At 48.4% G+C, this 72,089-nt stretch overlaps 1 protein-coding gene across 1 annotated transcript; it reads left to right on the top strand.

Annotated features, from left to right (window-relative positions):
• Positions 1-55,362: 55,362 nt before the first annotated feature.
• CLDN7 (claudin 7) lies at positions 55,363-65,558 on the top strand. The gene is made up of 4 exons (XM_040415423.1): positions 55,363-55,585; positions 64,562-64,726; positions 64,840-64,924; positions 65,134-65,558. The coding sequence occupies exons 1-4, from the start codon at positions 55,363-55,365 to the stop codon at positions 65,312-65,314; spliced, it is 654 nt and encodes a 217-aa protein (XP_040271357.1). The 3' UTR covers positions 65,315-65,558.
• Positions 65,559-72,089: the final 6,531 nt, after the last annotated feature.

Here is a 72,089-nt window from a genome sequence, read left to right as displayed (position 1 = left end):
CAAGTGGTGTAGATACAGGAGATGATGGTATAGATACAAACAGTGTAGATACAGGAGATGATGCTATAGATACAAGCGGTGTAGATACAGGAGATTATGCTATAGATACAAGCAGTGTAGATACAGGAGATGATGCTATAGATACAAACAGTGTAGATACAGGAGATGATGGTATAGATACAAGCAGTGTAGATACAGGAGATGATGCTATAGATACAAGCGGTGTAGATACAGGAGATGATGCTATAGATACAAACAGTGTATATACAGGAGATGATGCTATAGATACAAGCGGTGTAGATACAGGAGATGATGCTATAGATACAAGCGGTGTAGATACAGGAGATGATGCTATAGATACAAGTGGTGTAGATACAGGAGATGATGCTATAGATACAAACAGTGTATATACAGGAGATGATGCTATAGATACAAGCGGTGTAGATACAGGAGATGATGTTATAGATACAAACAGTGTAGATACAGGAGATTATGCTATAGATACAAGCAGTGTAGATACAGGAGATGATATTATAGATACAAGTGGTGTAGATACAGGAGATGATGTTATAGATACAAACAGTGTATATACAGGAGATGATGCTATAGATACAAGTGGTGTAGATACAGGAGATGATGCTATAGATACAAACAGTGTAGATACAGGAGATTATGCTATAGATACAAGCGGTGTAGATACAGGAGATGATATTATAGATACAAGTGGTGTAGATACAGGAGATGATGTTATAGATACAAACAGTGTAGATTACTCTGTCCCCCTCCTCCTGGACCTGTCCTCTGCCTTTGACCCCGTTGACCACTCTCTTCTGTTACAAACTCTCTCATCTCTTGGCATCACAGACGAGTCTCCTGGATCACACCATACCTCACAGAGCGGACATTTAGCGTCTCCCACTCTCCCACCACCTCCTCGTCTCATCCCCTCTCTCTTGGTGTCCCACAAGGCTCTGTTCTAAGACCTCTGCTCTTCCCTATTTACACTTTCGGCCTGGGACATCTCACAGAGTCCCATGGATTTAGTATCACTTTTATGCTGACGACACACAAATCTACCTCTCTGGTCCAGACATCACCGACTTAGGCTACTTTCACACTCGCGTTTTGGCTCTCCGTTTGTGAGATCCGTCATGGGCTCAGCGGTCCAAAACAGATCAGTTTTGCCCTAATGCATTCTGAATGGAAAATGATCCGCTCAGAAGGCATCAGTTTGCCTCCGTTCCGTCTCTATTCCGCTTTCGAGGCAGACACCAAAACGCTGCCTGCAGCCAAACAGGTCCGTTCTGGCACACAATCTAAGTCAATGGGGACGGATCCGTTTTCACTGACACAATCTGGCACAATAGAAAACGGATCCGTCTCCCATTGACTCTCAATGCAGTTCATGACGGATCCGTCTTGGCTATGTTACAGATAATACATTATTGTAACGGATCTGTTTTTGAAGATCCATGACGGATCCTCCGAAAACGCTAATGTGAAAGCAACCTTACTATCCCGAATCCTACAATGCCTATCTTCCATATCCTCCTTCTTCTCCTCTCGCTTTCTAAAACTTAACATGGATAAAACAGAATTCATCATCTTTCCTCCGTCTCACTCCACCCCCCCAACAGACCAATCTATCACAGTCAATGGCTGCACACTCTCCCTGGTCACCCAAGTCCGCTGCTCTGGAGTAACCTTTGATTCTGCTCCGTCCTTCAAACTGCACATTCAAGCCCTTTCCACCACCTGCTATCTCCAACTCAAAAAGATCTGTCAGATGTGCGTATTCCTCAACCAAGTCTGCAAAAATGCTTGTACCTGCCCTCATTATCTCCCGCCTAGACTACTGCAACATCCTCCTCTGTGGCCTCCCATCTAGCACTCTCGCACCCCTCCAATCTATCCTCAACTCTGCTGCCCGACTAATCCACCTCCCACCCTATTACTCCTCTGCCTCTCCCCCTCTGCCAATCCCTTCACCGGCTCCCCATTGCCCAGCCAATTCAGAACAAATACGCATAAAGCTGTCCACAACCTGCTGACCTCCCGATACATCCCCACACGTAACCTCTGATCCTCACAGGACCTCCTTTTCTCCTCTTCCCACAATAGCTTCCAAGATTTCTCCCGTGCAGCCCCCATACTCTGGAACTCACTACCACAACATATCAGACTAGGGTTGTCACCATATGAAAATCTTGATTCAATTTCGATACCATAAAAAAGTATTCAGCTACTCGATACCATTCCATACCATACAGAACCCCCCCTCCCCACACACACAAAAAGCCACGTGCATTCCGCATTTCATGGAACATCTGGCCCATAATAGAACAGGCCTATTGTATTTTGGGGGGGGCAAGGTGACAAAATAAAAGCAAATCGCGTGTTTTTTCTTTCTTTCTGTTATGGTGTTTACCGCATAGGAGATATTTTTTAATATTTTAACAGTTCTGACTTTTTCGGGCATAGTGATACCTAATATGTTTATTTTTTTAATTGTTTATATATGCAGTGGCCTGGTTCGGGGTGGCCCCAATGCTATGCTTGGTCCCCCGGACACCGATGAGGTGTCACCATGTGTTGATGCTCTCCGTAAAAGATGGTAAAGCATGGTGCACCCCAACGGAAATAAGTCCAGAGAGTAAGGGTCTGCAGTAAACCAGTTTGCCTCTTTACTGGAGGAATTCAGTTCCAAAACAATACAGGCGAGGCATAGGGCCGGATTCTCTAGTCTCCTCCCTAGGATGAGGTATAGGGCCGGATTCTCTAGTCTCCTCCCTGAGACGAGGCATAGGGGTGGCTTCTCCAGTCTCCTCCCTAGGATGAGGTATAGGGCCGGATTCTCTAGTCTCCTCCCTGAGACGAGGCATAGGGGTGGTTTCTCCAGTCTCCTCCCTAGGATGAGGAATAGGGCCGGATTCTCTAGTCTCCTCCCTGAGACGAGGCATAGGGGTGGCTTCTCCAGTCTCCTCCCTAGGATGAGGTATAGGGCCGGATTCTCTAGTCTCCTCCCTGAGACGAGGCGTAGGGGTGGCTTCTCCAGTCTCCTCCCTAGGATGAGGTATAGGGCCGGATTCTCTAGTCTCCTCCCTGAGACGAGGCATTGGGCTGGCTTCTCCAGTCTTCTCCCTCGCAGAAGAAGGGTTTGATGCTCAGGAAAGGCCCGAGCTAGCTGTCCCTCTCTCTTCAAAAGGCTGGTACCCTGGTCAAAGGCAGGAGGCCCACAGTCTGTAGCTCAGTAGTCCGGGTGGCTCCTTGGTCACAGGGCTGGTGACCCATGGTCTGCGGCTCAGCATCCCCATCTCAGCGTTTTCTTCTGGTCACTCATACACACTGGCATGAGTCTCCCCTCCAAGCACTGACTGGTCTCCTTTTGTACAGTCTCTAGCTGAATTAAACCCTTCTATTGGGAGCGGTGGAGCGGAGAAGCTCAGCACAAACTGATACAAGGTTACAACTCCTGTCTGTCATAGACTTACATTAGAGCTTCAATGATACTCAATGGCAATTTCACTGCTGGGGCTCCGATGGGAAGCTGCCATTGCCACCAATAAAGATACTGAGGGGGGAGGAGGACACCCTGTGGCCACTGCCACCAATGAAAATACTTCGGGTGGTGAGGCGGCGGTTGCAGGCAGTATCACACAGCCAGCACCCAGCCTCAATGACAGGGAGTGGCGATCCCCGTTAATTAACCCCTCAGGTGTGGCACCTGAGGGGTTAATTGACAGGGTTTGTCAGATCGCCGCTCTCTGTCATTGAGGCTGGGTGCTGGCTGTGTGATACTGCCTACATTTGCGCATACCATGTTCTCTAAAAGATACTAGGCTGTACAGTAGCGAAGCCTAGTATTGGAAAATAGTAAATCCCGGTATCAGATCAATCTGGGTACAAAAGTATTGATCGGGTATCGAAAGTTTTAAACCGGGTGCAAACTTATATCAGATTCTCACCTACAGTGGAATCCTTCCAAAGAAACCTGAAAACCCACCTCTTCAGACAAGCCGACAACCAGTGACCCTGCTGCCTCTATACCGCCACGACCAGCTTCACCCGCACCTACTGTGTCCTTCTCCCATACCATGTAGAATGTAAGCCTCGCGGGCAGGGCCCTCTCTCCTTCTGTACCAGTCTGTAGCTCGTCTCGTTTATGCTTAGTGCAATTGTCTGTATTATGTATGTGCACCGCTTATCATATGTACAGCGCTAGGGAAGGAATAGCGCTTCAATAATAAATAATATTAATAATTTGTGTTGTTTTTGTCTCTTAGTGTTTGTCTGTCTCTGCACTTTAGTAGCATAGGGACCGTTGACCCGTTGCAATCTTGTTACCTAGGGCTTGAACTGCAAGTGGGTAAGGAAAGCAGGCTGGGTTCCACTTCGGGGCTCACTATCCACGTCTGTCCCTATCTACAAGAGTTACATTATCACTGGCCGTAAGATATTTTTCTAGGTGACCTGTTTAGTTATGGACATCATGGCAGCAGTGGCTTAGCAGATAGACGGTATTGCCCAACTGGTTCAGGATCTAGCAGAGAGGGTCCAGCAGCAAGAGTACCACTAGACCAGTCCCCCTATTGTAACAGCTCCGTTACCGGCAGAACGTAAGGTAGAGCTCCCTGATCGCTTCTCTGGTGACCGTAAAAATTTTGAAACCTTCCGTGAGAGCTGTAAACTTTATTTTCTCCTTAGGCCACACTCATTGGGTATGGAAGCTCAGAGGGTGGGCATCATTATGTCCCTGCTTCAGGGGGACCCTCAGGACTGGGCATTTTCGCTATCACCCAGCTCTCCTGAATTATTTTCTGTTGACCGTTTCCCGCTAATTCTCCCGTATGATGAGGCAGACAGGGCGGCTTACACGAAAAGCCAACTTCTTTCTTGCTCTGAATCCCATAAGTGTTGTTCTGCCTCTGGCTGGAATGACCCGGCTCTTAGGTCACAGTTTAGACCAGGCTTTTCTGATACTCTGAAAGACCTTCTAGTTAGTCATCCCACCCCAGTTTCCCAAGATGAGGCTATGTCCCTAGCTATTCGAATTGATAGATGTCTTAGGGAACGTAAGCAAGAAAGATCTGTCCTTGTCCGTCCTTCTCTTTACTCGGTCCCTCAAGCCACGAAGCCAGTAGAGTCCAAGATGCCCATGCAAGTGGGTACTATGTCCTCTCAGCAGAGGAAGGAGGATTACCTGAAGAATTGTTTGTACTGCGGGTGGCCTGCTCATCAACTGTGAACCTGTCCTTCTAGACCGAAGGCGGAAAACTTCAGCGATGATCGGGGAGGTCACTCAGACGCACAAGTATTTCCCAAAACGTCTGATAGGCTTTGTGATGGTGGGATATGGTGTGTTGCTTATCATTTTGTCACTGTTGATATTTTTACTGATTTTAGCATTGTTGCCTTGTTGCTCTACCATTCTGTGTATTCCCAGAATTGTCCAGTCTTAATTACATTACAGGAAGGTCTGAGCTCAGTGACCATGGGCAGCCTGGCTGTCCTCATGCTTCTTGATGAACCCCTGCTGACATTTCCTGACTGTCCATTCATGACCCTCTGCTCTCCAAATGCTGGAGATCACCCCCTGTGGTTCCTTGATCACTGAGGCACCATTTCCAGGTCTGGGGGGCCTGAAAACCATCCACCCTGTCTGCCTACCCCGGGGATATAAGGACAGCACCTGAGGAGGACAAGAGGCCAGCAAGATAGATCCTTTGTGGGACGCTGATGCTAAGGACAGCACCCCAAAGAGACTTGGAGGAACCTTGATTACCCTGGAATATACTGCCTCTACCGAGAAGAAGCATCTGGAGCCATATCGATCTCCAAGCTGGAGGAGTGTGACCCTCATCTCCTGGGGTATTTATCCTGCCATTGGACTGTAGCCGCGTTCCTGGACTATTTTACGCTTTGTGTGGTGGAGTGTTTTATAGACCTTTCAGTTTGCATATAATAAAGGTCCTTGGGCTGTTCACTCATTCCTCGCTCTGTTGATTTTGGAATACCGGAATAGGACCCCGTGACAGGCTTATTTTGCCTGTTAAACACATCTTCACTGGACATTCTGAATACTTTGTGATGCCCTTTGAACTGTGCAACTCCCCAGCTGTGTTCCAAAACCTTGAAATGATATTTTACAAGATATTTTGTTCCCCCCCCCCCCGGATTGTGCATCTTATGTTATAAATGTGATAAAAGTCCACCAGAAATTGAGGGACCATAAAATGTTTGTGAAAATTAAATAAATTTGAGGTTGCCGTTTGCACTGTGGCATTAGAAGAATTTTGATATCTGTAATTCCTCTAGCGCCGTTCTATGGAAACAGTAGGTTTAAAGAGCAACCAAATGCTTGAAATAACTTCAACTTTTCTTCATATATAACACTGCCGCCTCCGCAGCAGATAGTCCATGTACATAACATGTGTTGAAAAGATATCACAAAATGGCGGTATGCATAAGATGGAGGTTCAACTGTTCAATCTTGTCATTCATCATAAAATGGTGGATATATTTCTCTCTTCAGTATCTGTACTCTCACTATAAGTTATTTAAAGGGAACCTGTCATCAACTTTATGCTGCCCATACTAACAGTAGAATAAAGTAGAGACAGGTGAGTTGATTTCCAGGTCTGTCATTTAAAAGTTAAAAGTAAGTGGTTGCCAGGAACCAACATCACAATCATTGCAGACTGGGCCTGGAAAAGAGTCATGGCCACCTGAGAAGAGTCCTGGTTATTCATGAAGTCCTGCTCTCCTGCTGATGACTGACCGTCTCCTACCTAGTCTTCTCCCTCTCTGTCTAGGAGAGAACTGCCAGTCATCAGCAGATGGCGGAGAGCAGGAGATTATAATAACCAGGACTCTTCTCAGGTAGATTTGACTCTTTTCCAGGCCTGGGCTGCAATGATTATGATGCTGGTTCTCGGCAACCACTTACTTTTAGCTCATGAGGGACACACCGCTGAGATCAGCATGTCTGTCCCTAATTTATGCTGCCCTCAGTGAGGTCAGCATAAAGTTGATGAAAGGTGCCCTTTAACCCCTTAAGGAAATCGCGATTGCGGCGCCGCGGGGGTTAATCCGAACAGGATGCCGGCTGAAATCATTCAGCCGGCATCCTGTCACAACGCCAGGGGGGTCATGTAACCCCCCGTGTCGGTGATCGCCGCAAACCGCAGGTCAATTCAGACCTGCGGTTTGCGGCTTTTACCTGCAGTTGCGGTGGGTGTCTGCGGTGCCATCGGGTCCCCATGCAACTGTAGGGGGGACCCGATGGCATGGAAGGCAGCGTGATGTCTAAGGAAGGCATCGCGCTGCCTTCCGGTGACGAGCCTGTGAGATGCAGCCCCCTGGAAGCTGTATGAGTAATACACACAGTATTACTCATACAGCCAATGCATTCCAATACGGAAGTATTGGAATACATTGTAAAGGATTATACCCCCCAAAGTTCAAGTCCCAAAGTGGGACAAAAAATAAAGTGAAAAATAAAGTTGAAAAAATTAAGTTTTCCCCCCCAAAAAATTAAAGTTTCAAGTAAAAATAAACAAAAACGTCATTTTCCCCAAATAAAGTAAAAAAAAAATAGGGGGGAAAAAAAGTTGACATTAGGTATCACCGCGTCCGTATCGACCAGCTCTATAAACATATCACATGACCTAACCCCTCAGATGAACACCGTAAAAAATAAAAACTGTGCTAAATAAACCATTTTTTTGTAACCTTACATCACAAAAAGTACAACAGCAAGCGATCAAAAAGGCGTTTGCCCACCAAAATAGTAACAATCTAACCGTCACCTCATCCCGCAAAAAATGAGCCCCTACCTAAGACAATCGCCCAAAAAATAAAAAAACTATGGCTCAGAATATGGAGACACTAAAACATCATTTTTTTAGTTTGAAAAAAGCTGTTATAGTGTAAAACTTACATAAATAAAAAAAAGTATACATATTTGGTATCGCCGCGTTCGTATCGACCAACTCTATAAAAATATCAGATGACCTAACCCCTCAGATGAACACCGTAAAAAAAAACAAAAAAAAACTGCTAAATAAACCATTTTTTGTCACCTTACATCACAAAAAGTGTAATAGTAAGCGATCAAAAAGTCATACGCACCCCAATATAGTGCCAATCAAACCGTCATCTCATCCCGCAAAAAATGAGACCCTACCTAAGATAATCGCCCAAAAACTGAAAAAACTATGGCTCTCAGACTATGGAAACACTGAAACATGATTTATTTTTTGTTTCAAAAATGAAATCATTGTGTAAAAATTACATAAATAAAAAAAAGTATACATATTAGGTATCGCCGCGTCCGTATCGACCGACTCTATAAAAATACCACATGACCTAACCTCTCAGATGAATGTTGTAAATAACAAAAAATAAAAACTGTGCCAAAAGAGCTATTTCTTGTTATCTTGCCTCACAAAAAGTGTAATATAGAGCAACCAAAAATCAAATGTACCCTAAACTAGTACCAACAATACTGCCACCCTATCCCGTAGTTTCTAAAATGGGGTCACTTTTTTGGAGTTTCTACTCTAGGGGTGCATCAGGGGGGCTTCAAATGGGACAGGGTGTCAAAAAAACCAGTCCAGCAAAATCTGCCTTCCAAACACCGTATGGCGTTCCTTTCCTTCTGCGCCCTGCCGTGTGCCCGTACAGCTGTTTACAACCACATATGGGGTGTTTCTGTAAACTACAGAATCAGGGCCATAAATATTGAGTTTTGTTTGGCTGTTAACCCTTTCTTTGTTACTGGGAAAAGTGGATTAAAATGGAAAATTTGCCCAAAAATTTAAATTCTGAAATTTAATCTCCATTTGCCAATAACTCTTGTGGAACACCTAAAGGGTTAACGACCTTTGTAAAATCTGTTTTGAATACCATGAGGGGTGAAGTTTCTTAGATGGTGTCACTTTTATGGAGTTTCTACTCTAGGGTTGCTTCAGGGGGGCTTCAAATGGGACATGGTGTCAAAAAACCACTCCAGCAAAATCTGCCTTCCAAAAACCATACGGCATTCCTTTCCTTCTGCGCCCTGCCGTGTGCCCGTACAGCGGTTTACGACCACATATGGGGTGTTTCTGTAAACTACAGAATCAGGGCCATAAATATTGAGTTTTGTGTGATGTTGTGATAGATCACTGTGACCTTTAGCCTCTTTCTCCTGATGCATGATGGGGGAGGAGGAGCTGTACCAGGAAGTCAGACGGTGTGTGAGGGGAACTGGAAGCAGACACATGAGGCTGAGAAGGGATTACATCTGATAAGGACAGAAGCTGTTTGGAATAAGACTCCTCCATGTAAGAATGCCATAATGTTCTGAGTAATAAACCTTGCTCTGGTTAAGTAGTACATCGGCCTGTGTGTGTAACTTGCTGAGCAGATACTGGCAGCATTGCCAGCAGTACCTGAGAGACACAGAGTGTCCAGGGGACATAACAGTGGCGACGAGGATTGTGGATTTTAGCACACATGGCCTTCATAGGGTTTATTCAACCATTTGATCCTGCAGCTGAGTCATGGATCTCCTGGGCGGAGAGGCTGGAACAGTATATGGAAGCAAATAATGTGACTGTTGAAAAGAAAGTTGCAGTTTTTCTCACTGCATTGGGTCAAGCTGCATATGGAACCCTCAGAGACCTTGTTTCTCCAGACAAGCCAGCCTCTAAGTCCCTGCCTGAGTTAATTCAGACGCTACATACACACTACAACCCGAAGCCGTTAGAAATCGCAGAGCGGTTTAAATTCTACAGTAGAAGGCAGCAGGCCGGGGAGGATATAAAGACATATATCATTGCTTTACGTAAACTAGCTGCCACTTGTCAGTTTGGAGACGACCTACAGACGGCTCTCCGTGACATGTTCGTCATGGGACTCTGCGACCCAGCCATACAGAAACGTTTACTCACAGAACCCGACTTGACTCTGACGAAAGCCACTGACCTTGCTACGGTCATGGAGTTGGCAACACGGGACGCCACCCTACTGAAGGCACCACCTACAACTCCTGCAAGCCAGTGTGAGGAAATATTCCACACCGCTATCACTCAACGCTCGAGACGCCCGTCCCCTGCCACTCAGCTTAAACCTCGCCACCCTAATTCTTCTGTCTCTGGGACCCCGACTTGCTACCGTTGTGGTAACACTACTCACAGTGCGCCGGCTTGCAAGTTCAAGGATGTCGTTTGTTTTCGCTGTGGAAAGACTGGTCATATTGGGCGCGTTTGCCGCAGCTCTCGCTCCCCGAACGCTACCACAAAAGATAGACGTAAACAGACATTCCGTGTGGATATGGACAATAACGGTTTTAGCTCTGATGAGGAGACATGTGTCCAGCATGTTGGACTGTTTCGAGTAACTGGGAGTACTCCTGCGATTAAAGTGGATGTCACACTCAATGGCTGTCCTGTCTCCATGGATGTTGATACAGGGGCAGCTGTGTCTGTCATTTCATGGACTGATTTAAAAGCATCGGGTCTGTCCCTGCCGCTAAAACCTACAAAGCTCACACTACAAACCTACAGCAAGGAACTACTACAGCCCTTGGGTTATGTAAAACCCCTGGTTACATTAGGCAACCGCAGTCAAAGTCTACGCCTTTATGTTGTAAGGAATGGAGGTCCTCCGCTGTATGGAAGGGACTGGATCAAAGCCCTGGGCATGCCTCCTTTTACCATTGCCCAATGTACATTGCTTTCTAAGGTAGACCATTGGGTGGAATCCCTGAAGTCACGTTTTAAAGAGGTTTTTGAGGACTCTTTGGGCACCGTAAAAGGAAAGATGGCCCACCTCCTCTTGAAGCCTGGTGCTACACCTCGTTTTTGTAAGGCAAGATCAGTACCTTTTGCCTTGCGAAAAAAAGTGGAAGCAGAGCTGGACCACCTATTGGCTGAAAAGATCATAACGAAAGTGGATAGAAGTGAATGGGCATCACCAATTGTGCCTGTCAAGAAAAAGAATGGAGACATTAGGATTTGTGGTGATTTCAGGGTAGCTCTGAACAACCAACTTCTTGTGGATCAATACCCATTGCCTCGACTTGAAGATTTATTTGGCTCACTGGCTGGGGGGCAAAAGTTTACAAAAATAGACTTAAAGCAAGCTTACCTGCAACTGCAAGTACACCCAGATTCACGCCATCTGTTGACCATTAACACTCATAAAGGATTATTCCAGTATAACCGCATGGTTTTTGGCATAGCCCCAGCTCCAGCCATCTGGCAGCGGATCATGGATGAGGTACTGGCAGGAATACCTTTCACCCAATGTCTACTGGATGACATGCTCATCACTGGTCCCACTGATGAAGAACACAGAAAGAATGTTGAAGCTGTGCTAGAGAGACTCCAAAAGTATGGTTTACGTGTCAATCTTTCAAAATGCGAATTTCTCAAGTCTCAGCTGGAGTTTTGTGCCCACACGGTGGACCGACATGGGTTACACACTACTGAAGAAAAGGTTAAAGCCCTTACCCATGCCCCTACCCCCCGGAATGTCACCCAGCTCAGGTCTTACCTTGGCCTCCTAAATTACTACCACCGTTTCTTGCCGAACCTAGCACACCAGCTCTACCCATTACATCGCTTACTGGATGCAAGAGCTAAATGGATATGGACAGACAAATGTGAAGAAGCTTTTCGGCTTTCTAAAGAACTCATTCTGTCTTCTCGAGTTCTGGTCCACTATGATTTAAAGAAACCCGTCATCCTGGCTTGTGATGCCTCGCCTTATGGACTGGGTGCCGTGCTTTCCCATGTCATGCCGGATGGCACGGAGCGCCCCATTTCTTTTGCCTCCAGGTCTTTAACCTCAGCGGAACAAAACTACTCCCAGATTGACAAGGAAGCTTTGGCCATTGTATGGGCCACAAAAAAATTTCACGCGTACATCTATGGTCGGGAGTTCACACTTATCACTGACCACAAACCTCTGTTGTCAATATTGAACCCTCAGAAAGGAATTTCTACAACGACTGCATCTCGCTTACAAAGGTACGCTTTATTTTTAGGAGCTTATGCTTATTCTATCAGATACCGCTCCCATGATACCCATGGCAATGCAGATGCTTTTTCCAGATTGCCACTAAGAGATGACCACCCACTAAGAGAGGTACGTGTAGTGGAAGTACACAGGCCACAATCTTGCATGTCCACCTCCCTGATTGCCAGACATACAGCCACAGATCCTTTCCTGTCTCAGATATTCTCTTATGTTCAGACTGGATGGCCAGAGAGAGTTTCAGGTGAATTTCGTCCGTACTTTGCCAGAAAATGTGAGCTTGTGACTAATGCTGGTTGCCTACAATGGGGCAATAGAGTGATTGTACCCCAGTACTTGCAATCAACCATGCTAAGGATACTGCATGAAGGCCATCCTGGTGTGGTGCGCATGAAGCAGCGAGCCCGGAGCTATGTTTGGTGGCCACAAATGGATACAGCAATTGAAGATTATGTTGCTCAATGTCCTGGGTGCTGTCAAGCCCAGTGACCCCAAAAGAGAGGAACCCTGCAACCTTGGCCATGGCCAACAGAACCGTGGTCCAGACTCCATCTTGATTTTGCTGGCCCCATCCAGGGTAAAATGTATTTGATCGTGGTAGATGCGCATTCAAAATGGCCGGAGGTTTTTCAAATGCCTTCTATTACCTCAGCTGCTACCATTCTAGTCTTAAGGAAGCTCTTTGCTCAATATGGCTTGCCAACAGCCATAGTCTCCGACAATGGAACTCAATTTACATCGCATGAGTTTCAATCCTTCCTTAGTGGCTTGGGCGTCCAACACTACAAAACAGCTCCTTATCATCCAGCTTCAAATGGGCTGGCAGAACGATTTGTGCAGACATTTAAGAAGCACTTACTGTCCACTCTGGACCAGGTTGGACTGTCAGAAGAGAAGCTGCTGGAATTCTTGATCATGTACCGTAACACGAAACACGCTACTACTGGGCTGTCACCGGCTTTTCTTATGTTTGGCAGGCATCTCCGCACCAAACTTGATTTAGTTCGTCCGCAGGAACAGTCACCAACACCTCCTCCGCCGGGCCGTCTGGGATTCCGTGCCGGTGATCTTGTATGGTCTCGGAATTACAGAGCTTTGCCTCCTTGGCTTCCGGGCGTTGTTGATGGAACTCTTGGCAGAAGAATGTACCTTGTCCGCCTGGAGGAAGGCATTTGTGTTCGGCGACACCTTTCACAATTGAGGAAATGCATTTGCCGGCCACTAGTGACAAAACCGACCCCTCTTTCTAACCACCCACCAGAGTCTACTCTGAACTCTGCTGGTGACATATGGCATGGTGTCTGGCATGATCCCACAAGTTTACAACCAAACCCTGAACTGGTTGGTGACCATATTCCTGAGGAGCCCGGACATGTGCCTGGAGTTACAGAGACTGATTTGTCTGTGGGACGCCCACTGACATCTCCAGAACCCTTGACTGACTCTATCCCTCCCGGTGCTGTGCCTCTGCGTAAGTCTACCCGTCAAAGACGTCAAACGCCTCGCTGGCAAAGTGCTGAAATCTTACGGGACACATTGGAGGTCAGGGAACAGAGACAAAGGGCTCATGAAGTGCTGCGGAAATCACAGAACTGAGTTGGAGATACTACTTGCTGAACTGATCTCGCTTGCCTTGTTATGTTATGTGTTCAACATTTTGTTCTCTTGTTATGTTTTTTTTTTTTTTTTTTTTTGGAAGGAAAGGAGGTGTGATGTTGTGATAGATCACTGTGACCTTTAGCCTCTTTCTCCTGATGCATGATGGGGGAGGAGGAGCTGTACCAGGAAGTCAGACGGTGTGTGAGGGGAACTGGAAGCAGACACATGAGGCTGAGAAGGGATTACATCTGATAAGGACAGAAGCTGTTTGGAATAAGACTCCTCCATGTAAGAATGCCATAATGTTCTGAGTAATAAACCTTGCTCTGGTTAAGTAGTACATCGGCCTGTGTGTGTAACTTGCTGAGCAGATACTGGCAGCATTGCCAGCAGTACCTGAGAGACACAGAGTGTCCAGGGGACATAACATTTTGTTTGGCTGTTAACCCTTTCTTTGTTACTGGGAAAAGTGGATTAAAATGGAAAATTTGCCAAAAAATTTAAATTCTGAAATTTAATCTCCATTTGCCAATAACTCTTGTGGAACACCTAAAGGGTTAACGACCTTTGTAAAAATCTGTTTTGAATACCTTGAGGGGTGTAGTTTCTTAGATGGGGTCACTTTTATGGAGTTTCTACTCTAGGGGTGCATCAGGGGGCTTCAAATGATGGTGTCAAAAAAAACAGTCCAGCAAAACCTGCCTTTCAAAAACCGTATGGCGTTCCTTTCCTTATGTGCCCTGCCTGCCGTGTGCCCGTACAGCTGTTTACGACCACATATGGGGTGTTTCTGTAAACTACAGAATCAGAGCCATAAATATTGAGTTTGGTTTGGCTGTTAACCCTTGCTTTGTAACCGGAAAAAAATTATTAAAATGGAAAATCTGCCAAAAAAGTGAAATTTTTAAATTGTATCTCTATTTTCCATTAATTCTTGTGGAACACCTAAAGGGTTAAAGACGTTTGTAAAATCAGTTTTGAATACCTTGAGGGGTGTAGTTTCTTAGATGGGGTCACTTTTATGGAGTTTCTACTCTAGGGGTGCATCAGGGGGGCTTCAAATGATGGTGTCAAAAAAAACAGTCCAGCAAAACCTGCCTTCCAAAAACGTATGGCATTCCTTTCCTTATGCGCCCTGCCGTATGCCCGTACAGCGGTTTACGACCACATATGGGGTGTTTCTGTAAACTACAGAATCAGGGCCATAAATATTGAGTTTGGTTTGGCTGTTAACCCTTGCTTTGTAACCGGAAAAAAATTATTAAAATGGAAAATCTGCCAAAAAAGTGAAATTTTTAAATTGTATCTCTATTTTCCATTAATTCTTGTGGAACACCTAAAGGGTTAAAGACGTTTGTAAAATCAGTTTAGAATACCTTGAGGGGTGTAGTTTCTTAGATGGGGTCCCTTTTATGGAGTTTCTACTCTAGGGGTGCATCAGGGGGGCTTCAAATGGGACATGGGTGTCAAAAAAACCAGTCCAGCAAAACCTGCCTTCCAAAAACCGTATGGCATTCCTTTCCTTATGCGCCCTGCCGTGTGCCCGTACAGCGGTTTACGACCACATATGGGGTGTTTCTGTAAACTACAGAATCAGGGCCATAAATATTGAGTTTGGTTTGGCTGTTAACCCTTGCTTTGTAGCCGGAAAAAAATTATTAAAATGGAAAATCAGCCAAAAAAGTGAAATTTTTAAATTGTATCTCTATTTTCCATTAATTCTTGTGGAACACCTAAAGGGTTAAAGACGTTTGTAAAATCAGTTTTGAATACCTTGAGGGGTGTAGTTTCTTAGATGGGGTCACCTTTATGGAGTTTCTACTCTAGGGGTGCATCAGGGGGCTTCAAATGGGACATGGTGTCAAAAAAAACAGTCCAGCAAAACCTGCCTTCCAAAAACCGTATGGCATTCCTTTCCTTCTGCGCCCTGCCGTGTGCCCGTACAGCGGTTTACGACCACATATGGGGTGTTTCTGTAAACTACAGAATCAGGGCCATAAATATTGAGTTTGGTTTGGCTGTTAACCCTTGCTTTGTAACCGTAAAAAAATTATTAAAATGGAAAATCTGCCAAAAAAGGGAAATTTTGAAATTGTATCTCTATTTTCCATTAATTCTTGTGGAACACCTAAAGGGTTAACGACGTTTGTAAAATCAGTTTTGAATACCTTGAGGGGTGTAGTTTCTTAGATGGGGTCACTTTTATGGAGTTTCTACTCTAGGGGTGCATCAGGGGGCTTCAAATGGGACATGGGTGTCAAAAAAAACAGTCCAGCAAAACCTGCCTTCCAAAAAACGTATGGCATTCCTTTCCTTCTGCGCCCTGCCGTGTGCCCGTACAGCGGTTTACGACCACATGTGGGGTGTTTCTGTAAACTACAGAATCAGGGCCATAAATATTGAGTTTGGTTTGGCTGTTAACCCTTGCTTTGTAACTGGAAAAAAAATTATTAAAATGGAAAATCTGCCAAAAAAGTGAAATTTTGAAATTGTATCTCTATTTTCCATTAATTCTTGCGGAACACCTAAAGGGTTAACGACGTTTGTAAAATCAGTTTTGAATACCTTGAGGGGTGTAGTTTCTTAGATGGGGTCACTTTTATGGAGTTTCTACTCTAGGCGTGCAGAGCTGTGTGTGTATAGGGTGCTATGGGGGGGTATAATATTGCATGTAGCAGAGCTGTGTGTGTATAGGGTGCTATAGTGGGGTATAGTATTGCATGTAGCAGAGCTGTGTGTGTATAGGGTGCTATAGGGGGGTATAGTATTGCATGTAGCAGAGCTGTGTGTGTATAGGGTGCTATAGGGGGGTATAGTATTGCATGTAGCAGAGCTGTGTGTGTATAGGGTGCTTGCAGCAATGTAGCAGAGTAGGAAGCCTGGCAGGGACTCGGTGACAGGATTCTTTTAACTAATAAACTCTTAGACAATTATCTAAATACCTGCAATAACTATACAGTGTAATTACATCCCAGTCTGCTCCACTGCATTCACTGCAGCAGAGCTGTGTTTGCCAGGAGCGAGTCCCTCCTGACCTTCAGTTCACTTGAGAGCCGACTCAGCAAGTGAACCGAAGATTCGACGAGCTGAGCATGCGCACTGATCTTTGGTTCACTTGCTTCTGCCGGCTCAGGAAGTGAACCGAAGATCCGATTCATGAATCGGTTCTTTTGAATGAACTGATTCAAATGAATCGATTCATGAAAAAGATCCGAACTTCCCATCTCTACTCCCAGTGCCTCCCGAGGGCTCCAAGCACTCCGCTCGACACCGATACCACCACAGGAACCAGGAACAGCTCTTACAAGAGCTAGGGGTTATAGCCAGGGGAGTATACAGCGTATAGCAATCCCCCACACATGAGACGAGGCTCTATGGGGAATGTAAAACAGGAACTCTTTAATGGGTTATTTTTCAGCCTTTTATGCAGGTCTTCCAGCAAGGGACACTCCCTGGGGACCTTGTAGAAGACTGTGACAGTTTATAGATTAGCCAATCACATGCATTTACAGTATTGAAACCTTCCCAGCAATTGTACACAAAATCCCCTTCCCTCTGTCTGTAACGCAATCAACAAAATACAATGAGCATTGTCTGTGACGCAATCAACAAAATACAATTACCAAAACACATTGGGCTCTGCCTGTGATACAATTACCAAACATAATGGGCTAACTTAATAACTCACAGACAGAAAACACACATTTTTCCCAAAACACAGAAAACACCCCAAAACCCCACATATCCCCATATCCCCAAAAATCACCGAGATCCGAGCAGGGGTTCCCGAATTCCATGGAAGTCACATTTGGCCGACCGCAAGCATGGCTTTCCTGCCCAAAACAGTTCCACAGATTTAAGCTGTGCGGCCGGTCTGTCTTCTTCTTCAAAGTTAGTATATGGGCCATAATCCTGAGGCAAGAGGCTGGCAAACAGGCCCCTCCAAAACACCGTGGCGAGGTTATTTTCGCCACACATTCTATTATGTAAGCCTCGCAAAGTGACTTCAGACCTGAACTGGTCCCTAAAAATGGGGTTTTTGAAAATTTCAGAAAAATTTCAAGATTTGCTTCGAAACTTCTAAGCCTTGTAACATCCCCAAAAAATAAAATATCAGTCCCAAAATGATCCAAACATGAAGTAGACATATGGGGAATGTAAAGTAATAACAATTTTTGGAGGTATTACTATGTATTATAGAAGTAGAGAAATTGAAACTTGGAAATTTGCAATTTTTTACAAATTTATGGAAAAATTTGGTATTTTTTTATAAATAAAAATAAATTTTTTTGACTTCATTTTACCAGTGTCATGAAGTACAATATGTGACGAAAAAACAATCTCAGAATGTTATCAGCACTTAAAGTGACACTGGTCAGATTAAGCACTTTATGATCTCTCTGAGAGGTATATCTGAGGTTTAACCAATAGTTCTACTTGCTCAACTTGGTTTGCAGTTTGCATTAACTATTTGCAGATTGGTTGCTTAGTTTGCATTCTATAGCTCAGTATGATCTGGTATTAGCAGTTCATAATAAGCAATTTGGTCGCAATTTGGTGGAACTGTAAGTAAACATATAACTGGTTCAGTATACAGTTCTAATCACTACATTAACAATAGGAACATATCATAACTGTTCTAAATACCTATTGTGGCCTCCTGCTTCCATAAACACAGCTCTTAGTAGAGTGAATGTCTGTTCAGCTCTTCTCCTCTGGTGTATATGATTCTAGCAGGGGATTTCCCACACAGGCTGTGTGTGAAACTGGCTGTGATTGGTCAAGACTCCTGCTCAGTAACAACAGTTTTTTTTTTTTTTATCCAATAAAGTACAAAAAGAGCAATAATAATACATTTAACAATTACATAATAAAAACTTCAAGCATCAGCCAAAAAGAGGTAAGAAAACTTAATACAATTGCACAGATAGAAGTAGTAGGGTATTCGTTCCCCTGCCACTAAAATACCCTCTACATGGAGATACTTGACCTATCCAGTACATTACAGTAAATAACACATTGCTTATATTACCTTGAAACCTTTATTCCTTCTTTCCCCCCTCCCCTCCCTTCCCAAACCCATATCCCCCCACCCTATATCCACCGAATATTCTAAATAACAAATATATTCGATATAGTGCTATATATTAGTTTTTTCGAATATTCGTAATATTCTAAAACAAGAATATATAGCAATATAGCGAATATTCGAAAAAACAACTGTATAGCAATTTAGCTAATATAGTGCTATAATCTTCTTTGATTAATAGTTGTAATTTTTTTCTCATCTGGAGTTCAGATTGGAAAAAATTACGACTATTAAAAAAAAAGATTATATTAGCTAAATTGCTCTATATTAGTTTTTTTTTCTCGAATATTCGCTATATTGTTATATATTCTTGTTATTCTGAAAAACGAATATAGCACTATATTAGCTATATTGCTCTATATATTAGTTTTCTAGAATATTAGTCCTTTTTTTTCCATCTGAAGTCATGATTCCTCCCTGCTTAAGTAACTCAAGCAGGGAGGAATCATGACCTCAGATGGAAAAAAATGCTGAATATAAAAAAAAACTAATATATAGCACTATATTCTATAGTGCTATATATTCGTTTATGACCCACGCCTGTATTGATCGCGTAATATTCTCATATTAAGCGATCATTACCTTGCCGATTTTGCTGAATATAACGAATATTTGATTTCGCAAATATTCAATGAATATTCTACAAAATATTCGCGAAATATCGCAAATTCGAATATGACCCCTGCTGCTCATCACTAGTTATCAACTGTAAGTGGACGACTGTTAACAATAGACATTACTTCACAGAATAGGGTCCTAAGTGAAGCATCTTCTATTCTTCCGGCGTTCTTTTTCAACACTGAACCTAACACATTTCTCACAGTTCTGATTTGTCTTTCCCAATCTCCTCCTGTACGGCTCGCATGTGGAGCATTCATGTGAAAATCACACTGTTTCTCTAACAAATAGTTACTTTTTCTTTATCGATCTCTTTTAGAGATTTCTTCAATTCATTCTTTGCTCCGACAAAATTAGATCCTTGGTCAGAACTAAGCTCTCTGACTGTATCTCTAATGGCTATGAAACATCTGAAGGCGTTGATGAATGCGTCAGTTGACATATCCTCTAACATTTCCAGTTGAATTGCTCTGGAGCTTAGACATTTAACCTGTTACGGACACAGGGCGTACCTGTACGCCCTGATGTCCTGGTACTTAAGGACACAGGGCATACAGGTAAGTCCTGTGTAGTTCCGATCACCGCTGCGTGGCGGGTGGTGATCGGAACTGGGTGCCTGCTGAAATCAATCAGCAGGCACCCTGTGACCCCGCCGTATCGGCAATTGCTGCAAAACCAAAGGTTTGCGGCGCTTTTGGAAGTTTCTGAGGGGTGGGGGGTGCGGGCGGTGCGGCATTTTCAGGATGGCCGAGCGGTTAGCAAGCAGAATGTCAGCACATTGTCAGCCGTTTAACCCCTTCCATGCCGCGGTCTGTAGGGACCGCTGTATGGAAGGGGGTTAACAGGGAGGGAGCTCCCTCCCTCTCCCATCAGGGGCTGCTGTGCCTTTTCAGCCCCCGATTCTTGACGGGATCACATAGAGAGAGGGCCCCCCTCCTTCCCCATCATCCGGCGCTCTGTTGTGGCAGCAAGTGATGGTTACAATGGCAACTGGATGCCTTCACAGGCTTCCGGCTGTCCATGGTGCTGATCAGACTTCTGCTAAAGGCAGAAGTCTGATCAGACTTTGTAAAGTTAAAATACAGTACAATACACTATATAGTGTACTGTACTGTATTATACAGACATCAGACCCACTGGATCTTCAAGAACCAAGTGGGTCTGGGTCCAAAAAATGTTAAAAAAAAACACATTCATCACTAATTAAAAAAATAAACAAAATAATTCCCTACACATGTTTGATATCAACGCGTCCGTAACAACCTGATCTATAAAACGGTCATGTTACTTTCCCCGCAAGGTGAACGCCATAAAAATATAAAAATAAAAACTATGATGAAATTGAAATTTTGCCCACCTTGCTTCCCAAAAAAGGTAATAAAAGTGATCAAAAAAGTTGTATGTACGGCAAAATAGTACAAATCAAACTGTCACCTTATCCTGCAAAAAATGAGCCCCTACATGAGAAAATGGCCCAAAACATAAAAAAAACTATGGCTCTCAGACTAAAACATCATTTTTTTGTTTCAAAAATGCTTTTTTATGTTAAACGTATTATTTTTTTTAAGTAGACATATTAGGTATCGCCGCGTCCGTAAGAACCTGCTCTATAAAAATACCACATGACCTAAACCCTGAGGTGAACACCGTAAAAAAAGTTAAAATAAAAACGGTGTCAAAAAAAGCTATTTTTTGTCACCTTACATCACAAAAAGTGTAATAGCAAGCGATCAAAAAGTCGTATGCCCCCCAAAATAGTGCCAATCTAACCGTCATCTCATCCCACAAAAATGATACCCTACCCAAGATAATCGCCCAAAAACTGAAAAAAATATGACTCTCAGACTATGGAGACACTAAAAATGATTTTTTTTTGTTTCAAAAATATTATTGTGTAAACTTAAAAAAATAAAATAAAGTACACATATTAGGTATCGCCACGTCCGTAATGACCGGCTCTATAAAAATATCATATGACATAACCCCTCAGGTGAACACTGTCAAAAAAAAAAAAAAAAACTATGCTAAAAAAACATTTGTTTTGTCACCTAGCGTCGCTAAAAGTGCAACACCAAGCGATCAAAAAGGCGTATGCCCCCCACAATGGTGACAATCTAACCGTCACCTCATTCCGCCAAAAATTATACCCTACGTAAGACAATCGCACAAAAAAAAAAAAAATTATCGCTCTCAGACTATGGAGACACTAAAACCAGTTTTTTTTTTGTTTCAAAAATGATATTATTGTGTAAAACCTAAATAAAAAATAAAAAAGGTGGATATATTAGGTATTTCCACGTCCGTAAGAACCTGCTCTACAAAAATACCACATGACTTAACCCCTAAAACGGTGTAAAAAAAAGCTATTTTTTTGTTACCTTACATCACAAAAAGTGTAATAGCAAGCAATCAAAAAGTCATATGCACCCCAAAATAGTGCCAATCTAACCGTCATCTCATCCCGCAAAAATGATACTCAACCTGAGACAATCGCCTAAAAACAGAAAAAACTATGGCTCTCAGACTATGGAGACACAAAAACATGATTTTTCTTTTTGTTTCAAAAATGATAGTATTGTGTAAAACCTAAATAAATAAATAAAAGGTATACATATTAGGTATCGCCGCATCCGTAAGAACCTGCTCTATAAAAATAGCACATGGTCTAACCTGTCAGATGAATGTTGTAAATAATAAAAACGGTGCCAAAGCAGCTATTTTTTGGCAAATTTTCCATTTTAATCAATTTTTTCCCGTAACAAAGCAAGGGTTAAAAGCCAAACAAAATTTAATATTTATTGCCCTGATTCTGTAGTTTACAGAAATGCCCCATATGTGGTCGTAAACCGCTGTACGGGTACACGGCAGGGCGCAGAAGGAAAGGAATGCCACATGGTTTTTGGAAGGCAGTTTTTGCTGGACTGGTTTTTTGACACCATGTCCCATTTGAAGCCCCCCTGATGCACCCCTAGAGTAGAAACTCCAAAAAGTGACCCCATTTAAGAAACTACACCCCTCAAGGTATTCAAAACTGATTTTAAAAACTTTGTTAACCCTTTAAATGTTCCACAAGAGTTAATGGCAAATAGAGATGAAATTTCAGAATTTCTATTTTTTGTTACTTTCCTCACAAAAAGTGTAATATAGAGAAACCAAAAATCATATGTACCCTAAACTAGTACCAACAAAACTGCCACCCTATCCCGTAGTTTCTAAAATGGGGTCACTTTTTTGGAGTTTCTACTCTAGGGGTGCATCAGGGGGGCTTCAAATGGGACACGGTGTCAAAAAACTAATCCAGCAAAATCTGCCTTACAGAAACCATATGGCGTTCCTTTCCTTCTGCGCCCTGCCGCGTGCCCGTACAGCAGTTTACGACCACATATGGGATGTTTCTGTAAACTACAGAATCAGGGCCATAAATATTGAGTTTTGTTTGGCTGTTAACCCTTGCTTTGTAACTGGAAAAAAAATATTAAAATAGAAAATCTGCCAAAAAAGTGAAATTCTGAAATGTCATCTCTATTTTCCATTAATTCTTGTGGAACACCTAAAGGGTTAACAAAGTTTGTAAAATCAGTTCTGAATACCTTGAGGGGTGTAGTTTCTTAGATGGGGTCACTTTTATGGAGTTTCTACTCTAGGGGTGCATCGGGGGGGCTTCAAATGGGACATGGTGTCAAAATAACAGTCCAGCAAAATCTACCTTCCAAACATCGTATGGCATTCCTTTCCCTCTATGCCCTGCCGTTGTCACGACCATGGTCATGGTCGTGACTCCTGGCACCGCGTGCAGTCGCCTGTGGTTTGGTTTTGTTCTCAATCACAGGTGAGGGCTGCAGTTTGTTGCCTCACGTGTGGTTGCCGCTGGCAACATTATAGTATTGGCAGTATAGCAGCCTGAGCTGTTGCTAGGCAGCTTGCTGTCAAGGGCAGGCGGTTCCACCTGACTATCTGTCTTTGTATGTGTGCACTTTCCCTGTTTGTGGTGCACGAGGTTTATGTATGTGTGCACTGTGACACCTCCCTTCACTTGCGGTTGTCCGCGGCAACGTGTGGTGTTGTGTGCATGTGGTGGCAGTGTCTCGGCCTGCTGGCTGTTCCCCAGGACATGGTTGCCACCCATGCCGTTGCCGCTGGTAACAGGTGCAGTGGAATGCTTGTTTGTCCTTTTCCCTTTAAGTGGCTTCACTACCCTGTCTGGCCTTGGAAGGGTTAATTCCCTTTCCAGTCTGTGTTTGTGTGGGTGTGGCCACTTGGGCTATTTAGCCTCTGCTGAGACCTGTAGCTGAGGGGTCCTCCAGCCTTGTAGTAAGCTGGAGTCATCCTCCTGGTCTCTTATACCATCTGCCAGTGAGGGCCACCCTTGTGGTCATAAATATTATGTCACGATGTTACTTTATGTGTGTGTGGTGTCTATTCTTACTGCAGCTATGGATCTGGGTTCCTGTGTGTTATTGTGTGTGTGCTGTGTCCTTTCTATGTTTGGTGTGGACGTCAGCATTTGAGCACGGGATCCAGTCAGTGTGTCTGTGGCAGGTAGGGGTGGAAGTGGTTTTACTCACCTGCCATATCCATAGGCTGTTTATGTATCCCCTTCCTTGCAGTTTGGCCAGTTTAGACTCTTGTTCATCCGTGTCAAGGAGGAACAGGTTGTCTTACCCAGCTCCTAGTTCAGGGATCCCTTGAGGGCTAGTAGGGACCCGAGGTTCCTGAGTATGAGTCCTCCTACCTTCAGGGTTGGCTCATACAGCTAGGAGTCAGGGTCAGTATTAGGGACGCGATAGGAGGTGACCTGCTCCCCGATCCTGTGGTCCTGGCCAAGCAGCCTACTTATTCCATATTCCTTGGCATCACACGGATGAGGGTTTCCCCTACTCTCATCCATGACAGCCGTGTGCCCGTACAGCAGTTTACGACCACATATGGGGGGTTTCTGTAAACTACAGAATCAGGGCCATAGATATTGAGTTTTGTTTGGCTGTTAACCCTCACTTTGTAACTGGAAATTATTTGGCTGTTAACCCTTGCTTTGTAACTGGAAAAAATTGATTCAAATGGAAAATCTGCCAAAAAAGTGAAATTTTATCTCTATGTTCCATTAATTCTTGTGGAACACCTAAAGGATTAACAAAGTTTGTAAAATCAGTTTTGAATACATTGAGGAGTGTAGTTTTTAAAATGGGGTCATTTTTGGGTGGTTTCTATTATGTAAGCCTCAAAAAAAGTGACTTCAGACCTGAACTGGTCCTGAAAATATGGGTTTTAGAAATTTTCTGAAAAATTTAAAGATTTGCTTCTAAACTTCTAAGCCTTGTAACGTCCCCAAAAAATTAAATGCCATTCCTAAAATGATCCAAACATGAAGTAGACATATGGGGAATGTAAAATAACTATTTTTGGAGGTATTACTATGTATTATATAAGTAGAGAAATTGAAACTTGGAAATTTGCTAATTTTTCTAAATTTTTGGTAAGTTTGGTATTTTTTTATAAATAAAAATGAATTTTTTTTACTCCATTTTACCAGTGTCATGAAGTACAATATGTGACGAAAAAACTATCTCAGAACGGCCTGGATAAGTCAAAGCGTTTTAAAGTTATTCACACATAAAGTGACACTGGTCAGATTTGCAAAAAATGGCCTGGTCCTTAACCTGTTACGGACACAGGGCTTACAGGTACGCCCTGATGTCCTGGTACTTAACCAGTATGCGCTGTGTATTTCCGATCACCGCCGCGCGGCGATCGGAACCAGGTGCCTGCTCAAATCACCTGGGGACAATGCGCCAGGGGGTCTTGTGAGCCCCCCGTGTAGGCGATCCCAGCAAACCGTAGGTCAATTCAGACCCGCAGTTTGCTGCGTTTCCAGGTTATTCGGGTCTCTGGGGACCCGATAACCCAGAACAGGATGGTGATCTGTGGTGTGATAATACACCACCAATCACCATCCTGCGATCCTGAGAGGTGATGTGACATCACCTCTCAGGATCGGCTCTGATTGGTCGGCTGCAGGGGCGGGAGGTTCAAATTAGAGCAGCGCTCCTCTCCTCCTCCTTTTCAGTCCGGGGAGCCGAGGAGAGAGGAGCGCTGCATGTCGTCGGATCTCAGCCAGCACCCCCATCTGTCCAGGCGTCACTCCATCTGAGCCCAGCACCCCATCTGTGCCATCAGGTATTTAGGGAAAGGTTAGGGACCATTTTTGGGTGGTTTCTATTATGTAAGCCTCACAAAGTGACTTCAGACCTGAACTGGTCCCTAAAAATTGGGTTTTTGAAAATTTCAAAAAAAATTCAAGATTTGCTTCTAAACTTCTAAGCCTTGTAACATCCCCACAAACTAAAATGTCATTCCTAAAATGATCCAAACATGAAGTAGACATATGGGGAATGTAAAATAATAACTATTTTTGGACTATTTTTGAATAACTATGTATTATAGAAGTAGAGAAATTGAAATTTGGAAATTTGCAATGTTTTCCAAATTTTTTATAAATTTGGTATTTTTTTATAAATAAAAATGAATTTTTTTGACTTTATTTTACCACTGTCATGAAGTACAATATGTGACGAAAAAACTATCTCAGAACGGGCTGGATAAGTCAAAGCGTTTTAAAGTTATCACCACTTAAAGTGACACTGGTCAGATTTGCAAAAAATGGCCAAGTCCTTAAGGTGAAATAATATTTAAAAAAAAGATTGCGCTGCAAGAGAGAAATCTTCTTTGTGTATAAAAGTTCACTTGTAAAAATCTTCAACTAGTGGGATCACATGCCAACCTCACAATCCAGCATTGGTATGGAAACCTGTGGGTAATGAGAAAAACGCACTATGGTGTAGCAGGTTCCAAGCATCTAACGCACCATGTGAATAGGTTATACTCACAAGATTCCTGATTAGTGAAGGCGTGTAGAAATATTGATGGTATCAAAGTAGAACTCTGCTGGAAAAAGAGCACTATAGTGTAGTATGTCACAACACTTAATCTGCCTGCAAACAGATTATACTCACAGAGCTTCACTTGTCAGGTGCGTGTGTAAGATCTTTCATAGACAGCTCAGAACCTGGATAACAGCCAACATCGATGTCCAAAAACTCTCAAGGGGAAAGTCGCAAGAGGAGTAGGTGCGCACCAAAGGTCAGATAAAAACTATTTAATACTGGCAAAAGATACAACTATAAAACATATAAAATAACTGGAATAATGCCCGACCCGGGTTTCGCGGTGATGCTTCGTCTGGGGCGTTGATTGGTAATTGAATACCACTACCATACAGTCTACTTGCTTTCTGCAGACTACACATTTACTTATATACTTTGCTATAACTTTGCTTCCTTTCACAATCCAGTAACCACCTTCTCTCAAACAGCTTTGGGTAAAGCTTCTTCCTTGATGCAAGGATTTGTTGTGGTAGTGATCAATAATCAATCTTGTGAAGGTAGAGTTTTTGGGTAGAATTGCTGGAGGCTTCACTCTGCTAGGTAACGATGCATTTTCCAGTCTCCCTCCCACCTTCAGTATACCATCCTGCAGAACAAGATTAAGCTTGTACAATGGGTGGTTGTTTGGAAGCCTTTTAGGTTCTTGACTAAGTCTCCTCAACTCTTCACTGTAGGAGCTCTGTTGAATGAGTCTCATGACTTTCTTCAGCTTTCATTTATTCTTCTACATTCAATAATTCCTTCTTTCTGATTCCCTTTGCCAAATGTTGAATTTGAGCTACTACGTTTATGACTGTATTCCATTTTGAACATCTGGCTAGTCTTTCAAGTATGTCATCTTGACACTTGGCAGCAGTGCTCAATGTTTGTACAACTTTTACTTCTGGATCACCCATAGACAATTCTGTGTAACCTTTACTGGGCGTGATTTCCTTTTCCCAAAGGAACTCTGGACCGGTGAACCAATTAGAATTTTTAAATTCTGTTACATTCAGGCCTCTTGAAGCATGATCTGCTGAGTTATGCTTTGTGTCAATGTGATGCCAATGTTCCGGATTTGTTATTTCCCGAATTTTCTGAACTCTGTTGGCGACAAAGATATGGAATCTTCGGGCTTCGTTGTTTATGTATCTTAGGACAACTTGTGAGTCTGTCCAAAAATATTTTTCATATCATCTTACTGATGCTGAAACTACGGCTGCTGTCAGTTCAAGTCTTGGTATTGTCTGAATACTGGTAGGTGCAACTCTGGCCTTCCCCATAACCAGGGCACAGTGTATCTTTTCTTCTCCTATTACTCTGATGTAGGAGCACTGACCATAACCATAACTACTGGCATCTGAAAAGTAATGAAGTTCTATTTTCTTGTACTTTCCGAAATCATGAGGTACAAAACATCTGGGTATCCGAACTTCTCTCAAGTTTTCCAAGTCTCTTATCCAACTCTCCAACTTTGGCTTCAAATTTTCAGATATGGGCTCGTCTGATCCCAACTTCTGTCTGCACCATTCTTGTAGTATTTCCCAATGGACTGCGGAAAGAATGGTTAGTCTAGTTGCAACTTTCTCTTTAATTGATACTTCAAAGAAGAACTTGTCATTCTCTACATTCCATCCCAATCCAAGTACGTTCTGAACTGGAAGATGATCATAAATGAGATCTACATTCTTCATTGTTGCTGCACGTTCAGAGTCACTGATGGGTTCCAGTACCTCTCTGTTTGAGATAAATGTATGAAGGCGCAGGTTTCCTCTTGAGCATAACTCTTGGCTTTCTTTCACTAGTTTGATGGCAGATTCATCTACATACAAGTTTTTCTTCAGAAAATTTGCTGCAGATGGGCAATCCTTTTCATTCTGATTGGCCAGGTACTTCATACCATAATTGGTATGGAGATGACGCTGCCCCAAACAAATGTACTTTCATGTATCTTCAAGTGTATCTCCATCCTCCCACCATAGAAACCTCAGGAAGTCTCTATCTTCATTCTTCACATGAAACTGGGGGAACATCTTTTCAACGTCACACATGACCGCTACGGGATACTTTCTGAATCTACAGTGTACTCCAGGTAGAGTGTTTGTAAGATCTGGTCCTTTAATAGATGATCATTCAATGCAACACTATCGTACTTTGCTGAGCAATCAAATACTACTCTAATCTTATCTGGTTTCTTTGAGTGGTAAACACCTTGATGTGGGATGTACCACACTTCTCCTTCCTTAGGTTGGTTATTAAATTTCTCTGCATGTCCTTCTTTGATGATGCCTTCCATGAATTTAAAATAATCATTCTTGAGTTCGGGGTCTCTTCCCATCCTTTTCTTCAAACATTTCAATCTTGCTAGGGCAAGATTTCTGTTATTTGGCAGACGAGGTTGTTCTCTAAAAGGTAAGGGCATTTCAAGGTGACCTTGTTGATTCTGCTGAATACTTTCTTCAAGAAACTCTTGGACAGATATTCGATGACACAATCCTGTCACCTGTCTTGAGTTTGCGATCTGCTGTTTTCCTCCAACAACACCCCATCCTAGATCAGTTTGAACAGCGTAGGGTTCACCTTTTCCTCCTGTGATTACCTTTCGTGGTACCAAGGCTTCGGGACAATCATAACCTATCAACAGTCCAACACCAAACTCCTTCAGCAGGGACATTTCATGATAGGTGCTCCCATTTATTGGCTGTTTCACAGGTAGGTATGCGATCTCGATCTAGAGGTATATCGTCTTTTGTGTAAGCTGGAGGTAGATCTAATGTGCAGTTTAAATGAAGTCCTCTAACTCTCAGTTCTTTGACTGTTCACTAAAGTGTCTCTCCCCGTCATTGTGGTGAGTTTGAGCTTCACTGGTTCTGTAGCCACTTGTAATTTCTTGATCAATGAAGGTGATGTCACTCTGGGCATCCAGAAGCGCATAGATGTATACCTTCTTGTTCCTCCTTTTAAGATTTGAAATGCACACTGGTACAACCATTGATGTGCCATTGCTTCCTCCTTCCCTCACTCTGCAAGAGAATACCGATACTTTCTTTTCTTCCTGAATATCTTTAGATATTGAGGATTTATCTTTCTTTGGATGTTCTTCATGTAGTGGTGTAAGATGGCATCCTTTGCAAACGCTGCATGTGGCCTTTTTCTTATGCTCCTTAGTAACACGGCCTTTTCTTAGGCATCCGAAACACAGTTGGTTCTCAAGTACAAATTTTTTCTTTTCATCTGGGGGCTTCTCCTTCAATTGTTGGCACTTGTGTATGGAGTGGTTCTCTCCACAGAACATACATTTGAAGGTAGTCTGAAGATTTGTCGGTTCTGTCTCTCTACTGATCCCACTAGTGACTTTGAACTTGCTCTTGTAGGTATCTGGACCTTTAGCTGCTGTGTTGGTTGCAGAACTAGTTGTTCTTGCACGTCTTATCTCTATTGCAGGCCTTTCTTCTAAGGATTTTAAGACGTAAGATGATGTTACTGGATTACATGCTATCCGTGCTTAGTTAGCATCCTGTGGTTTTCTAGATAGTCGTTCAGTACTTCCAGTCCTTGAACATGTGGGATGGCATTGCTGCATGCTTGCAGGAAGTTACCATACTTTTGGAGTCTGAAGTGTTCTTTAGGACCTATTTTAGGGCAGTTATTCAGTTTCTCTCTAAAGGCTCTTTGTACTAAGAAAGGATGACTGTGAGGAATATGGATTAATATTTACTGTCAGCCATGTTCTCCCACCAACCATCTGCTGAAAGGTAGCAGAGATAGTGAGCTCCACAGGGGGGCCCTGCTTCAAAGCCAACCAGATGGCAGAGAGCCTCTAGCAGTCCACCTTTGTTTACATTTCTCACCTCCATTCAGCCAGCCAGGAACCCAGCTAATGGAACAGGAAAAACTTCCCTGCAGGGGTCTAGGCCATTCCCCAGTTCAATGAACATTATCAGACATCATGGAATCGGCGGTTCATAAGGAATTATGAATCACCTGTCCATCACAGACATAAACCAGGCATTTGTGTCCCTGTGGCCACGATGAACAGGCCCGTGGTCATAGCTTGGAGAGGAGATATACATATCTCCCCAAATAACGGTACTATGCTTGGACTCTACTGGTAGCCGGAATCCAGGCGGATTCATAGGTCCCAGAACCACCTCCCTGCAACATTCTGGTCTGGAGCCAGGAGCCTTAATCGGTTTTGTGGCTCATGTGCAGCCAGCCCAGCAGAAGGGGAGTGGACCCCTCCCAGAGGCTGGGAGGGGCCAGCTACACGTTAAAAGGCTTGTGCCAGCAAGCGGACGTGTCGTTCTCTGAAGGGAGGTCACATCGTGCCATGTGTTTAGAGGGACCTGCAACCTGCTGACATCACTGCTTCCCATGTGACCATAGCTAAGAACTCATCACAACCCAAAGGAATCCTATACCTGGTAAACTGACTTTTGTTCTGCTTAACCCTGTTTGTACCACGCCATCTGTATTTGTAACCTCAGACCGCTGTATATATTCTTTGTGTGTATATTGTGTTACGTCTAGTGCGCCCTTAAGGCAATTAAATGTATAATTTAATCTTGTGCTGTCCTTTTATCTCGATCAGGAATCCCCACATCCGTGTTTCTGCCTAGTAATACGCTACCGCGGGTTGGTTTCTTACCCTATATAATCCCGTTGGCGGACCGGGCTTGTGAAAAGGCTCTCTCAGCTTGTAGCCTCTCTGTGCCCGTGTGAACAGGAGGAGTCTGTGAAAACTGTACCAAGACTGACCTTACCCGCTCCTACTGGAGGGCGTAACGTCACGTCTTGGTAACCATTGACCATACCGTATCTTGCTGGCTCTACGTAGTTTACGTCCGACGTCAGCCGGGGTGCGGTATTCGTCACAATGACCATATCTTGCATTTAATTTTTCCCAAGCTTGCTTGTAGGCTTCTTTGTCTTTTCTATAGAAGTTACCTTCAAGAACTTCCTTGGCTTCTCCACCAATATATCTCTGAAGGTAGAATAACTTATCAACTGGACTGAAGCAATGATGCTCAATGATCATATCAAAACTTGCCATCCACTCTATGAACTTCAGTACGTCTCCTGAAAATACAGTGAGTTCCGAAACGGGAAGTCTAGCTAGGACTGTTCTCTGTGGTCTTGCTGGGACAATGGTTGTAACACTCTCCTGAGCATTGCCGTGACATCTAGGAATAGAATCATCGGATTCTATTTTCTCACTTAGTTCTGAATTAGGTGACTCCCTTTCTTCATCTTTTCCGGTAGAGATAGAGGGTAAATTCACACACCTTTTTCCTAACACTCTCTTTGTCTTTCTGAGCAGGGAAGGAAGGATAATGACTTATTTGTTCACTAAGTGCTGGAGATTTCCTTCCATTCTCCTGGGAGTATGTAGGAAAGTAGGAGTCTGCTTCTTCACTTAGAACAGATTTGAGCCTATGACGACTCTGATTCATATCCTCTTCGTGTACTCTGAGTCTGGCTTCTATGATCTTAACTTTTTGCCTTTCCATACTTTTCATCTGTTGGCGCTGTGCTTCCATTTGATGGAGTTGTGCATCCATTTCAGCTTCCATCTGATGGCGCTGTGCATCCTTTTCAGCTTCCATCTGATGGGGATGTGCTTCCATTTCAGCTTTCATCTGATGGTGTTGTGCATCCTTTTCAGCTTCCCTTTCAGCCATCGGTTGGCGCTGCGCCTCGATGGCAGCTTCCATTTCAATTTGAGATTGTGGTTCCCCCTAAGGACCTAGCATAGTCTCTCATAAAAAGCTCATTCATTCTACTTCTTGATTTAACTTCATCATAGTTTTCTGCATATGATAGTTCTCTCATGAGCTTTACTAAATCTTTAGTGACTGCAGTACATGTGTCTATGTTCCTTACAATTTCCTGGGAAGGTGTTGTAGACGACCGCAGGTTGACATATGCTGCCATAAGCTCTGATTCAGATTCTTCTACCGTCTCTAACATATCACTCAAGTTCCTTTTTATACTTTCTTGTTTTAGCTTTCCACGAATGCCTCTAATGTATAATTTCTACTTATCATACATTCGGGCAAACTTTTTCTCTTTTAATGCTGCTTCTTGCTCTAAATTTTACAGCATCTATGGGGTTGTTTATCTGGCACGTGATGAACGTCTTAGTTCATTTGTCTGGACTAGATTTTTTTGAGGCAAGACTAATGCTGCATCAGACTCTTCCACCTCAGACAGGTTCTCTTGCTATAACAATCAATATGAATATTAACGCTGGCTTAGATACACTGCTTGCAGGCTTTGGGTGGGAAACTAGCTGGCTGCTGTACGTGGCCTCTTCGTGACTAGCGGTGCGGGCACTCTAGCTCTGGACTTTGGCCTCCCACCATGCGTCTCTTTCTCTGGCTATTTTGACTTTGCCGTTCTGTCACTTTAGGAGTCGGCTGCAGTTTCACTAATGCACACAATCTATGGCCTCTATGGTAGCTCCGCTGAGGTGTCTTTGCTTGCTCACTCAGGGTACAGTTGCTGCGCGGTGGTATATGCTGGCGCTCTGCTGCTCTAATGCGCTCTTTACTGTGCAAGTTGAGGAGGGCTATCGCTTCGCTTTCTGGGGTAATAGTTATACTGTGGCAGGCGCAGCGCTATGAAGTGCCTTTTGCGCTGTGGCATTAGAAGAATATTGATATCTCTGACTTTTAGTCTAACCAGACTGTCTATTACTCTGTAATTCTTCTAGCGCCGTTCTATGGAAACAGTAGGTTTAAAGAGCACACCAAATGCTTGAAATAACTTCTTTATTAACTTAAACTTTTATTCATATATAACACTGCCGCCTCCGCAGCAGATAGTCCATGTACATAACACGTGTTGAAAATATATCACAAAATGGCGGTATGCATAAGGTAGTGGCTCAATCTTGTCATTCAACATAAAATGGTGGATATATTTCTCTCTTCAGTATCTGTACTCTCAATTTAAGTTATTTAAGCACTTCATGATCTCTCTGAGAGGTATATCTGAAGTTTTAACCAATAGTTCTACTTGCTCATCTTGGTTTGCAGTATGCACTTAGCAGTAACTATTTGCAGATTGGTTGCTTAGTTTGCTTTCTATGGCCCAGTATGAACTGGTATGAGCAGTTCATAATTTGCAATTTGGTCGCAATTTGGTGGAACTGTAAGTAAACATATAACTAAATATCTATTTTGGCCTCTTGCTTCCATAAAACACAGCTCATAGTGGAGTTAATGTCTGTTCAGCTCCTCTCCTCTGGTGTATATGATTATAGCAGGGGATTTCCCACACAGGCTGTGTGTGAGGCTGGCTGTTATTTGTCAAGACTCCTGCTCAGTGTGAGGCTGGCTGTGCAGGGGTGTGGAAGAAATAAACAACAACTACTTGTCAAAGGACTAAAGCGGGGGCTCGATCTACTTGTCCCTCATGACAATCTATTTGTCCTGATACAAAAAATAATTTTAAATCAAAACCATATTTTAATGCACTGCCACGCTTCTTTATGCAGGGAGGTGGCTGGCTTCCATTCCAGTCTTTGTGGTGTGAAATGACTCTTAAGTTTAGTCCTCATTCACACCAGATGATTCTGTCCAGAATGCACTACATCACGGCCGGCTCACTATGTTGTGGGGCAGGAGGGGGCGTGACGATCCATTGAAGTGAATGGCACCATAACCACAGCCGCAGGCAATCGGATGCACGGGATCGCAAGGCACAATTATGCCTGAGGTCCGGTAAAAATGCTGCTTGAGATAAGAAGCCGAGATAAGAACCAGAAGGAATATGCAGGACCAAACAAGAGACAGAGAATGGTCAGAAGACATGCCGAGATAAGAACTAGACAGAGAACGCAGTACCAAATGAGAGTTAGAGAGTGGTCAGAAAACAAAACTGAGATAAGAAACAGACAAGCTACGCAGTGCCAAATGAAAGACAGAGAGTGGTCAGAAGATAAGCCGAAATAAGAACCATACGGACTACGCAGTACCAATCGAGAGACAAAGTAGTCAGAAGACAAGCTGAGATAAGAACCAGACAGACTACGCAATGCCAAATGAGGAAAAGACGGTAGTCATAATACAAGCCGAGATAAGTACCAGGTGGACTACGCAGTTAAAAAACGAGATGCAGAAAGTGGTCAGAACACAAGCTAGGATCAGAACCAGATGGACTACGCAATACTAAACGAGAGATAGAGAGTGGTCAGAAAAAAAGCAGAGATAAGAACCAGATGGACTACACAGTACCAATCGAGGGACAGAGAGTGGTCAGAAGACAAGCCGAGATAAGAACCAGACAGACTGCACAGTAACAAACGAGAGACAGCGGGTAGTCAGAAGACAAGACAAGAACCAGAAAGGTTACACAGCGCCAATTAAGAGACAGAGAATGCTCAGAAGAAATGCTGAGATAAGAACCAGATGGAATATGCAAAACCAAACGAGAGACAGAGAGTGGTCAGAAGACAAGTCAAGATAAGAACCAAAAGGAATATGCAGTACCAAATGAGAGACAGTAAGTTGTCAGAAGACAAGCCGCAATAAGAACCAGACAGACTATGCAGTACCAAACAAAAGACAAAGAATGGTCAGAAGAACCAGAAAGGCTATGCAGTGCTAAACAAGAGACAAAGAGTGGTCAGAAGACAAATCAAGATAAGAACCAGACAGAATACGCAGTACCAAACGAGAGACAGAGAGTGGTCAGAACACAAGCCAAGATAAGTACCAGACAGATTAAGTAGTGCCAAACGAAAGACAGAGAGTTTTCATAAGACAAGCCGAGATAAGAACCAGACGGAATACACAGTACCAAACCAGAGACAGAGAGTGGTCAGAAGACAAGCTGAGATAAGAACCAAGTGGACTGCGCATTGCGAAACGAGAGACAGAGAGTGGTCACAACACACGAGAGACAGAGAGTGGTCAAAAGCTAAGCTGAAATAAGAACCATACAGACTACACAGTACTGTAACAGCATACAAGGGAATGCTCCAAACTCTGAACGGAACCTCGCGAATAGCTGCTAGCAGACGAATAGGAAACCCACCCAAGTGGCTTACACTCCTAGCAATCAGTCTCTAACAGCATACAGTGAATCCCCCAAGAACGAGACGAGGCTCCGTGTTGAGGGTCAAGCAGTGGTCAGCCAGAGCTGTGTGTTTATTGATCTTATATAACATTGTTACACATCAGTACCACCCACAGGGTTTTGTAAAAACAACCAATAAACACGTACAATGCAGTAAAACACTCCCACACAAAATCCTCCCCTCTGCCTATGATACAATTACCTTACACAATGGGTTGATGTAATTATCACAGGCAGGAGAATACACAATGTCTTCTGTCCTTGAGACAACTGAGGAGTAATTCAATTATCTCTCAGGACAAAGGAAAATCGCAAATACACATGTAAAGACAATAGGACAGACATCACTACTCAAACATACAATGTCCCACCCATTACAATAACATAGACATTTAACATATCCCAAAATGGCACGAATTAGACCAGGGGTTCAAAAGTTAGTAAAAGTCCTTTGTGAACAAAGGAAGCATGGCTGATGAGAGGGCCCATAATCCTGGGGCAAGAGGCTGGCAACCAGGCCCCTCCAAAACCCAGTGGCGAGGTTAGTTTCGCCACACATATCCCCTTTTCCAAACAGACTAACAGGGTATCTGACCTTCTGCCGGTCAGTGCCCTTGTTAGTCCAGCAGCCCACCCACAAAATAGAAACAGCAGTACAGCCCACCCACAATAAATGGTTACTACACCTGAGCAAGGGATAAACTTGTCCATGTCCAGGTGCCTCACCACGGCTGTGTGGGGGACTGGTAGACTGCCTTGGTGGGTTGCTGAGTGGGCAGAGACCAGCGGTACTCTGCCCTGGTGCCAGCGCTACCACGGAAGTAGCCAGGTTGTTGGAGGGGAAGAACGACTGTCTCCCCTTTAGATACACTGCTCTGCTGTTGTAGGGAGAGACCGACTGTCACCCCTTTAGATAGACCACCATGCTGCTGTGGGGGGAGACCGACTGTCTCCCCTTTGGCTAAATAGCCCTGTTGCTGGGGGACAGGACCGACTGTCCCTACCCCCTGTGCTGTGAGTGCAGAGACCACGGTCCCATCTGCACGGTTGTGGGGCTTACTGTCTGCCCCTGGTGCGTTAAACTGCCGCTGGGGGATGGAGACTGCGCTCCCAATTCCCTGTACATCACACGGCCGCTGGGGAATGGAGACTGGGCTCCCAATTCCCTGTAGATTACACTGCCGCTGGGGAATGGAGACTGGGCTCCCAATTCCCTGCATATCACACTGCCGCTGGGGGATGGAGACTGGGCTCCCAATTCCCTGTACATCACACGGCCGCTGGGGAATGGAGACTGGGCTCCCAATTCCCTGTAGATCACACGGCCGCTGGGGGATGGAGACTGGGCTCCCAATTCCCTGTACATCACACGGCTGCTGGGGGATGGAGACTGGGCTCCCAATTCCCTGTACATTACACTGCCGCTGGGGAATGGAGACTGGGCTCCCAATTCCCTGCATATCACACTGCCGCTGGGGGATGGAGACTGGGCTCCCAATTCCCTGCATATCACACGGCCGCTGGGGAATGGAGACTGGGCTCCCAATTCCCTGCATATCACACTGCCGCTGGGGAATGGAGACTGGGCTCCCAATTCCCTGCATATCATACGGCCGCTGGGGAATGGAGACTGGGCTCCCAATTCCCTGCATATCACACGGCCGCTGGGGAATGGAGACTGGGCTCCCAATTCCTTGTAGATCACACTGCCGCTGGGGAATGGAGACTGCGCTCCCAATTCCCTGTAGATCACACTGCCGCTGGGGAATGGAGACTGGGCTCCCAATTCCCTGTACATCACACTGCCACTGGGGAATGGAGACTGGGCTCCCAATTCCCTGTAGATCACACGGCCGCTGGGGAATGGAGACTGGGCTCCCAATTCCCTGTATATCACAAGGCCGCTGGGGGATGGAGACTGGGCTCCCAATTCCCTGCATATCACACTGCCGCTGGGGGATGGAGACTGGGCTCCCAATTCCCTGCATATCACACGGCCGCTGGGGAATGGAGACTGGGCTCCCAATTCCGTGCATATCACACTGCCACTGGGGAATGGAGACTGGGCTCCCAATTCCCTGCATATCACACGGCCGCTGGGGAATGGAGACTGGGCTCCTAATTCCCTGCATGCATATCACACGGCCGCTAGGGAATGGAGACTGGGCTCCCAATTCCCTGTAGATTACACTGCCGCTGGGGGATGGAGACTGGGCTCCCAATTCCCTGCATATTACACTGCCGCTAGGGGATGGAGACTGGGCTCCCAATTCCCTGTACATCACACTGCCGCTGGGGGATGGAGACTGGGCTCCCAATTCCCTGTACATCACACGGCCGCTGGGGAATGGAGACTGGGCTCCCAATTCCCTGTAGATTACACTGCCGCTGGGGAATGGAGACTGGGCTCCCAATTCCCTGTACATCACACGGCCGCTGGGGGATGGAGACTGGGCTCCCAATTCCCTGTAGATCACACTGCCGCTGGGGAATGGAGACTGGGCTCCCAATTCCCTGTAGATTACACTGCCGCTGGGGAATGGAGACTGGGCTCCCAATTCCCTGTACATCACACGGCCGCTGGGGGATGGAGACTGCGCTCCCAATTCCCTGTAGATCACACGGCCACTGGGGAATGGAGACTGGGCTCCCAATTCCCTGTACATCACACTGCCGCTGGGGGATGGAGACTGGGCTCCCAATTCCCTGTACATCACACTGCCGCTGGGGGATGGAGACTGGGCTCCCAATTCCCTGTAGATTACACTGCCGCTGGGGGATAGAGACTGGGCTCCCAATTCCCTGCAGGAGCAGTGGAGAGACCTCGGTCCCATCTCCATTGGCCACCTGGGGGTTCTTCCCAGTAAACCTCCACAATATCCTCCCAGCTGAATGGGTCTGGGTCTGTCACCTTACCGTCCTGCTGAGCCTTCCCAATGGAGTGGAAGAGATCTCGGTAGTCCTGCTCCAGTTCCCACTCCAGGGTTGCTAGGTGAGCCAGGTCTTGCTCTACCTCATGGGGGTCATCCCACTCATGCCTAGCCTCCCTCTCGTAGAAAATGTTCTGAAGTCTGGACTGTGCAGGGCTCCCGAAGTCAGGCTCTGCAAAGGACTCCCATAACAAGCCAGGACCATCAAACGCCTCTCCCTCCGGCTTGTCATGTTCGGATGTCCAGGGTATATACTGTGCCATATACCACCAAAGCGCCTGGTAGGCATCCTCCAGCCATAGCTCCTGCCATACCCGGTGCTCTAGTTCCTTCACCCATTCCTCCAGGGGCTGCTCTCCCAGGAAGGGCATCCGCAGGGCCACTTGCTTCTGCAATCGCTGCTCTTCACTGGGGAGACTCTCGCCCCGCTGGTATTGTAGATTATCCAGGGCCTGGTACCAGATGCCTTTCCTTAATGCATCCCGGCCATCCAGGTCTTCCTCATCGTACTCCACTGCTGGTTCCATCCTGCTGCTGTCAGGGACGCTGTACTGGGACATGCGTTGCCCTCAAATTGTAATTCCAGGGAATGGTGTCTCCTGTAGCTGTCCTTCTGGGCTGTGGGAACGATCCCGCCGCTTGCCACCAATTGTAACGGCATACAAGGGAATGCTCCAAACTCCGAACGGAACCTCGCGAATAGCTGCTAGCAGACGAATAGGAAACGCACCCAAGCGGCTTACACTCCTAGCAATCAGTCTCTAACAGCATACAGTGAATCCCCCCAAGAACGAGACGAGGCTCCGTGTTGAGGGTCAAGCAGTGGTCACCCAGAGCTGTGTGTTTATTGATCTTATATAACATTGTTACACATCAGTACCACCCACAGGGTTTTGTAAAAACAACCAATAAACACGTACAATGCAGTAAAACACTCCCACACAAAATCCTCCCCTCTGCCTGTGATACAATTACCTTACACAATGGGTTGATGTAATTATCACAGGCAGGAGAATACACAATGTCCTCTGTCCTGGAGACAACCGAGGAGTAATTCAATTATCTCTCAGGACAAAGGGAAATCGCCAATACACACGTGGAGACAATAGGACAGACATCACTACTCAACTATACAATGTCCCACCCTTTACAGTAACATAGACATTTAACATATCCCAAAATGGCACGAAATAGACCAGGGGTTCAAAAGTTAGTAAAAGTCCTTTGTGAACAAAGGAAGCATGGCTGATGAGAGGGCCCATAATCCTGGGGCAAGAGGCTGGCAACCAGGCCCCTCCAAAACCCAGTGGCGAGGTTGGTTTCACCAGAAGTACCAATCGAGAGACAAAGAAGTCTGAAGACGAGGCCGATAAAATAACCAGACAGACTACGCAGTGCCAAACGAGAGACAGAGAGTGGTCAGAATACAAGTGTTATCATAGTGACCGGTGTCTGCAGTGTTATCATAGTGACCGGTGTCTGCAGTGTTATCATAGTGACCGGTGTCTGCAGTGTTATCACAGTGACCGGTGTCTGCAGTGTTATCACAGTGACCGGTGTCTGCAGTGTTATCATAGTGACCGGTGTCTGCAGTGTTATCATAGTGACCGGTCCCTGCAGTGTTATCATAGTGACCGGTCCCTGCAGTGTTATCATAGTGACCGGTCCCTGCAGTTTTATCATAGTGACCGGTCCCTGCAGTGTTATCATAGTGACCGGTCCCTGCAGTGTTATCATAGTGACCGGTCTCTGCAGTGTTATCATAGTGACCAGTCTCTGCAGTGTTATCATAGTGACCGGTGTCTGCAGTGTTATCATAGTGACCGGTGTCTGCAGTGTTATCATAGTGACCGGTGTCTGCAGTGTTATCACAGTGACCGGTGTCTGCAGTGTTATCATAGTGACCGGTCCCTGCAGTGTTATCACAGTGACCGGTCCCTGCAGTGTTATCATAGTGACCGGTGTATGCAGTGTTATCACAGTGACCGGTCCCTGCAGTGTTATCATAGTGACCGGTCCCTGCAGTGTTATCATAGTGACCGGTCCCTGCAGTGTTATCATAGTGACCGGTCCCTGCAGTGTTATCATAGTGACCGGTCCCTGCAGTGTTATCATAGTGACCGGTGTCTGCAGTGTTATCACAGTGACCGGTGTCTGCAGTGTTATCATAGTGACCGGTGTCTGCAGTGTTATCACAGTGACCGGTGTCTGCAGTGTTATCATAGTGACCGGTGTCTGCAGTGTTATCATAGTGACCGGTCCCTGCAGTGTTATCATAGTGACCGGTCCCTGCAGTGTTATCATAGTGACCGGTCCCTGCAGTGTTATCATAGTGACCGGTCCCTGCAGTGTTATCATAGTGACCGGTGTCTGCAGTGTTATCACAGTGACCGGTGTCTGCAGTGTTATCATAGTGACCGGTCCCTGCAGTGTTATCATAGTGACCGGTCCCTGCAGTGTTATCATAGTGACCGGTCCCTGCAGTGTTATCATAGTGACCGGTGTCTGCAGTGTTATCACAGTGACCGGTGTCTGCAGTGTTATCACAGTGACCGGTCCCTGCAGTGTTATCACAGTGACCGGTCCCTGCAGTGTTATCACAGTGACCGGTCCCTGCAGTGTTATCACAGTGACCGGTGTCTGCAGTGTTATCATAGTGACCGGTCCCTGCAGTGTTATCATAGTGACCGGTGTCTGCAGTGTTATCACAGTGACCGGTGTCTGCAGTGTTATCATAGTGACCGGTCCCTGCAGTGTTATCACAGTGACCGGTGTCTGCAGTGTTATCATAGTGACCGGTGTCTGCAGTGTTATCACAGTGACCGGTGTCTGCAGTGTTATCACAGTGACCGGTCCCTGCAGTGTTATCATAGTGACCGGTGTCTGCAGTGTTATCATAGTGACCGGTGTCTGCAGTGTGATCATAGTGACCAGTCCCTGCAGTGTTATCATAGTGACCGGTGTCTGCAGTGTTATCATAGTGACCGGTCCCTGCAGTGTTGTCATAGTGACCGGTCCCTGCAGTGTTATCATAGTGACCGGTGTCTGCAATGTTATCATAGTGACCGGTGTCTGCAGTGTTATCATAGTGACCGGTGTCTGCAGTGTTATCATAGTGACCGGTGTCTGCAGTGTTATCATAGTGACCGGTGTCTGCAGTGTTATCATAGTGACCGGTGTCTGCAGTGTTATCACAGTGACCGGTCCCTGCAGTGTTATCATAGTGACCGGTCCCTGCAGTGTTATCATAGTGACCGGTGTCTGCAGTGTTATCATAGTGACCGGTCCCTGCAGTGTTATCATAGTGACCGGTGTCTGCAGTGTTATCATAGTGACCGGTCCCTGCAGTGTTATCATAGTGACCGTTCCCTGCAGTGTTATCATAGTGACCGGTCCCTGCAGTGTGATCATAGTGACCGGTCCCTGCAGTGTTATCATAGTGACCGTTCCCTGCAGTGTTATCATAGTGACCGGTCCCTGCAGTGTTATCACAGTGACCGGTGTCTGCAGTGTTATCACAGTGACCGGTGTCTGCAGTGTTATCATAGTGACCGGTGTCTGCAGTGTTATCACAGTGACCGGTGTCTGCAGTGTTGTCACAGTGACCGGTGTCTGCAGTGTTATCATAGTGACCGGTGTCTGCAGTGTTATCATAGTGACCGGTGTCTGCAGTGTTATCACAGTGACCGGTCCCTGCAGTGTTATCATAGTGACCGGTCCCTGCAGTGTTATCATAGTGACCGGTCCCTGCAGTGTTATCACAGTGACCGGTGTCTGCAGTGTTATCATAGTGACCGGTGTCTGCAGTGTTATCATAGTGACCGGTCCCTGCAGTGTTGTCATAGTGACCGGTCCCTGCAGTGTTATCATAGTGACCGGTGTCTGCAATGTTATCATAGTGACCGGTGTCTGCAGTGTTATCATAGTGACCGGTGTCTGCAGTGTTATCATAGTGACCGGTCCCTGCAGTGTTGTCATAGTGACCGGTCCCTGCAGTGTTATCATAGTGACCGGTGTCTGCAATGTTATCATAGTGACCGGTGTCTGCAGTGTTATCATAGTGACCGGTCCCTGCAGTGTTATCATAGTGACCGGTGTCTGCAGTGTTATCACAGTGACCGGTGTCTGCAGTGTTATCATAGTGACCGGTGTCTGCAGTGTTATCATAGTGACCGGTCCCTGCAGTGTTATCATAGTGACCGGTGTCTGCAGTGTTATCATAGTGACCGGTCCCTGCAGTGTTATCATAGTGACCGTTCCCTGCAGTGTTATCATAGTGACCGGTCCCTGCAGTGTTATCACAGTGACCGGTGTCTGCAGTGTTATCACAGTGACCGGTCCCTGCAGTGTTATCATAGTGACCGGTCCCTGCAGTGTTATCATAGTGACCGGTGTCTGCAGTGTTATCATAGTGACCGGTGTCTGCAGTGTTATCATAGTGACCGGTGTCTGCAGTGTTATCATAGTGACCGGTGTCTGCAGTGTTATCACAGTGACCGGTCCCTGCAGTGTTATCACAGTGACCGGTGTCTGCAGTGTTATCATAGTGACCGGTGTCTGCAGTGTTATCATAGTGACCGGTGTCTGCAGTGTTATCATAGTGACCGGTCCCTGCAGTGTTATCATAGTGACCGGTGTCTGCAGTGTTATCATAGTGACCGGTGTCTGCAGTGTTATCATAGTGACCGGTCCCTGCAGTGTTATCATAGTGACCGGTCCCTGCAGTGTTATCATAGTGACCGGTCCCTGCAGTGTTATCATAGTGACCGGTCCCTGCAGTGTTATCATAGTGACCGGTCCCTGCAGTGTGATCATAGTGACCAGTCCCTGCAGTGTTATCATAGTGACCGTTCCCTGCAGTGTTATCATAGTGACCGGTCCCTGCAGTGTTATCACAGTGACCGGTGTCTGCAGTGTTATCACAGTGACCGGTGTCTGCAGTGTTATCATAGTGACCGGTGTCTGCAGTGTTATCACAGTGACCGGTGTCTGCAGTGTTATCATAGTGACCGGTGTCTGCAGTGTTATCACAGTGACCGGTCCCTGCAGTGTTATCATAGTGACCGGTGTCTGCAGTGTTATCACAGTGACCGGTGTCTGCAGTGTTATCATAGTGACCGGTCCCTGCAGTGTTATCATAGTGACCGGTGTCTGCAGTGTTATCACAGTGACCGGTGTCTGCAGTGTTATCACAGTGATCGGTCCCTGCAGTGTTATCATAGTGACCGGTGTCTGCAGTGTTATCATAGTGACCGGTGTCTGCAGTGTTATCATAGTGACCGGTGTCTGCAGTGTTATCATAGTGACCGGTGTCTGCAGTGTTATCATAGTGACCGGTGTCTGCAGTGTTATCATAGTGACCGGTGTCTGCAGTGTTATCACAGTGACCGGTGTCTGCAGTGTTATCATAGTGACCGGTGTCTGCAGTGTTATCACAGTGACCGGTCCCTGCAGTGTTATCATAGTGACCGGTGTCTGCAGTGTTATCACAGTGACCGGTGTCTGCAGTGTTATCATAGTGACCGGTGTCTGCAGTGTTATCATAGTGACCGGTGTCTGCAGTGTTATCACAGTGACCGGTCCCTGCAGTGTTATCATAGTGACCGGTGTCTGCAGTGTTATCACAGTGACCGGTGTCTGCAGTGTTATCATAGTGACCGGTGTCTGCAGTGTTATCACAGTGACCGGTGTCTGCAGTGTTATCATAGTGACCGGTGTCTGCAGTGTTATTACAGTGACCGGTCCCTGCAGTGTTATCATAGTGACCGGTGTCTGCAGTGTTATCATAGTGACCGGTCCCTGCAGTGTTATCATAGTGACCGGTCCCTGCAGTGTTATCATAGTGACCGGTGCCTGCAGTGTTATCACAGTGACCGGTCCCTGCAGTGTTATCATAGTGACCGGTGTCTGCAGTGTTATCATAGTGACCGGTCCCTGCAGTGTTGTCATAGTGACCGGTCCCTGCAGTGTTATCATAGTGACCGGTGTCTGCAGTGTTATCATAGTGACCGGTGTCTGCAGTGTTATCATAGTGACCGGTGTCTGCAGTGTTATCATAGTGAGCGGTGTCTGCAGTGTTATCATAGTGACCGGTGTCTGCAGTGTTATCATAGTGACCGGTGTCTGCAGTGTTATCATAGTGACCGGTGTCTGCAGTGTTATCACAGTGACTGGTGTCTGCAGTGTTATCATAGTGACCGGTGCCTGCAGTGTTATCATAGTGACCGGTCCCTGCAGTGTTATCATAGTGACCGGTCCCTGCAGTGTTATCATAGGGATCCGGTCCCTGCAGTGTTATCACAGTGACCGGTGTCTGCAGTGTTATCATAGTGATCGGTGTCTGCAGTGTTATCATAGTGACCGTTCCCTGCAGTGTTATCATAGTGACCGGTGTCTGCAGTGTTATCACAGTGACCGGTGTCTGCAGTGTTATCACAGTGACCGGTGTCTGCAGTGTTATCATAGGGATCCGGTCCCTGCAGTGTTATCATAGTGACCGGTCCCTGCAGTGTTATCATAGTGACCGGTGTCTGCAGTGTTATCATAGTGACCGGTGTCTGCAGTGTTATCATAGTGACCGGTGTCTGCAGTGTTATCATAGTGACCGGTGTCTGCAGTGTTATCACAGTGACCGGTGTCTGCAGTGTTATCATAGTGACCGGTCCCTGCAGTGTTATCATAGTGACCGTTCCCTGCAGTGTTATCATAGTGACCGGTCCCTGCAGTGTGATCATAGTGACCGGTCCCTGCAGTGTTATCATAGTGACCGTTCCCTGCAGTGTTATCATAGTGACCGGTCCCTGCAGTGTTATCATAGTGACCGGTGTCTGCAGTGTTATCATAGTGACCGGTGTCTGCAGTGTTATCATAGTGACCGGTGTCTGCAGTGTTATCATAGTGACCGGTGTCTGCAGTGTTATCATAGTGACCGGTGTCTGCAGTGTTATCATAGTGACCGGTGTCTGCAGTGTTATCATAGTGACCGGTGTCTGCAGTGTTATCATAGTGACCGGTGTCTGCAGTGTTATCACAGTGACCGGTCCCTGCAGTGTTATCATAGTGACCGGTCCCTGCAGTGTTATCACAGTGACCGGTGTCTGCAGTGTTATCATAGTGACCGGTGTCTGCAGTGTTATCACAGTGACCGGTGTCTGCAGTGTTATCATAGTGACCGGTGTCTGCAGTGTTATCATAGTGACCGGTCCCTGCAGTGTTATCATAGTGACCGGTCCCTGCAGTGTTATCACAGTGACCGGTGTCTGCAGTGTTATCACAGTGACCGGTCCCTGCAGTGTTATCATAGTGACCGGTCCCTGCAGTGTTATCACAGTGACCGGTGTCTGCAGTGTTATCATAGTGACCGGTGTCTGCAGTGTTATCATAGTGACCGGTGTCTGCAGTGTTATCACAGTGACCGGTGTCTGCAGTGTTATCATAGTGACCGGTGTCTGCAGTGTTATCATAGTGACCGGTCCCTGCAGTGTTATCATAGTGACCGGTCCCTGCAGTGTTATCATAGTGACCGGTCCCTGCAGTGTTATCATAGTGACCGGTCCCTGCAGTGTTATCATAGTGACCGGTCCCTGCAGTGTTATCACAGTGACCGGTGTCTGCAGTGTTATCACAGTGACCGGTGTCTGCAGTGTTATCATAGTGACCGGTGTCTGCAGTGTTATCATAGTGACCGGTGTCTGCAGTGTTATCATAGTGACCGGTGTCTGCAGTGTTATCATAGTGACCGGTCCCTGCAGTGTTATCATAGTGACCGGTGTCTGCAGTGTTATCATAGTGACCGGTGTCTGCAGTGTTATCACAGTGACCGGTCCCTGCAGTGTTATCATAGTGACCGGTGTCTGCAGTGTTATCACAGTGACCGGTGTCTGCAGTGTTATCATAGTGACCGGTGTCTGCAGTGTTATCACAGTGACCGGTGTCTGCAGTGTTATTACAGTGACCGGTCCCTGCAGTGTTATCATAGTGACCGGTGTCTGCAGTGTTATCATAGTGACCGGTCCCTGCAGTGTTATCATAGTGACCGGTCCCTGCAGTGTTATCATAGTGACCGGTGCCTGCAGTGTTATCACAGTGACCGGTCCCTGCAGTGTTATCATAGTGACCGGTCCCTGCAGTGTTATCATAGTGACCGGTCCCTGCAGTGTTGTCATAGTGACCGGTCCCTGCAGTGTTATCATAGTGACCGGTGTCTGCAGTGTTATCATAGTGACCGGTGTCTGCAGTGTTATCATAGTGACCGGTGTCTGCAGTGTTATCATAGTGACCGGTGTCTGCAGTGTTATCATAGTGACCGGTGTCTGCAGTGTTATCACAGTGACCGGTCCCTGCAGTGTTATCATAGTGACCGGTCCCTGCAGTGTTATCATAGGGATCCGGTCCCTGCAGTGTTATCACAGTGACCGGTGTCTGCAGTGTTATCATAGTGACCGGTGTCTGCAGTGTTATCATAGTGACCGGTCCCTGCAGTGTTATCATAGTGACCGTTCCCTGCAGTGTTATCATAGTGACCGGTCCCTGCAGTGTGATCATAGTGACCGGTCCCTGCAGTGTTATCATAGTGACCGTTCCCTGCAGTGTTATCATAGTGACCGGTCCCTGCAGTGTTATCATAGTGACCGGTGTCTGCAGTGTTATCATAGTGACCGGTGTCTGCAGTGTTATCACAGTGACCGGTCCCTGCAGTGTTATCATAGTGACCGGTGTCTGCAGTGTTATCATAGTGACCGGTGTCTGCAGTGTTATCACAGTGACCGGTGTCTGCAGTGTTATCATAGTGACCGGTCCCTGCAGTGTTATCATAGTGACCGGTCCCTGCAGTGTTATCACAGTGACCGGTCCCTGCAGTGTTATCATAGTGACCGGTCCCTGCAGTGTTATCATAGTGACCGGTGTCTGCAGTGTTATCACAGTGACCGGTCCCTGCAGTGTTATCACAGTGACCGGTGTCTGCAGTGTTATCATAGTGACCGGTGTCTGCAGTGTTATCATAGTGACCGGTCCCTGCAGTGTTATCACAGTGACCGGTGTCTGCAGTGTTATCATAGTGACCGGTCCCTGCAGTGTTATCATAGTGACCGGTGTCTGCAGTGTTATCACAGTGACCGGTGTCTGCAGTGTTATCACAGTGACCGGTGTCTGCAGTGTTATCACAGTGACCGGTGTCTGCAGTGTTATCATAGTGACCGGTCCCTGCAGTGTTATCATAGTGACCGGTCCCTGCAATGTTATCATAGTGACCGGTGTCTGCAGTGTTATCATAGTGACCGGTGTCTGCAGTGTTATCACAGTGACCGGTGTCTGCAGTGTTATCACAGTGACTGGTGTCTGCAGTGTTATCATAGTGACCGGTGTCTGCAGTGTTATCATAGTGACCGGTGTCTGCAGTGTTATCATAGTGACCGGTCCCTGCAGTGTTATCATAGTGACCGGTCCCTGCAGTGTTATCACAGTGACCGGTGTCTGCAGTGTTATCACAGTGACCGGTCCCTGCAGTGTTATCATAGTGACCGGTCCCTGCAGTGTTATCACAGTGACCGGTGTCTGCAGTGTTATCATAGTGACCGGTGTCTGCAGTGTTATCATAGTGACCGGTCCCTGCAGTGTTATCACAGTGACCGGTGTCTGCAGTGTTATCACAGTGACCGGTGTCTGCAGTGTTATCACAGTGACCGGTGTCTGCAGTGTTATCATAGTGACCGGTCCCTGCAGTGTTATCATAGTGACCGGTCCCTGCAGTGTTATCACAGTGACCGGTGTCTGCAGTGTTATCACAGTGACCGGTGTCTGCAGTGTTATCATAGTGACCGGTGTCTGCAGTGTTATCATAGTGACCGGTGTCTGCAGTGTTATCATAGTGACCGGTGTCTGCAGTGTTATCATAGGGATCCGGTCCCTGCAGTGTTATCATAGTGACCGGTCCCTGCAGTGTTATCATAGTGACCGGTGTCTGCAGTGTTATCATAGTGACCGGTCCCTGCAGTGTTATCATAGTGACCGGTGTCTGCAGTGTTATCGCAGTGACCGGTCCCTGCAGTGTTATCACAGTGACCGGTGTCTGCAGTGTTATCACAGTGACCGGTCCCTGCAGTGTTATCATAGTGACCGGTCCCTGCAGTGTTATCATAGTGACCGGTGTCTGCAGTGTTATCACAGTGACCGGTGTCTGCAGTGTTATCATAGTGACCGGTGTCTGCAGTGTTATCATAGTGACCGGTGTCTGCAGTGTTATCATAGTGACCGGTCCCTGCAGTGTTATCATAGTGACCGGTGTCTGCAGTGTTATCATAGTGACCGGTCCCTGCAGTGTTATCATAGTGACCGGTGTCTGCAGTGTTATCATAGTGACCGGTCCCTGCAGTGTTATCACAGTGACCGGTGTCTGCAGTGTTATCATAGTGACCGGTGTCTGCAGTGTTATCATAGTGACCGGTCCCTGCAGTGTTATCATAGTGACCGGTGTCTGCAGTGTTATCATAGTGACCGGTGTCTGCAGTGTTATCATAGTGACCGGTCCCTGCAGTGTTGTCATAGTGACCGGTCCCTGCAGTGTTATCATAGTGACCGGTGTCTGCAATGTTATCATAGTGACCGGTGTCTGCAGTGTTATCATAGTGACCGGTGTCTGCAGTGTTATCATAGTGACCGGTGTCTGCAGTGTTATCATAGTGACCGGTGTCTGCAGTGTTATCATAGTGACCGGTCCCTGCAGTGTTATCATAGTGACCGGTGTCTGCAGTGTTATCATAGTGACCGGTCCCTGCAGTGTTATCATAGTGACCGGTGTCTGCAGTGTTATCATAGTGACCGGTCCCTGCAGTGTTATCATAGTGACCGTTCCCTGCAGTGTTATCATAGTGACCGGTCCCTGCAGTGTTATCATAGTGACCGGTGTCTGCAGTGTTATCATAGTGACCGTTCCCTGCAGTGTTATCATAGTGACCGGTCCCTGCAGTGTTATCACAGTGACCGGTGTCTGCAGTGTTATCACAGTGACCGGTGTCTGCAGTGTTATCATAGTGACCGGTGTCTGCAGTGTTATCATAGTGACCGGTCCCTGCAGTGTTATCATAGTGACCGGTGTCTGCAGTGTTATCACAGTGACCGGTGTCTGCAGTGTTATCATAGTGACCGGTGTCTGCAGTGTTATCATAGTGACCGGTCCCTGCAGTGTTATCATAGTGACCGGTCCCTGCAGTGTTATCACAGTGACAGGTGTCTGCAGTGTTATCATAGTGACCGGTCCCTGCAGTGTTATCATAGTGACCGGTGTCTGCAGTGTTATCACAGTGACCGGTCCCTGCAGTGTTATCATAGTGACCGGTGTCTGCAGTGTTATCATAGTGACCGGTCCCTGCAGTGTTATCATAGTGACCGGTGTCTGCAGTGTTATCATAGTGACCGGTGTCTGCAGTGTTATCACAGTGACCGGTGTCTGCAGTGTTATCACAGTGACCGGTCCCTGCAGTGTTATCATAGTGACCGGTGTCTGCAGTGTTATCATAGTGACCGGTCCCTGCAGTGTTATCATAGTGACCGGTCCCTGCAGTGTTATCATAGTGACCGGTCCCTGCAGTGTTATCATAGTGACCGGTGTCTGCAGTGTTATCATAGTGACCGGTGTCTGCAGTGTTATCATAGTGACCGGTCCCTGCAGTGTTATCATAGTGACCGGTCCCTGCAGTGTTATCACAGTGACCGGTGTCTGCAGTGTTATCATAGTGATCGGTGTCTGCAGTGTTATCATAGTGACCGGTGTCTGCAGTGTTATCATAGTGACCGGTGTCTGCAGTGTTATCATAGTGACCGGTGTCTGCAGTGTTATCATAGTGACCGGTGTCTGCAGTGTTATCATAGTGACCGGTGTCTGCAGTGTTATCACAGTGACCGGTGTCTGCAGTGTTATCACAGTGACCGGTGTCTGCAGTGTTATCATAGGGATCCGGTCCCTGCAGTGTTATCATAGTGACCGGTGTCTGCAGTGTTATCACAGTGACCGGTGTCTGCAGTGTTATCATAGTGACCGGTGTCTGCAGTGTTATCACAGTGACCGGTCCCTGCAGTGTTATCATAGTGACCGGTGTCTGCAGTGTTATCATAGTGACCGGTCCCTGCAGTGTTATCATAGTGACCGGTCCCTGCAGTGTTATCATAGTGACCGGTGTCTGCAGTGTTATCATAGTGACCGGTGTCTGCAGTGTTATCATAGTGACCGGTGTCTGCAGTGTTATCACAGTGACCGGTGTCTGCAGTGTTATCATAGTGACCGGTGTCTGCAGTGTTATCATAGTGACCGGTGTCTGCAGTGTTATCATAGTGACCGGTGTCTGCAGTGTTATCATAGTGACCGGTCCCTGCAGTGTTATCACAGTGACCGGTGTCTGCAGTGTTATCATAGTGACCGGTGTCTGCAGTGTTATCATAGTGACCGGTGTCTGCAGTGTTATCATAGTGACCGGTGTCTGCAGTGTTATCATAGGGATCCGGTCCCTGCAGTGTTATCATAGTGACCGGTGTCTGCAGTGTTATCATAGTGACCGGTGTCTGCAGTGTTATCATAGTGACCGGTCCCTGCAGTGTTATCACAGTGACCGGTCCCTGCAGTGTTATCACAGTGACCGGTGTCTGCAGTGTTATCATAGTGACCGGTGTCTGCAGTGTTATCATAGTGACCGGTGTCTGCAGTGTTATCATAGTGACCGGTGTCTGCAGTGTTATCATAGTGACCGGTGTCTGCAGTGTTATCATAGTGACCGGTCCCTGCAGTGTTATCACAGTGACCGGTGTCTGCAGTGTTATCACAGTGACCGGTCCCTGCAGTGTTATCACAGTGACCGGTGTCTGCAGTGTGATCATAGTGACCGGTCCCTGCAGTGTTATCATAGGGATCCGGTCCCTGCAGTGTTATCGCAGTGACCGGTCCCTGCAGTGTTGTCATAGGGATCCGGTCCCTGCAGTGTTATCATAGTGACCGGTCCCTGCAGTGTTATCATAGTGACCGGTGCCTGCAGTGTTATCACAGTGACCGGTCCCTGCAGTGTTATCATAGTGACCGGTGTCTGCAGTGTTATCATAGTGACCGGTCCCTGCAGTGTTGTCATAGTGACCGGTCCCTGCAGTGTTATCATAGTGACCGGTGTCTGCAGTGTTATCATAGTGACCGGTGTCTGCAGTGTTATCATAGTGACCGGTGTCTGCAGTGTTATCATAGTGACCGGTGTCTGCAGTGTTATCATAGTGACCGGTGTCTGCAGTGTTATCACAGTGACCGGTCCCTGCAGTGTTATCATAGTGACCGGTCCCTGCAGTGTTATCATAGGGATCCGGTCCCTGCAGTGTTATCACAGTGACCGGTGTCTGCAGTGTTATCATAGTGACCGGTGTCTGCAGTGTTATCATAGTGACCGGTCCCTGCAGTGTTATCATAGTGACCGGTCCCTGCAGTGTGATCATAGTGACCGGTCCCTGCAGTGTTATCATAGTGACCGTTCCCTGCAGTGTTATCATAGTGACCGGTCCCTGCAGTGTTATCACAGTGACCGGTGTCTGCAGTGTTATCATAGTGACCGGTGTCTGCAGTGTTATCATAGTGACCGGTCCCTACAGTGTTATCATAGTGACCGGTCCCTGCAGTGTTATCACAGTGACCGGTGTCTGCAGTGTTATCACAGTGACCGGTCCCTGCAGTGTTATCATAGTGACCGGTGTCTGCAGTGTTATCATAGTGACCGGTGTCTGCAGTGTTATCATAGTGACCGGTGTCTGCAGTGTTATCATAGTGACCGGTGTCTGCAGTGTTATCATAGTGACCGGTCCCTGCAGTGTTATCATAGTGACCGGTCCCTGCAGTGTTATCACAGTGACCGGTGTCTGCAGTGTTATCACAGTGACCGGTCCCTGCAGTGTTATCATAGTGACCGGTCCCTGCAGTGTTATCACAGTGACCGGTGTCTGCAGTGTTATCATAGTGACCGGTCCCTGCAGTGTTATCATAGTGACCGGTCCCTGCAGTGTTATCACAGTGACCGGTGTCTGCAGTGTTATCACAGTGACCGGTCCCTGCAGTGTTATCATAGTGACCGGTGTCTGCAGTGTTATCATAGTGACCGGTCCCTGCAGTGTTATCACAGTGACCGGTGTCTGCAGTGTTATCATAGTGACCGGTGTCTGCAGTGTTATCATAGTGACCGGTGTCTGCAGTGTTATCATAGGGATCCGGTCCCTGCAGTGTTATCATAGTGACCGGTGTCTGCAGTGTTATCATAGTGACCGGTGTCTGCAGTGTTATCATAGTGACCGGTCCCTGCAGTGTTATCACAGTGACCGGTGTCTGCAGTGTTATCACAGTGACCGGTCCCTGCAGTGTTATCATAGTGACCGGTGTCTGCAGTGTTATCATAGTGACCGGTGTCTGCAGTGTTATCACAGTGACCGGTGTCTGCAGTGTTATCATAGTGACCGGTGTCTGCAGTGTTATCACAGTGACCGGTGTCTGCAGTGTTATCATAGTGACCGGTGTCTGCAGTGTTATCATAGTGACCGGTCCCTGCAGTGTTATCATAGTGACCGGTCCCTGCAGTGTTATCATAGTGACCGGTCCCTGCAGTGTTATCACAGTGACCGGTGTCTGCAGTGTTATCATAGTGACCGGTGTCTGCAGTGTTATCATAGGGATCCGGTCCCTGCAGTGTTATCATAGTGACCGGTGTCTGCAGTGTTATCACAGTGACCGGTGTCTGCAGTGTTATCATAGTGACCGGTGTCTGCAGTGTTATCATAGTGACCGGTGTCTGCAGTGTTATCATAGTGACCGGTGTCTGCAGTGTTATCATAGTGACCGGTGTCTGCAGTGTTATCATAGTGACCGGTGTCTGCAGTGTTATCATAGTGACCGGTCCCTGCAGTGTTATCATAGTGACCGGTGTCTGCAGTGTTATCACAGTGACCGGTGTCTGCAGTGTTATCATAGTGACCGGTCCCTGCAGTGTTATCACAGTGACCGGTCCCTGCAGTGTTATCATAGTGACCGGTCCCTGCAGTGTTATCATAGTGACCGGTGTCTGCAGTGTTATCATAGTGACCGGTGTCTGCAGTGTTATCATAGTGACCAGTGTCTGCAGTGTTATCACAGTGACCGGTGTCTGCAGTGTTATCATAGTGACCGGTGTCTGCAGTGTTATCATAGTGACCGGTGTCTGCAGTGTTATCATAGTGACCGGTCCCTGCAGTGTTATCACAGTGACCGGTGTCTGCAGTGTTATCATAGTGACCGGTCCCTGCAGTGTTATCATAGTGACCGGTCCCTGCAGTGTTATCATAGTGACCGGTCCCTGCAGTGTTATCATAGTGACCGGTGTCTGCAGTGTTATCATAGTGACCGGTGTCTGCAGTGTTGTCATAGGGATCCAGTCCCTGCAGTGTTATCACAGTGACCAGTCCCTGCAGTGTTATCACAGTGACCGGTGTCTGCAGTGTTATCATAGTGACCGGTCCCTGCAGTGTTGTCATAGGGATCGGTGTCTGCAGTGTTATCATAGTGACCGGTCCCTGCAGTGTTATCATAGGGATCGGTGTCTGCAGTGTTATCATAGTGACCGGTCCCTGCAGTGTTATCATAGTGACCGGTCCCTGCAGTGTTATCATAGTGACCGGTGTCTGCAGTGTTATCACAGTGACCGGTCCCTGCAGTGTTATCATAGTGACCGGTCCCTGCAGTGTTGTCATAGGGATCCAGTCCCTGCAGTGTTATCACAGTGACCGGTCCCTGCAGTGTTATCATAGTGACCGGTCCCTGCAGTGTTGTCATAGGGATCGGTGTCTGCAGTGTTATCATAGTGACCGGTCCCTGCAGTGTTATCATAGGGATCGGTGTCTGCAGTGTTATCATAGTGACCGGTCCCTGCAGTGTTATCATAGTGACCGGTCCCTGCAGTGTTATCATAGTGACCGGTGTCTGCAGTGTTATCACAGTGACCGGTCCCTGCAGTGTTATCATAGTGACCGGTCCCTGCAGTGTTGTCATAGGGATCCGGTCCCTGCAGTGTTATCATAGTGACCGGTCCCTGCAGTGTTATCATAGTGACCGGTCCCTGCAGTGTTATCATAGTGACCGGTCCCTGCAGTGTTATCATAGTGACCGGTGTCTGCAGTGTTATCATAGTGACCGGTCCCTGCAGTGTTATCATAGTGACCGGTGTCTGCAGTGTTATCATAGTGACCGGTCCCTGCAGTGTTATCATAGTGACCGGTGTCTGCAGTGTTATCATAGTGACCGGTCCCTGCAGTGTTATCATAGTGACCGGTCCCTGCAGTGTTATCATAGTGACCGGTGTCTGCAGTGTTATCATAGTGACCGGTCCCTGCAGTGTTATCATAGTGACCGGTCTCTGCAGTGTTATCATAGTGACCGGTGTCTGCAGTGTTATCACAGTGACTGGTGTCTGCAGTGTTATCATAGTGACCGGTGTCTGCAGTGTTATCATAGTGACCGGTGTCTGCAGTGTTATCACAGTGACCGGTGTCTGCAGTGTTATCATAGTGACCGGTGTCTGCAGTGTTATCATAGTGACCGGTCTCTGCAGTGTTATCATAGTGACCGGTGTCTGCAGTGTTATCACAGTGACTGGTGTCTGCAGTGTTATCATAGTGACCGGTGTCTGCAGTGTTATCATAGTGACCGGTGTCTGCAGTGTTATCACAGTGACTGGTGTCTGCAGTGTTATCATAGTGACCGGTGTCTGCAGTGTTATCATAGTGACCGGTCTCTGCAGTGTTATCATAGTGACCGGTCCCTGCAGTGTTGTCATAGTGACCGGTGTCTGCAGTGTTATCATAGTGACCGGTGTCTGCAGTGTTATCATAGTGACCGGTGTCTGCAGTGTTGTCACAGTGACCGGTCCCTGCAGTGTTGTCATAGGGATCCGGTCTCACTCATGTGATTTCCGTCGGCATTTCCTCTCTCGGTGACGTCAGCAGTTTCTCTCTGCCTGGTTACCTTGTATCGGTCGGGTGACGTCACGGACTGGGGGCGGGGCCCCTTATAAAGGCGCAGCACCTGGCGCAGGTGAGCTCAGTGTCTGCGGAGAAGATGGCGAATTCGGGGCTGCAGATCTTGGGCTTCATGATGGCGCTGATCGGCTGGATCGGGCTGATCGCCGCCACCATCATGCCTCAGTGGCGGATGTCGTCTTATGCCGGGGACAACATCATCACGGCCGTGGCCATCTACCAGGGACTGTGGATGTCGTGCGCCTCGCAGAGCACCGGGCAGATCCAGTGCAAGGTGTACGACTCCATCCTGCAGCTGGACTGTGAGTACCGGGCCGTGCCACCGGGAGAGGGGGGGACGGGGCTGTGCCACTGGGAGAGAGGGGGGGACGGGGCTGTGCCACTGGGAGAGAGGGGGGGGGGACGGGGCTGTGCCACCGGGAGAGAGGGGGGGACGGGGCTGTGCCACTGGGAGAGAGGGGGGGACGGGGCTGCGCCACTGGGAGAGAGGGGGGACGGGGCTGTGCCACCGGGAGAGGGGGGGGGACGGGGCTGTGCCACTGGGAGAGAGGGGGGGGACGGGGCTGTGCCACTGGGAGAGAGGGGGGGGGACGGGGCTGTGCCACCGGGAGAGAGGGGGGGACGGGGCTGTGCCACTGGGAGAGGGGGGGGGGGGGGACGGGGCTGTGCCACCGGGAGAGAGGGGGACGGGGCTGTGCCACTGGGAGAGGGGGGGGGGGGGGGACGGGGCTGTGCCACCGGGAGAGAGGGGGACGGGGCTGTGCCACCGGGAGAGAGGGGGGGACGGGGCTGTGCCACTGGGAGAGAGGGGGGGGACGGGGCTGTGCCACCGGGAGAGAGGGGGGGACGGGGCTGTGCCACTGGGAGAGAGGGGGGGGGACGGGGCTGTGCCACTGGGAGAGAGGGGGGGGGACGGGGCTGTGCCACTGGGAGAGAGGGGGGGGGGACGGGGCTGTGCCACTGGGAGAGAGGGGGGGGGACGGGGCTGTGCCACTGGGAGAGAGGGGGGGGGGGACGGGGCTGTGCCACTGGGAGAGAGGGGGGGGACGGGGCTGTGCCACCGGGAGAGAGGGGGGGGGAGACGGGGCTGTGCCACCGGGAGAGAGGGGGGGGGGGGGACGGGGCTGTGCCACCGGGAGAGAGGGGGGGGGACGGGGCTGTGCCACCGGGAGAGAGGGGGGGGGGACGGGGCTGTGCCACCGGGAGAGAGGGGGGGGGGGACGGGGCTGTGCCACCGGGAGAGAGGGGGGGGGGACGGGGCTGTGCCACTGGGAGAGAGGGGGGGGGGACGGGGCTGTGCCACTGGGAGAGAGGGGTGGCCGGGGCTGTGCCACCGGGAGAGGGGGGGGGGGCGGAACGGCGCTGCGCCAGCGGGGGGGGGGGGGGGGCTGCGCGCATCAGTGAGCCTTTGCCGGTGGTGGTAGGAGAGTACTGCTCCCGGCCCTGCTGAGTACTGGGCGGCAGTCATGTCCCTGTGTAGTCTGAAACCTGTTAGACTGGTTCTTTAATGGGACTCATACTACTCCTCCCCTCCCCCCGCTGGCACTGAAACTAGAGCTGAACTGGGGCCAACTGGAAGTGATGGTTATACGGAGCCCGCCACACCCTCCTGAACTGGTGACCCAGACACCTGTGGCCCAGCAGCTCCGTTACCTCTTATCTCCTGCCGATAACCTGCTTATCAATATTCTGATTGACTTATCTGAGGGCCAGAGATAGCTGTGCCGCTATATGGCGGTGTGTGCTACCTGATATGGAGCTGTGCCTCTATATGGCGGTGTGTGCTACCTGATATGGAGCTGTGCCGCTATATGGCAGTGTGTGCTACCTGATATGGAGCCGTGCCGCTATATGGCGGTGTGTGTGCTACCTGATATGGAGCCGTGCCGCTATATGGCAGTGTGTGCTACCTGATATGGAGCCGTGGCGGTGTGTGTGCTACCTGATATGGAGCCGTGCCGCTATATGGCAGTGTGTGTGCTACCTGATATGGAGCCGTGCCGCTATATGGCAGTGTGTGCTACCTGATATGGAGCCGTGCCGCTATATGGCGGTGTGTGCTACCTGATATGGAGCTGTGCCGCTATATGGCGGTGTGTGTGCTACCTGATATGGAGCCGTGCCGCTATATGGCGGTGTGTGTGCTACCTGATATGGAGCCATGCCGCTATATGGCGGTGTGTGCTACCTGATATGGAGCTGTGCCGCTATATGGCGGTGTGTGCTACCTGATATGGAGCTGTGCCGCTATATGGCAGTGTGTGTGCTACCTGATATGGAGCCGTGCCGCTATATGGCAGTGTGTGTGCTACCTGATATGGAGCCGTGCCGCTATATGGCGGTGTGTGTGCTACCTGATATGGAGCCGTGCCGCTATATGGCGGTGTGTGCTACCTGATGTGGAGCTGTGCCGCTATATGGCGGTGTGTGTGCTACCTGATATGAAGCCGTGCCGCTATATGGCGGTGTGTGTGCTACCTGATATGGAGCTGTGTATGTAATACCCCTGTGTACAGGGGTCTGACTGTACATGACATGGTGCTGGGTATGTAATACCCCCGTATAGAGGGGTCTGACTGTACATGACATGGTGCTGGGTATGTAATACCCCCGTATAGAGGGGTCTGACTGTACATGACATGGTGCTGGGTATGTAATACCCCCGTATAGAGGGGTCTGACTGTACATGGTGCTATGTAATACCCCCGTATACAGGGGTCTGACTGTATATGACGGGGTGCTGGGTATATAATACCCCGTATAGAGGGGTCTGACTGTACATGACATGGTGCTATGTAATACCCCCGTATAGAGGGGTCTGACTGTGTATGACAGGGTGCGGTGTATATAATACCCCGTATAGAGGGGTCTGACTGTACATGACATGGTGCTATGTAATACCCCCGTATAGAGGGGTCTGACTGTGTATGACAGGGTGCGGTGTATATAATACCCCGTATAGAGGGGTCTGACTGTACATGGTGCTATGTAATACCCCCGTATAGAGGGGTCTGACTGTATATGACAGGGTGCTGTGTATATAATACCCCGTATAGAGGGGTCTGACTGTACATGACAGGGTGCTGTGTATATAATACCCCGTATAGAGGGGTCTGACTGTACATGACAGGGTGCTGTGTATATAATACCCCGTATAGAGGGGTCTGACTGTACATGACAGGGTGCTGTGTATATAATACCCTGTATAGAGGGGTCTGACTGTACATGACAGTTATGTAATATCTCTGTATAGAGGTCTGACTGTACATGACAGGGTGCTGTGTATGTACTACTCCTGTATAGAGGGGTCTGACTGTACATGAGTGTTATGTAATATCTCTGTATAGAGGGGTCTGACTGTACATGACGGGGTGCTGGGTATATAATACCCCCGTATAGAGGGGTCTGACTGTACATGACAGGGTGCTGTGTATATAATACCCCGTATAGAGGGGTCTGACTGTATATGACAGGGTGCTGTGTATATAATACCCCGTATAGAGGGGTCTGACTGTACATGACTTGGTGCTGTGTATGTACTACTCCTGTATAGAGGGGTCTGACTGTACATCACATAATGCTATGTAATATCTCTGTATAGAGGGGTCTGACTGTACATGAGTGTTATGTAATATCTCTGTATAGAGGGGTCTGACTGTACATGAGTGTTATGTAATATCTCTGTATAGAGGGGTCTGACTGTACATGACAGGGTGCTGTGTATATAATACCCCGTATAGAGGGGTCTGACTGTACATGAGTGTTATGTAATATCTCTGTATAGAGGGGTCTGACTGTACATGACTGGGTGCTGTGTATGTAATACCCCGTATAGAGGGGTCTGACTGTACATGACGGGGTGCTGGGTATATAATACCCCCGTATAGAGGGGTCTGACTGTACATGACAGGGTGCTGTGTATATAATACCCCGTATAGAGGGGTCTGACTGTATATGACAGGGTGCTGTGTATATAATACCCCGTATAGAGGGGTCTGACTGTACATGACTTGGTGCTGTGTATGTACTACTCCTGTATAGAGGGGTCTGACTGTACATCACATAATGCTATGTAATATCTCTGTATAGAGGGGTCTGACTGTACATGAGTGTTATGTAATATCTCTGTATAGAGGGGTCTGACTGTACATGAGTGTTATGTAATATCTCTGTATAGAGGGGTCTGACTGTACATGAGTGTTATGTAATATCTCTGTATAGAGGGGTCTGACTGTACATGACTGGGTGCTGTGTATGTAATACCCCGTATAGAGGGGTCTGACTGTACATGAGTGTTATGTAATATCTCTGTATAGAGGGGTCTGACTGTACATGACTGGGTGCTGTGTATGTAATACCCCGTATAGAGGGGTCTGACTGTACATGAGTGTTATGTAATATCTCTGTATAGAGGGGTCTGACTGTACATGAGTGTTATGTAATATCTCTGTATAGAGGGGTCTGACTGTACATGAGTGTTATGTAATATCTCTGTATAGAGGGGTCTGACTGTACATGACAGGGTGCTGTGTATGTACTTCTCCTGTATAGAGGGGTCTGACTGTACATGAGTGTTATGTAATATCTCTGTATAGAGGGGTCTGACTGTACATGAGTGTTATGTAATATCTCTGTATAGAGGGGTCTGACTGTACATGAGTGTTATGTAATATCTCTGTATAGAGGGGTCTGACTGTACATGACTTGGTGCTGTGTATGTAATACCCCGTATAGAGGGGTCTGACTGTACATGACTTGGTGCTGTGTATATAATACCCCGTATAGAGGGGTCTGACTGTACATGAGTGTTATGTAATATCTCTGTATAGAGGGGTCTGACTGTACATGAGTGTTATGTAATATCTCTGTATAGAGGGGTCTGACTGTACATGAGTGTTATGTAATATCTCTGTATAGAGGGGTCTGACTGTACATGACTTGGTGCTGTGTATGTAATACCCCGTATAGAGGGGTCTGTACATCTACAGTATGGTGTAGTGATGGTTGTACAGTTTATCACTGCATATGTGGTGGCGGCTGTACGGTAGGGCACTGTGGCGGCGGATTGTTCGGTAGGTTACGGTGTGTGGTGGCTTGTACGGTATATTTGCTCTATAGGTATAGTGCTGTATATGTAGCCTGTAGATGTATGTAAGGACTCTGGAGCCTTCCTTTGTGTGGGAGGGAGGGGTTCTCCTGCTTGCAGTGACTCCAGTTTCTATGAAACTCCTGCTGTCACACCCCGGTGTCTCAGTACACGGAAGTGTCCCCTCACACGGCTGACTCACCTTCCACACACTGTGCTTGGAGTTTCCCGTGGAGTCCTGTACAGTCTCCCCCCCCCCCCCCCCCCCCCCCCCCCCCCCCCTTCCGGGGTCCCTGACACTGGGGTGCGCTGTACGGTCTCTCCCCTCCGGGGTCCCTGACACTGGGGTGCGCTGTACGGTCCCTCCGGGGTCCCTGACACTGGGGTGCGCTGTACGGTCCCTCCGGGGTCCCTGACACTGGGGTGCGCTGTACGGTCTCTCCCCTCCGGGGTCCCTGACACTGGGGTGCGCTGTACGGTCCCTCCGGGGTCCCTGACACTGGGGTGCGCTGTACGGTCCCTCCGGGGTCCCTGACACTGGGGTGCGCTGTACAGTCTCTCCCCTCCGGGGTCCCTGACACTGGGGTGCGCTGTACGGTCTCTCCCCTCCGGGTTCCCTGACACTGGGGTGCGCTGTACGGTCTCTCCCCTCCGGGGTCCCTGACTCTGGGGTGCGCTGTACGGTCCCTCTCCTCCGGGGTCCCTGACACTGGGGTGTGCTGTACGGTCTCTCCCCTCCGGGTTCCCTGACACTGGGGTGCGCTGTACGGTCTCTCCCCTCCGGGGTCCCTGACACTGGGGTGCGCTGTACGGTCTCTCCCCTCCGGGATCCCTGACACTGGGGTGCGCTGTACGGTCTCTCCCCTCCGGGGTCCCTGACACTGGGGTGCGCTGTACGGTCTCTCCCCTCCGGGGTCCCTGACACTGGGGTGCGCTGTACGGTCTCTCCCCTCCGGGGTCCCTGACACTGGGGTGCGCTGTACGGTCCCTCCGGGGTCCCTGACACTGGGGTGCGCTGTACGGTCTCTCCCCTCCGGGGTCCCTGACACTGGGGTGCGCTGTACGGTCTCTCCCCTCCGGGGTCCCTGACTCTGGGGTGCGCTGTACGGTCTCTCCCCTCCGACTTCCCTGACACTGGGGTGCGCTGTACGGTCTCTCCCCTCCGGGGTCCCTGACACTGGGGTGCGCTGTACGGTCCCTCTCCTCCGGGTTCCCTGACACTGGGGTGCGCTGTACGGTCTCTCCCCTCCGGGGTCCCTGACACTGGGGTGCGCTGTACGGTCTCTCCCCTCCGGGTTCCCTGACACTGGGGTGCGCTGTACGGTCTCTCCCCTCTGGGTTCCCTGACACTGGGGTGCGCTGTACGGTCTCTCCCCTCCGGGGTCCCTGACACTGGGGTGCGCTGTACGGTCTCTCCCCTCCGGGTTCCCTGACACTGGGGTGCGCTGTACGATCCCTCCCCTCCGGGGTCCCTGACACTGGGGTGCGCTGTATGGTCTCTCCCCTCTGGGGTCCCTGACACTGGGGTGCGCTGTACGGTCTCTCCCCTCTGGGGTCCCTGACACTGGGGTGCGCTGTACGGTCTCTCCCCTCTGGGGTCCCTGACACTGGGGTGTGCTGTACGGTCTCTCCCCTCTGGGGTCCCTGACACTGGGGTGCGCTGTACGGTCTCTCCCCTCCGGGGTCCCTGACACTGGGGTGCGCTGTACGGTCTCTCCCCTCCGGGGTCCCTGACACTGGGGTGCGCTGTACGGTCTCTCCCCTCCGGGGTCCCTGACTCTGGGGTGCGCTGTACGGTCCCTCTCCTCCGGGGTCCCTGACACTGGGGTGCGCTGTACGGTCTCTCCCCTCCGGTGTCCCTGACACTGGGGTGCGCTGTACGGTCTCTCCCCTCCGGGGTCCCTGACACTGGGGTGCGCTGTACGGTCTCTCCCCTCTGGGGTCCCTGACACTGGGGTGCGCTGTACGGTCTCTCCCCTCCGGTGTCCCTGACACTGGGGTGCGCTGTACGGTCTCTCCCCTCCGGGGTCCCTGACACTGGGGTGCGCTGTACGGTCTCTCCCCTCCGGGGTCCCTGACACTGGGGTGCGCTGTACGGTCTCTCCCCTCTGGGGTCCCTGACACTGGGGTGCGCTGTACGGTCTCTCCCCTCCGGTGTCCCTGACACTGGGGTGCGCTGTACGGTCTCTCCCCTCCGGGGTCCCTGACACTGGGGTGCGCTGTACGGTCTCTCCCCTCCGGGGTCCCTGACACTGGGGTGCGCTGTACGGTCTCTCCCCTCTGGGTTCCCTGACACTGGGGTGCGCTGTACGGTCTCTCCCCTCCGGGTTCCCTGACACTGGGGTGCGCTGTACGGTCTCTCCCCTCCGGGGTCCCTGACACTGGGGTGCGCTGTACGGTCTCTCCCCTCCGGGGTCCCTGACACTGGGGTGCGCTGTACGGTCTCTCCCCTCCGGGGTCCCTGACACTGGGGTGCGCTGTACGGTCTCTCCCCTCCGGGGTCCCTGACACTGGGGTGCGCTGTACGGTCTCTCCCCTCCGGGTTCCCTGACACTGGGGTGCGCTGTACGGTCTCTCCCCTCCGGGGTCCCTGACACTGGGGTGCGCTGTACGGTCTCTCCCCTCCGGGGTCCCTGACACTGGGGTGCGCTGTACGGTCTCTCCCCTCCGGGGTCCCTGACACTGGGGTGCGCTGTACGGTCTCTCCCCTCCGGGGTCCCTGACACTGGGGTGCGCTGTACGGTCTCTCCCCTCCGACGTCCCTGACACTGGGGTGCGCTGTACGGTCTCTCCCCTCCGGGGTCCCTGACACTGGGGTGCGCTGTACGGTCTCTCCCCTCCGGGGTCCCTGACACTGGGGTGCGCTGTACGGTCTCTCCCCTCCGGGTTCCCTGACACTGGGGTGCGCTGTACGGTCTCTCCCCTCCGGGGTCCCTGACACTGGGGTGCGCTGTACGGTCTCTCCCCTCCGACTTCCCTGACACTGGGGTGCGCTGTACGGTCTCTCCCCTCTGGGTTCCCTGACACTGGGGTGCGCTGTACGGTCTCTCCCCTCCGGGGTCCCTGACACTGGGGTGCGCTGTACGGTCTCTCCCCTCCGGGGTCCCTGACACTGGGGTGCGCTGTATGGTCTCTCCCCTCCGGGGTCCCTGACACTGGGGTGCGCTGTACGGTCTCTCCCCTCCGGGGTCCCTGACACTGGGGTGCGCTGTACGGTCTCTCCCCTCCGGGGTCCCTGACACTGGGGTGCGCTGTACGGTCTCTCCCCTCCGGGTTCCCTGACACTGGGGTGCGCTGTACGGTCTCTCCCCTCCGGGTTCCCTGACACTGGGGTGCGCTGTACGGTCTCACCCCTCCGGGGTCCCTGACACTGGGGTGCGCTGTACGGTCTCTCCCCTCCGGGGTCCCTGACACTGGGGTGCGCTGTACGGTCTCTCCCCTCCGGGGTCCCTGACACTGGGGTGCGCTGTACGGTCTCTCCCCTCCGGGGTCCCTGACACTGGGGTGCGCTGTACGGTCTCTCCCCTCTGGGGTCCCTGACACTGGGGTGCGCTGTACGGTCTCTCCCCTCCGACGTCCCTGACACTGGGGTGCGCTGTACGGTCTCTCCCCTCCGGGGTCCCTGACACTGGGGTGCGCTGTACGGTCTCTCCCCTCCGGGGTCCCTGACACTGGGGTGCGCTGTACGGTCTCTCCCCTCCGGGGTCCCTGTACGGTCCCCATCAACCTGAAGATGTGGTTTCCTGTGATGTGACATGAGGGGCAGCAGGGACTACACCATTAGTGAGGCTCCTCTGGCTGTAGAGGTCGGCACGTCTCCTGTCAGGTGGAGGGACTGCTGGTGGAGCGCTGGAATGTAGGACTTGTCTGGACAGCCCATACATTCCTGACAGAAGATATGCTCTGCTATAGGGGTCCTGTGAGGGGGCTGACATGAGTGCGCTGGTCATCGGCTGGGTGGTGGGCATGGCTCTGGAGGGGGGCAGGGGGTGGTGGGCATGGCTCTGGAGGGGGGCAGGGGGTGGTGGGCATGGCTCTGGAGAGGGGCGGGGGTGAGGTGGCTGTGGAGAGGGGTGGGGGTTCTGGTAGCTGTGGCTCTGGAGAGGGGTGGGGGGTGCTGGTGGCCGTGGCTCTGGTGGGGGAGGGTGGACATCACCATTCTTCAGGTCTAACATGACTCTTCCTGTTGCAGCTGCTCTTCAGGCCACTCGAGCCCTCATGGTTGTCTCCATCGTGGTTGGTATCTTCGGCATGGCGGCTTCTTCCATGGGGATGAAATGCACCAAGTGTGGAGGGGATGACGGTGTGAAGAAGGCACGGATTGCCATGGCAGGAGGCTTCGTCTTCATTCTGGCTGGTGAGTGCCATTATCTTGTTCCTTGTCCTTCTGATACGGTACACTGGCATGATCCAGGCGTGGCCTGTGTACCCTACATGTATGACACTGACCCTCTGACTCTCCTCCTGCAGGTCTTGCTGCCCTCGTCGCCTGCTCCTGGTACGGCAATCAGATCATCCGGGAATTCTACAACCCGCTCACACCCATCAACACAAAGTGAGTGCACGGGGGGCCCACCGCACTGCTGGGGTGCCACTCTGTGCTGCCATCCCTGGATCGGGTCTACGGGCAGAGCATGTTCCCAGTTCGGGGCTGAGAGGGGCGCGGGGGCGTCGCTGTGCCCCCGCGGGGCTGAGAGGGGCGCGGTATGTGGATGCTGAGTGCGATAGTTGTGGTGTCTGACCCCTGACTCTTCTTTTTGGCAGGTACGAGTTTGGTGCGGGGGTCTTCCTGGGCTGGGCCGGCTCCCTCCTGGTCATTTTGGGAGGCGCTCTGTTGTCCTGCTCGTGTCCTCGCAAAACTACAAGCTACAAGGCTAAAGGCTACCCCAAGAGCGGAGGAGCACGAAGCAAAGCCCCCTCCAGTGGCGGCAAGGAGTACGTCTGACCCCGTGGTTCTGTCACCCAGGTGCTCGCTGGTGGCCTCCTCGTTCTACAGGTGAAGACACTCGGCCGCCATTTTGTTGCCTTAACATCGGTTATTTGGTTCTGGGAAAAGACTCTGTACCTGATGTGGGTCTGAAGAGTGGCGTGCGCGGGCCGAGCGCAGAGACCACAGCTTTTTGTCCTTGTTGTTTTTTGCAGGTTTAACTTTATGGGTTGTAATAATAATGGGGGGGGGGGGGGGGGGGCTGCGCGACTTCTTAGTGATTGTACGGAGACTTTTTATTAGTGGATTTTTTTGTAAATAAATTTTTTGAATAGAAGCTTTGTCTGGTGCGTTCTTGTGTCTGAAGGATGTGCTGCTCTCGGGCTGCGTTCACACTGCGCGGCGGTCCGTCACTGGTCTGAGTATGGAGCCCAGAGGATCCCTTCTCCATCTACATCCCAAGAGATGGAAAGCGGGTCTTAGTCCCCAGAAGCGGCCTCCCTGCAGTGAATTGAACCTGACCTTATCCGTGGGCTGTCTGCTACTGTGGCACTGTCCCTCCATGGGGCCCCGGGGGCTGTACGGGAAGGGGCGGGGGGCCCCGGGTGCTGTACTGTATGGGTAGCTGTCACTTCCATAGCCTTCAGTGTCGGCGGCCATCTTGTCAGGTGAAGCGTGTCGGCACCTGGATGGGTCTCTACTTCCAGATGTTCTCAGCCCTGGCAGAGGACCCCCTCTTCTCAGCTCCTAGTAACACGGATCTGACACGTGGTGTGACGTATGCTGGATCATGTGATGGCTCACTCTTTAACCCTACCCCTGCCAGATGTTTGACTTGATAGTGGAGGAGCCCCAGTGGTCTGCACTAATGGATTTGCCTTTGTGGTCACGTGGCATCTCCCATGGTAGGTACCTTGTCCCCAGTTGCCGCCATGTTGAGGGTTTTCCCTTTTTTTTTTTTTTTAATTTCTGGTTCAGTATTGCAGCCTGCCCGCCTCTGTGCGGATCCAGCACTACATACACTAGACGGCCTCGGGCCCTTCACCACTTCAGGACCCCGGTGTGGAGATTAGACCTGTGGCCACAGAGCACGGAATAAGTGACACTGCTTTCTGGTAACGCTCTGTGGAAGGATGCTAGGGTTACAGAACAAGACTTGTGTGGGCCCCATGACACGAGGGGTCGTCACACCTGGACAAGGCAGCACAACAGCTGGGTCGCCCCACGTGGCTGCAGTGGACGCTGGGGGTGGCCACACATGAGGACATGGCAGCACAACAGCTGGGTCACGTGGCTGCAGTGGACCCTGGGGGTGGTCACACATGAGGACATGGCAGCACAACAGCTGGGTCACGTGGCTGCAGTGGACCCTGGGGGTGGTCACACATGAGGACATGGCAGCACAACAGCTGGGTCACGTGGCTGCAGTGGACGCTGGGGGTGGCCACACATGAGGACATGGCAGCACAACAGCTGGGTCACGTGGCTGCAGTGGACCCTGGGGGTGGTCACACATGAGGACATGGCAGCACAACAGCTGGGTCACGTGGCTGCAGTGGACCCTGGGGGTGGTCACACATGAGGACATGGCAGCACAACAGCTGGGTCACGTGGCTGCAGTGGACCCTGGGGGTGGTCACACATGAGGACATGGCAGCACAACAGCTGGGTCACGTGGCTGCAGTGGACGCTGGGGGTGGCCACACATGAGGACATGGCAGCACAACAGCTGGGTCACGTGGCTGCAGTGGACCCTGGGGGTGGTCACACATGAGGACATGGCAGCACAACAGCTGGGTCACGTGGCTGCAGTGGACCCTGGGGGTGGTCACACATGAGGACATGGTAGCACAACAGCTGAGTGATGCCACTGTTTCCCATTAGAACTTGTTGGTATTTCTTACCTAAGTTCACAAGTCCCGGAGCCGACCTCCCGGCCGCCCCATTGTGGTGGGTATTGGCTCAGTGACTGAACCGCTTTCCAAGTATATTGGTTATGGAGCCCCTTTTGGTTAGTGCCCCTCCATACCTGCGGGGTACTCCAGTCAGTGGCAGGAGGCCTTCAGGTTTCCCTCATCTGTCCTGGAGAACGTAGGGAAGAGAACTTTGTCATTTTATTAGGGATTATTATTTATTTTAACCAACAGAGTCTCTTAGTTTGGGAATCGGTGGCATCGGCAGAGGTGCGGTACCGCTATGGGTGCTCCCGTATCATGTACTCCCGCTAATATTTATTTGGCTAGGTTAGAGGACTGTTGTGTGTTTTCCACCAGTAACCCACACACCTGTAATATTACATAGAAACCTAGAATGTGTCGGTAGATAAGAACCATTTGGCCCATCTAGTCTGCCCAATATATCTGAGTACTATGGATAGCCCCCGGCCCTATCTTATATGAAGGATAGCCTTATGCCTATCCCATGCATGCTTAACCCCTTCACTGTATTTGCAGCTACCACTTCTGCAGGAAGGCTATTCCATGCATCCACTACTCTCTCAGTAAAGTAATACTTCCTGATATTACCTTCAACCTTTTGCCCCTCTAATCTAACACTATGTCCTCTTGTAGCAGTTTTTCTTGTAAATCTTCTCTCCTCTTTTACCTTGTTGATTCCCTTTATGTATTTAGCAGTTTCTCTCATCTCCCCTCTGTCTCGTCTTTCTTCCAAGCTCTACATGTTAAGGTCCTTTAATCTTTCCTGGTAAGTTTTATCCTGCAATCCATGGACCAGTTTAGTAGCTCTTCTCTGAACTCTCTCCAAAGTATCAGTATCCTTCTGGAGATATGGCCTCCAGTACTGCGCACAATACTCCAGATGAGGTCTCACTAGTGCTCTGTAGAGCGGCATGAGCGCCCCCTCTGTCTACTGGTAATGCCTCTCCCTATACACCCCAGTATTCTGCTGGCATCTCCTGCTGCTCTATGACATGGTCTGCCTACCTTTAAGTCTTCTGAAATAATGACCCCTAAATCCCTTTCCTCAGATACTGAGGTTAGGACTGTATCACTGATTGTACACTGCTCAAAAAAATAAAGGGAACACTTAAACAACACAATGTAACCCCAAGTCGATCACAATTCTGTGAAATCAAACTGTCCACTTAGGAAGCAACACTGAGTGACAATCAATTTCACATGCTGTTGTGCAAATGGGATAGACAACAGGTGGAAATTATAGGCAATTAGCAAGACACCCCCAATAAAGGAGTGGTTCTGCAGGTGGTGACCACAGACCACTTCTCAGTTCCTATGCTTCCTGGCTGATGTTTTGGTCACTTTTGAATGCTGGCGGTGCTTTCACTCTAGTGGTAGCATGAGACAGAGTCTACAACCCACACAAGTGGCTCAGGTAGTGCAGCTTATCCAGGATGGCACATCAATGCGAGCTGTGGCAAGAAGGTTTGCTGTGTCTGTCAGCGTAGTGTCCAGAGCATGGAGGCGCTACCAGGAGACAGGCCAGTACATCAGGAGACGTGGAGGAGGGCAACAACCCAGCAGCAGGACCGCTACCTCCGCCTTTGTGCAAGGAGGAACAGGAGGAGCACTGCCAGAGCCCTGCAAAATGACCTCCAGCAGGCCACAAATGTGCATGTGTCTGCTCAAACGGTCAGAAACAGACTCCATGAGGGTGATATGAGGGCCCGACGTCCACAGGTGGGGGTTGTGCTTACAGCCCAACACCGTGCAGGACGTTTGGCATTTGCCAGAGAACACCAAGATTGGCAAATTCGCCACTGGCGCCCTGTGCTCTTCACAGATGAAAGCAGGTTCACACTGAGCACATGTGACAGACGTGACAGAGTCTGGAGACGCCGTGGAGAATGTTCTGCTGCCTGCAACATCCTCCAGCATGACCGGTTTGGCATTGGGTCAGTAATAGTGTGGGGTGGCATTTCTTTGGAGGGCCGCACAGCCCTCCATGTGCTCGCCAGAGGTAGCCTGACTGCCATTAGGTACCGAGATGAGATCCTCAGACCCCTTGTGAGACCATATGCTGGTGCGGTTGGCCCTGGGTTCCTCCTAATGCAAGACAATGCTAGACCTCATGTGGCTGGAGTGTGTCAGCAGTTCCTGCAAGACGAAGGCATTGATGCTATGGACTGGCCCGCCCGTTCCCCAGACCTGAATCTAATTGAGCACATCTGGGACATCATGTCTCGCTCTATCCACCAACGTCACGTTGCACCACAGACTGTCCAGGAGTTGGCAGATGCTTTAGTCCAGGTCTGGGAGGAGATCCCTCAGGAGACCGTCCGCCACCTCATCAGGAGCATGCACAGGCGTTGTAGGGAGGTCATACAGGCACGTGGAGGCCACACACACTACTGAGCCTCATTTTGACTTGTTTTAAGGACATTACATCAAAGTTGGATCAGCCTGTAGTGTGTTTTTCCACTTTAATTTTGAGCGTGACTCCAAATCCAGACCTCCATGGGTTAAAAAATTTGATTTCCATTTTTTAATTTTTGTGTGATTTTGTTGTCAGCACATTCAACTATGTAAAGAACAAAGTATTTCAGAAGAATATTTAATTAACTCAGATCTAGGATGTGTTATTTTTGTGTTCCCTTTATTTTTTTGAGCAGTGTATATTCTGCTCTTGGGTTTTTACGCCCCAGGTGCATTATCTTGCACTTATCAACATTAAATTTTAGTTGCCATATTTTTGACCATCCCTCTAGTTTTCCTAAGTCCTTTTCCATTTGGTGTATCCCTCCAGGAACATCAACCCTGTTGCATATCTTTGCGTCATCAGCAAAAAGACACACCTTACCATCGAGGCCTTCTGCAATTTCGCTGATAGAGATATTAAACAATATGGGTCCCAGAACAGACCCCTGAGGTACCCCACTGGTAACAAGACCTCGGTCTGAATATACTCCATTGACTACAACCCTCTGTTGCCTGTCCCTCAGCCACTGCCTAATCCATTCCACAATATGGGAGTCCAAGCACAAAGACTGCAATTTATTGATAAGCCTTCTATGTGGGACAGTATCAAAAGCCTTACTAAAGTCCAGATAAGCGATGTCTACTGCACCTCCTCCATCTATTATTGTAGTCACCCAATCAAAAAAATCTATAAGATTAGTTTGACATGATCTCCCTGAAGTAAACCCAGGCTGTTCTTCATCTTTCAATCCATGGGATTTTAGATGTTCCACAATCCTCTCCTTAAGTATGGTTTCCATTAATTTCCCCACTATTGATGTTAGGCTTACTGGCCTATAGTTGCCCGATTCCTCCCTACTACCTTTCTTGTGAATGGGCACAACATTTGCTAATTTCCAATCTTCTGGGACGACTCCTGTTGCCAGTGATTAGTTAAATAAATCTGTTAATGGTTTTGCTAGTTCACCGCTGAGCTCTTTTAATAGCTTTGGGTGTATCCCATCAGGCCCCTGTGACTTATTTGTAGTAATTTTAGACAGTTGACTTAGGACCTCTTCCTCTGTAAAGACACATGCATCAAAAGAATCATTAGTCTTCCTTCCTAACTGAGGTCCTTTTCCTTCATTTTCCTTTGTAAAGACTGAACATAAGTATTCATTGAGGCAGTCAGCTAGTTCTTTATCTTCTTCCATATACCTTCATTCTTTTGTTTTTAATTTGGTAATTCCTTGTTTTAGTTTCCTTTTTTCATTTATGTATCTGAAGAATGTCTTATCGCCTTTTTTCCCTGACTGAGCTCATTTCTCTTCTGCCTGTGCTTTAGAAGCTCTTATAACTTGTTTGGCCTCTCTCTGCCTAATCTTGTAAATTTGCCTGTCATCCTCGTATTGTTTTTTTTATATAATTCCTAAATGCTATCTTTTTGTTTTTAATGATTTTGGCCACTTCTGCTGAGTACCACAGTGGTCTCTTCCTTTTTTTGCTTTTACTGACAAGCCTAATGCAATTTTCTGTTGCCTTCAATAGTGCCACTTTTAAGTAGTCCCATTTCTCCTGGACTCCAATGAAACTGTTCCAGTCTGATAGGGACTCGTATACCACTAATCTAATTTTAGAAAAGTCAGTTTTTCTAAAATCTAAAACTTTTGTTTTTGTGTGGTGTGACTCAGTCACTGTACTTATAGTAAACCACACTGACTGGTGATCACTAGATCCCAAGCTTTCCCCTACAGTAATATCAGATACCAAATTCCCATTTGTGAATACTAAATCTTAAATGGCCTCCTTCCGGGTTGGCTCCTCCACTACTTGCTGTAGAGATAATCCCAGTAGGGAATTTAGAATATCTGTACTCCTGGTAGAACTTGCTATTTTGGTTTTCCAGTTTATATCAGGAAGATTGAAGTCTCCCATAATGATAACTTCTCCTTTCAATGTCATTTTAGCTATTTCCTCAACTAGTAGATCATCTAATTCTTTGACTTGGCTAGGTGGTCTATATATAACACCTACACGAGTTACCTTATGATTATCAAGCTGCAAGGTAACCCAAACTGACTCTAAATTGTTCTCGCTAACTTGTATCAAATAAGATTTTATGCTATCTTTCACATACAGGGCCACCCCTCCCCCTTTTTGCCTTCTCTGTCTTAACTGTATAGAGAGAACCCTGGTATTGTTATTGTAACGGCATACAAGGGAATTCTCCAAACTCTGAACGGAACGGAACCTCACGAATAGCTGCTCGCAGACGAATAGGAAACGCACCCAAGCGGCTTACACTCCTAGCAATCAGTCTCTAACAGCATACAGTGAATCCCCCCAAGAACGAGACGAGGCTCTGTGTTGAGAGTCAAGCAGTGGTCAGCCAGAGCTGTGTGTTTATTGTTCTTATATAA

Source organism: Bufo bufo, chromosome 1 (genome assembly GCF_905171765.1).
Source record: "Bufo bufo chromosome 1, aBufBuf1.1, whole genome shotgun sequence".
In the NCBI taxonomy this organism is placed as follows: domain Eukaryota; kingdom Metazoa; phylum Chordata; class Amphibia; order Anura; family Bufonidae; genus Bufo; species Bufo bufo.
Note: the sequence above shows the minus strand (reverse complement) of the source record. Positions and strands in the feature narration are given on the sequence as shown.

What these genes read in the sequence shown, in the direction of transcription:
- CLDN7 (XM_040415423.1), top strand. Translation starts at nt 55,363, where the DNA reads ATGGCGAATTCGGGGCTGCAGATCTTGGGCTTCATGATGGCGCTGATC. An exon ending in CTTCGTCTTCATTCTGGCTG is followed by an intron (nt 64,727 to 64,839) that starts GTGAGTGCCATT and finishes CTCCTCCTGCAG; the next exon opens with GTCTTGCTGCCCTCGTCGCC. An exon ending in CTCACACCCATCAACACAAA is followed by an intron (nt 64,925 to 65,133) that starts GTGAGTGCACGG and finishes TCTTTTTGGCAG; the next exon opens with GTACGAGTTTGGTGCGGGGG.